The 54169-nt window shown below is 32.7% G+C and overlaps 2 protein-coding genes across 6 annotated transcripts; both read left to right on the plus strand.

Moving 5' to 3' along the window:
* Positions 1-23883: 23883 nt before the first annotated feature.
* LOC144552930 (cysteine-rich receptor-like protein kinase 6) lies at positions 23884-30406 on the plus strand. Of its 4 annotated transcripts, none has more exons than XR_013511271.1 (10): positions 23884-24272; positions 24834-25157; positions 25483-25663; positions 26189-26320; positions 26436-26569; positions 26919-27129; positions 27369-27606; positions 28044-28194; positions 28805-29176; positions 30313-30405. XR_013511271.1 is itself a non-coding variant. In XM_078300972.1 (10 exons), exons 1-10 carry the CDS (start codon positions 23958-23960, stop codon positions 30237-30239), a joined length of 1992 nt encoding a protein of 663 aa, XP_078157098.1. In that variant the 5' UTR covers positions 23884-23957; the 3' UTR covers positions 30240-30406. The 4 variants fall into 4 exon arrangements, 3 of the variants coding, with proteins under 3 accessions (XP_078157098.1, XP_078157097.1, XP_078157099.1); XM_078300972.1 differs by having other exon boundaries at positions 28805-28948; positions 30078-30406; XM_078300971.1 differs by lacking the exon at positions 30313-30405 and having other exon boundaries at positions 28805-29239.
* Positions 30407-39203: 8797 nt separating this feature from the next.
* LOC144552931 (cysteine-rich receptor-like protein kinase 6) lies at positions 39204-44283 on the plus strand. Of its 2 annotated transcripts, none has more exons than XM_078300974.1 (9): positions 39204-39533; positions 39914-40234; positions 40540-40720; positions 41299-41430; positions 41551-41684; positions 42058-42268; positions 42501-42738; positions 43189-43339; positions 43821-44283. In XM_078300974.1, exons 1-9 carry the CDS (start codon positions 39219-39221, stop codon positions 44124-44126), a joined length of 1989 nt encoding a protein of 662 aa, XP_078157100.1. In that variant the 5' UTR covers positions 39204-39218; the 3' UTR covers positions 44127-44283. The 2 variants fall into 2 exon arrangements, with proteins under 2 accessions (XP_078157100.1, XP_078157102.1); XM_078300976.1 differs by having other exon boundaries at positions 39432-39533; positions 39901-40234.
* Positions 44284-54169: the final 9886 nt, after the last annotated feature.

Genomic DNA, 54169 nt, shown 5'->3' on the forward strand with positions numbered 1-54169 from the left:
AAAGGAGACCGAACTAAACATATCGCGCCAAAGTTCTTTTCGACACATGACCTACAAAAGGAAGGCGTAATAGATGTTTGCCAAGTCCGATCAATAGACAATCTAGCAGACCTATTCACAAAATCTTTACCGACAAAGGTTTTTGTACAGCTCACAAAGAAGATAGGTCTACATCGATTGAAGGATATTCAATGATATCAAAATGAGGGGAAGCGTTATACGCACTGTACTCTTTTTCCCTTAACCAAGTTTTTATCCCAATGGGTTTTTCTTGGTAAGGTTTTTAATGAGGCAGTACGTGATCCTGAAGTATCACGTTGATCCTGAAGTATCATGTTAATATCGATCCTGAAGTATCATATTAACAGCGTATAATGAACAATGAACATCCAAGGGGAAGTGTTATAAATAAATAACGTTATGGATGTTCATTTGAAACTCTTCAGTAATTGTATCAAAACCTCTCCTTAATGAAGCATGTTTCATCTCCTCACATTTATCAATGGAATTAAATTAAATGGCTTGTTATTTACATTTTCTACCTATAAATAGAGGATTGTAAGATTGTATTGGATACACAAGAAAAGCATAAGAATAAGAGATAACTATCTTATACATTGTCAATATCTTATTTGATTTCTTTATCTTTATTTTACAACAATTACCAGATTATTATATTTTACGAGTAAAATTAGTGTCTTTAATTTCAAAATTTACTGAATTAAATTCTGAAAATGAATTTAAGTTGTTAAACTCGATTTATTTAAAGATAATATATGCAAAATTTATCAATTTATAATTAATTTAGTTTAAAGTCAATAAATGTCTCAAGATTAACTTATAATTTTTTGATCGTTTGACTTTATATTAAATTAATTTATAAGTTTATAAATTTTGCGTATTAATATATCACTCATGAAATAAATCAATTTTTAACTGTTTGTATTTTGATTTAAAGCTAATTTGATAGATTTTTTAATTTAAAATCACCAAAAACATCTAATTTTGCACGCAATATATTTACAAACTGGCTGCTCAATTGTATCTTCTTTTATATTTACAAACTGGCTGCTCAATATAATTAATGCCGTCAATTATTATTTTAAATTATCAATACAATATGGTTTTCGTTTAGTTTTTTTAACCAAACCAAAAACATTAAATTGTTCATGTTTTTGTACAAGATTAAAATTTAAATTTAACAATGTATAAGGTTCACATTTGAGAGAACAAACTACTTGACAAGACAAATTTATATAACAATCATCTTAATTAGTTAAGACATTGTGAAAAGCTATTATATTAAGATGAGCCTTGTTCAAATTTATATATTTAAATTTGAACCACATATAGTAGAAGCTATTATATCAAGCATGATCCTTGTCCAAATACTTTAGTTAAATGTGAAATATATCCAAAATCAATTATTCATTGATTAATTAATTATTATTCTTAAATAATTAACACATGATATCTGTTAAAAAACAAACATTTTTTTTTTACATTAGAATCTAATTTGCAAAATTTGTAGGGTTTTTTTTGTTATTAATATGTTTCTCTGTCTTCATACTTTATTCATGTATAGAGACATCCTAATTACTATATAAGTAGTACAAAAAGAAGAAGAAAAATGTAAAACGGTAGTTGGTGTGTTACGTCTCACGTAGGTCTCCTATTTGTTAGCAGTCTTCTTTTTTTTTATTCGTTTCATGATGCTAGTGATCGTTAGATAAAAGGAATTAACACTGATGAATGCGTTGAATTGTGAGTCGCTGACGAGATGATAACGATTTTTCCGTCGACTATATAAATTATTTTGTTTGTTTGTTGTGGACTTGTGGTGTGATTAGTGATTGATAGGTGTAATTTTTATAAAATAAATTAAAGGAGCTCCAAGGTGCAATGAATTTTGGTCAAGTGGCCATGTGGGAGGCCAAACTTTGACGTATCCAAGGGGTCCATGCTAATTACTGCCCCCGACGTTCACACAACGCAAAATTCGTTTCCGTTATTAATTTACTTCGTTATTTGATACTATATAATATATCTATATATATAAATATGGATGGCACCGCAATCAGACAAAGCAACTGACGACAAAGAGATAATATCATCACGCTTCCGGCTTCCACAATTAAAATGGTCTATTGTCTTACTCATACTCTATATTTTTATCTTTATTTTTAAAATACAAATATATTCCAACCGTCTAACATAATATTCATATTTTTATCTCTATTTTTAAAATACAAATATATTCGAACTTTCCAATATATTCATATTAAAATATGTCTAAAAATCAAAAATTATATATTTTTTAGAATTTTTATAATATCTTTTTAGATAGATACAAAATCAAAAGACTAAACCATTAAAAGGTAGAGATTTTGTACTCATCTAGTAAACAAATTCTAAATATATATATAATTTAGTCTCTAAATACAATTTAATATAGAGATCATGTTGAACAGTTCAAATCGGTTGTTTTGAAAGGGTCCGAATAGCAAATTATAAATACAAATTCTAAATATATATATATAATTTAGTCTCTAAATACAATTTAATATAGATTTCTCACTTTTTGCAAGGGTCCAAATAGCCATTTCCAAGAGTATAAAGACTCCATGGAAATAAAATGGACTTTTCTGTCAGAGTTCTGACACAGCATACAATTTTCAAAGGTAAACCCTTAGAAAAGGTAGCGCTTGGAAATGCTTCATGTTTGCCAATGGAAATGTATTATTTACACCATTGGAAAAAGTTTGGCATGATCTCCCACCCACCAAAATAGACCAAATATTATATTATATGGACAGCTCATGGAAATACTTGAGAAAATGCTATTGGAAATGTTTTTCTTAGTTTGTTTATATTATTTTATTGCGAAGGCTCATGGAAATACTTGTGAGAATGCCCTTGGAAATGTTTTATTGGCTCAGTTTATATTATTTTATAGTTAGTCATACTATTTTCAAGAGTTAGCCCTTGGAAATGTTTTACTTAATCTGTTTATATTATTTTATTACGAAGGCTCATGAAAATACTGGTGACAATGCCCTTGTAAATGTTTTATTAACTCAGTTTATATTATTTTATAGTTGGTCATACCATTTCCAAGAGTTAGCTCTTGGAAATGTTTTGCTTAGTCTGTTTATATTATTTTATTGCAAAGGCTCATGGAAATACTTGTGAGAATGTCCTTGGAAATGTTTTATTAATCCAGTTTATATTATTTTATAATTGGTCATACTATTTCCAAGAGTTAGCTCTCGGAAATATTTTGCTTAGTCAGTTTATATTATTTTATTGCGAATGTTCTTGGAAATACTTCGGAAAATGCCCATGGAAATGTTTATTGATTCAGTCTATACTACTTCCAAGGGATAGCCATTGAAAATGTTTTGTTCCTGGAGGCAGAAACATTTCTAGTAGTGCAATGACATATTTTAATCCTACTCTAAATATTTATATATTTTTTAGAACTCTTTGATAAATATTATAAAAGTTAAAATAAGATTGGTGGTTTTAAAATGTTGGCCTTTCAAACCAAATTTTTTGGTAAGGTCAAACTTCTCTATTTTTTTTTTATATGCGTACAAATTAAATTAATATAAAAAAGATTAACTTGACCCCACATATTAATGATCGAGTATTTATTGCTAAAAAAAAGGTCAATAAAGATTGTCCCTCCAATTAAGATTATTATTTGAATTACGAGTCGTCCAATGGTAAAAAAATCTTTAATAATTTGGCATTAGTTAGAGGCTAAGAAGCTCAACTCTTTTTATGGAATATAGATATGCACCCCCTGTTTTGTAGGTACTTTGAGCATATAAGGAAATTTGTTAATTAAATTAAATTTCGATACATTCATTTCTTCAATGCCTGATGGTTTAAGAGTGCATTTTCTACTACACATCACAGTTATATAAATTTATTTTGAACTTGTAATTATCATGTCAAATTGCTATTGTTATTTTAAGGAATGAAAAAGTAAAAAAAATGGAATTAATGGTTGATGAATTTTCTTTTCAGACCGAGCTGTAAAAACAATTAGAGTTGCTTTACGAATTTCATCTCAAAAAAAATTATACTTAAAAACAAAGTTAAATTTAAAAAACTAAGACATTTTTTATTTAAAAAAAAAAAACCTTGCATTTAACCTATTATGACTTCACGACATTTTTTTCCGCAAAGGCATATAATACTGCATTTCTGGAGAAATTAATAATGTCAAGCATAGGTCGACTGTCTAATCAGTATTTATCACTTATGAGCAACAATTAAAATAATCAAACGGGTTATGAGAGATTAATAGGTTGTTTTCAGGCCGACCTACTCGGTTTAGGCCTAGTGATCGTGCGGTTCTTTGGCAGATAAAAAATTAAGCCCAACTTTGAAATTAGTCATCTCGTCAGATAAATAATATAAGTTAGGCCCAATTTTGTTTGCCCAATTTTTTTTGGAAAAAAGAAAATTATAACTATTTAATCCAAGAGACATCACAAATCTTAACCCTTCTGACTTAATTCCTGTTCTTTCTATTTCGTTCATTAGTGCGGATGCTGATAGCCTGATACTCTCTTTTTTGAATTCCCCTTGGAACTGAGGTGCAATAATTAAATCTGGACATTAACCTAGCACAAATCGCAAAACGGATCACTTATCATTTCTATCGGCACCGAATTAAGTTTGACCCGGCTGGAATTTTTTTTTTTTTTTTATCATTGAAACGCCCGTAGGCAGATATTACAGACCTGATTTCATACTTGAACCCGATACCCGTACCCATTATCCATTACAGCCTTTTAAGAGATTAAAATAGATAGACGAAAAAACTACAAAAAGGTCCCTATCTTAAAACTAAATATAGCCACAGCCAAAAAATGCAACTATGGCGGGTATAATGGGTAAGTGAAACCAGTAGAATCCCAACCTTCAATGCGCCCTTTGCGTGCCAGTTGATCAGACCTCTCTGGGACCAAACGCATTTGTATTGTCTGTTTTGTTGTAGCATCAACCAGATATCCTGTACCTCCTGGAAAGCTCTCCAATCAGTCTCCAGAGGCGAGTACAGCTGCGAGACCAGATCCAGCAGCTCCCTACAGTCGACATAGAAATCACAACTCAGAACCCCATTCCTCCTTGCCTCATTGATCCCCTCTCTTAGGGCCATAGCTTCTGATTGTAAGGGGCAGGTTGATCTAACTCCCTTTGATTTGTGCCATACCAGTGTGTCCCCTTTGAACATAACACAGCCTATACCTCCCCTCCAATCACCTTCCCACGATCCATCTGACCAGCATGAGAACTCACCATCATTGTTGTTATTCGGTTGTGCCTTGGGGGTTAAAGAGAACCTTGATGTAGAAGAGATGAGTGTTTCTATTGAGATTTGAGTGAGGTATTTGGTGAATTGCTCCAATTTTGGTGTAATCCCTGAATAGGCCCTATCATTGCAGCAGCGCCAAATTGACTAAGCTATGTTGGCAAACTGACTCCACTGCTCTTCTGTGAGTTGCTCTAGGAGAAAAGCTGGGCCCTGTTGTAAAGCTTCCCACAATTTGTCAGCCCTGATAGTAAGGGGGCTCGCAAACCAACAGCCTCTAGAGAACGGACAGTTGAACAAGAGATGAGGGACATCTTCCAATTCGGCTGGAATTAATGTGGACCGTCTATTTACATAAATTGCAAACTCGGCTACATGGGAGATACGGACTCTTCTCTTTTACTATTGCTCTTTTAAAAAAGAAAAGAAAAACAAAAACAAAATGAATACTTAAGAGTTGCAAACAGGATGGCTTACCTAGCTATTGTTGATACAAACAATACTAAATATATAAAAGAAAAAAAAGTTATAGAAGAACTATCCAGCCATACCTTACCACCCGAATGTCATATAAAAATCACTCGTTGTAGGATAATCTAATTTTAAATTCAAAAGCACATGCTGGGATCCTGTTAGTCTGATTTGGGTTTAAAGAAAAAAAAGGAGCATATATTTTTCTAGTGACTGCACATTAATTAAATAAACCCCATTTCAGATCTGTTTGGAGAGAGAACTACTTAAACACCTTTTTAAATATCAAATTATGAATCAGCAGTTTGACGGAGATTAAACCGGATTCTATGTTCCATTACAAGTTAAGGATGGATGGGTCCCATCAGCACTTCAAGTAATAAAATAGACACAAAAATAGAAAATGCAATACTTGACATACATCATTTCCATGGTTGACCACACCATATGAACCATACAAGTCCTAAAACTTATTCATCCAAAGTCAACGGTAGAACCAAACATAAATTGCACAGCTTGCTGCTTCTGTAACAAAATTTTGCAAAATAGTCCCTGCCACCATGATCGTCTCAGCCTCCATCCTTGTCTCTTTTCTCACACTTGCACTTCTCACAACACTCACAACTTCTTCTCACTTTATTCACAATTTTTGTGAAATCACTACTAAGCACAACTCCAAATTAGAGAGCAGCCATGATACCAACCTCAACCTCCTGTTGTCTTCTCTAATCAATAACACACCCAAAACCGGATTTTTCTACTGCAACCGAAGGTGATTCACCATACCAAATCTATGGCCTTGAACTCTGCTGCGGTGACATCAGTGACGACAGCTGTACCAGTTGCCTCAATAGGGCCTCCCCTGAGCTTAAAAAACTTTGTCCTTTCCCCAATGGAGGTATGGTGTGGTACAACCATTGTGCCATCCGGTACTCAATCCGCAATTTCTTTTCACAGTTGCCTGCTGAGCCTGCATATAATGATCCTAATGAATTTTCGATATTAAAGAAATCATTGGGCTTGATATTTCCACTATATTCAAACCAAAGAAATTGTAATTGTAATGGTCCTAATGGATTTTTTGTATCTTGCTCGCAAATAGGTGCTTCAAATCCAGTCCAGTTTAGTAAGAACCTCCACTCTATGTTCGAATCTATTTCTAAAATTGCAGCTTTCAATGAATCAGCAAGGATGTTTGCCACGGGAGTTAATGCCCAAACTTATGGAATGGTACAATGTACCAGGGATTTGTCAGAACAACAGTGCTATAAGTGCCTTAATCGATCCTTTTCTAAATATTCTGAAGGATCATGTGGTATGGATGGTGTTACTGTTACTTGGAGTTGCATATCAATGTACTCAAGGGAGAAGTTTTTTAGTTCGAATCCGACTTGGGTTGCGCCGCCAGATCATTTCCGTCTAACTACTGGTAGATCCAACTTCTAATCGCATGGGCAATATTATACACCATTTCAAGGGGCTCGTTTGGTAAATATGTTAGTAATAAGTGACTTTCAAAAGTTTATGGAAGAAAAGTGGGATATTACAAGAACAATTAATTAATAATAATATAAATATTTTATTTACTAGTGGAGAACTTGAAATTAGTGTCGGACATTAGGCGACACTAATCGGGCTGATACTAATACTTCGTAAATAGCCGACACTAAAAGTAAGGCATTAGTATCGGCTATTTATTAAAAAGCCGACACTAATAAGTATTAGTTTCGGCCATTTAATAAATAGCCGACACTAATACTTATTAGTGTCGGCTTTTTAATAAATAGCCGACACTAATGCTTTTTTTTTTTTTAATTTTTTTTTTCCAAAATTCACTATAAATCATAATAAATTCCAAAAATGAAAATTTTTGTTCTTGGATGCTCATATATTTTTGCTGAACTATATATAAAATAAAGATATCAAATAATTCATCGTAATTTACAAATAACACTCACTAAATAAAATATCTTCTAAATTGCTCATATATCATTTATCGTTATTCTTATAAATGGGCTGTGCAAGAAAGTTGAAATTGAGAAGGCAATGGATTATCTACATGACATGATTTCTAAAGGGCGACCTTTTAACACTCTTATAGATGGATTATGCAAGAAAAGGCATTGTTGTTGAAGTAAGCTTACTACTGCCATGTTTGAGGCAACGTCATCTAGGCAACGCTTGGTGTCACGAGAGAGAGGTGGTGTAGCGAGAGAGCACAGTTGACGAAATGAAACAACGCCATTTTCTAGTATTCGCCTAGAAGAAGCGGCTAGGTTTGAGAAGATCATATCGGAAAGAAGCGTGAAGTGAACGCTCAAGAGAGAGGGGCAGCTAGGTTTTTCCGAGCGGGAGAGATGTGCGGAGGGAGAAAGGAGGCTGTGTTTTAAACCCTAGGTGTGCATTGTGAAAGAGGTGCGCGGGACTTAAAATGAAATTTTTTCAGCTTTAGTGTCGGCTATTTATAAATAGACGACACTAATGTATTAGTGTAGGCTATTTATAAACAACCGACACTAATACTTAACTATTAGTCTCGGCTATTTATAAACAACCGACACTAATACATTAGTGTCGCCTATTTATAAACAACTGACACTAATACTTAACTATTAATGTCAGCTATTTATAAACAACCGACACTAATACATTAGTGTCGCCTATTTATAAACAACCGACACTAATACTTACTATTAGTGTCGGCTATTTATAAACAACCGACACTAATATTATTAGTGTCGGCTTTTTGTAAACGACCGATACTAAAGTATTAGTGTCGGCTTTTTAAGGCGACACTAATTGTACATTCTCCACTAGTGATTACTTTTGTCTATTGTACAATTTTTATGGCTTTATGGTATGTCTATTGTTCAACTTTTATGATACTTGTGTTCTCAGTGATTTAGATGTGTTGCATATCAAATATGAATTAATGAAAAATAAATGTAGTTTTTTTTATCAAATATTTTAATTTTTTTATGATTTTATGATGGATGACCAATCAAATTTTAAATTGATCACATACACAGAAGTCAAGTAATTGGAATATCGGTAAGTGAAACTTCTTTTTCCTGAATAAAAGTCTATTAATTTTTTTCACTAAATTGTATTTTACAAGATGGTCTCTATATCTTTATATAGAGAATTACAAGTCCCTCTTGATCCTGGAATACAACAGCTAATCACTGTTTGCTAATCTCACTGAGTTAGTTATAACCAATTATTATTTTTCTTGTAACTAGCTATGATCATACTGATGTTTGAGAATATGAAAAATATTCTCAATAGTTAAGCTTTGAGCACAATTATAGTAATTCTCACAAAATGTTTCCGTGTCACATTCTTATGCAATTTATTGCATAATATTATTTTTGAAGAAGATTATCATTATTTCACTAAAAAATAGATTATTTTTTTTTTTAAATCTTGACAGTGGTTGTCAAATATAATATTTTATTAAATATAAAAAATAAAATTATATCCATCATTTAATTTTACATCACGACATATCAACATCTAACAACACAACACAACCGCTACAACACAATATCTAACAAATCAGCTTCAAGCGGCCGTCAATCTTGACTACACACCAGCAACACAAGCGGAGACGTATCTTGTATCTTGTATCTTTTCTCTCTCTATGTCTCTCTCTCTTTTGTTTGGGGGGGGGGGGGGGGGGGGGGGGGGAGGCCAGCGCTGGCCGCGGCTTCCCCCAACCCTGCCTAGGGTTGTGCTGTATAGGTTTAGGGTGACGAAGGGGCTACGCCTCTTTTCTCAAATTTTCTATTTTTGAATTTATGATTTAGTGGTTGGGGTGACACGGTCCGGCCAATGGGATTCAATAAAGGACACTAGCTAGTTCAACTAAACTTCATTCAAGAGGAGCAAAGCTCAATCCAACTGAGCATAAAAGAAGATAAAACTCAATTCAAATAATAAAATTTGTAATAACTCAATCATCTCATTACAAAATAACTTTGGACTCTTTTATAGCCATATTTCTAGCTCCCTCTAAAAGTTACCTAACAATTATTATCACTTCAAGAGATAATATAGGCATATAAGGCTCTTTTATATCTACATTTCTCCCTCTAAAAATAAACATGTTTGAGAAGATAAGCAACATATATATATTTTTTTCAATAAAAACGAAAGTTATACTTGAAAGAAAGAAATTAGTTACATTGTTATCCAGTGGCGGAGCTAGAATATGAGTCAGGGGTGGGCAAAACAATTCAACAGAGGCAAATATGCTGTTGCTGCTTTCATAGCAAAATAATAAGAATTGGACTGTTTTTTGTAATGGGCTGCTTTGTGGGCTAAAACGGAGGGAGGCAGAAGTAAATCAGAGGTAGGCAGAAGGTTGAATCACTATAGTAGGTAAAAAAAATTCAATTTCCAAGAGTAGGCAACTGCCCACCCCTGGAGTGAATTGGCTCAGTCTATGTTGTTATCAGTCACGTCATGTAGTGGCATAGATAGGATATTATCACGTCATGTAGTGGCATAGATAGGATATTATCAGGAGGGAGAAAAAAATATTATTAATATTATATAACTTTTTATTGGTTTTTTTATTGAAGCTTTGCTAGATTTTTTAGTTGAGCAAAGTGTTGACGTAAATTTAATGTAAACCTAGAAATATAACTGAAGTATATGTAAACAAAAATAATTGTGAAAACAATAATGCACACAATACTGTAGAGCTTTTACAGAGTAGGTAAGTTAGTATATTAACATGCTTTAGTATAAGAGTAATACTAATATTCAAAAACTTATTTTTTAAAATTAAGTTAGGATGAAAGATTTTACTAATAAAATATATTAATATAGTCATTACAATCCTATAAAAAATAATCAAAAAGCTCTTGCATTATAAACTGTTTAAACTTAATAAAAGAAAAGAAAATTCAAATTTTAATTGAAACACAAAGTAGCAAATTATGGCTAAAATTTAAAATGAAAACGTAAATTAAATAGTAAATAAGAAAAGGCCCAATTTTCAATTGCAAGTTTCAACTAAAAAGATGGGATTTTAGTAAATTGGGCCTATTCAATTGAAATACAGACGTTTTACTAATTTTCTGATTGCGGTCTCGTCTTTACTAATTTTCTGATTGCGGTCTCGTCCTCTCATACCTTTCTCCCACCCATCTCTTTTGGTTTTATTTTCAAAACATCGCTCCATAAAACAAAACTCAGTCTCACAGCCAAGAACCAATACAAATGAACGTTCGAATTGTACTTCATAAAACAAAACTCAATCTCACAGCCAAGAGCCAACACAAATCAACGCCCAAATTGTACTTCATAAAACAAAACTCACAGTCTCACTCTCACAGCCAAGAGTCAACACAAATGAACGTCCAAATTGTACAAAACTCATGAATTAGACTAAAATTGGAGTAGGCAACAAACTATGTCATGTCATGTCATGCGTGTCGATCACATGACGTGACTCGCGTATCATGTGATATAACCATTCACGTAACGTAATTGTCCTCTGCTATTTTAATTACGTTATGTAACCAATTTTTTAAACATTATTTCTAAATTATAATTATTTTGGAACAGTTTTTTTTTTTTGATACATTTTGTTATCATTTTATTTAAACTAACTTAAATTTGAAAATAATAATTAAACTCAATTAGTTATATCACGCGGGTAGTCACATGATCAAATTACAACATGATAGTCACATCATGTTACATTATTCATTCTTTAGTCATACTTAATATATAAATAAGAAAAATTAATATTATTTTTTTATAATATCTAAAAACTAAAGACTTCCTCAGCAATACCCGATGCATATATTTGGTATTGAAGTTTAAAAAGGTTAAATTAATGAGCCTACTTTACTCTTGAGTCTATTTTTGGGCTAAGGTGACTTTTTTTAAATTGAGCTTTAAATTTAAATGTATGGTTCCCACCGATTGAATTCTCCTCGTCTTTTCTGTTTTCGATTCATTTCCTCCGATCAATAGTATTTCGTGAATATGAAATCCTAAATAAATATGTTCTGAATCGGGCTTTTGCTCGAAATGGTTGAGTATTTTTTTTATTTTTTTTGAGAAAAGGTATTTATCCACAACCTTCTGTTTATATTTTATTCACAACACTATTTCTGGATAAGTCTTCTAACAGTTCTAACTGTTATCCCAAAATACCATATATAAAAATCTTTCCTTTGTTACCAATTTCCATTTAAATTGGCGATCTCTCTTCGTCCTTTCTGTAATTGAAATAATCTTTCCTTCATTGTCACTTTCCATTTAAATTGGCAATCTCTCTCTTCATCCTTTCTATATTTTCAAATAGCGATCTCTCTCTTTCTCAATTATCTTCTCCGATTAGTCACGGCTCTCTCCAGAATTTAGATGCATCGTTTCTTTGCTCAATCCTCCTTCGAGCGACGCACAGTGACAGTAGCGACCGTCGCGATGGAAGCGACGGTCTCTCTCTTCACTGATCTCTCTCTCCGCCGAGTTCTCAAATCGGTAGCGATAACTGTTGATGTTATCTCTCCATGCGAGATCTCGTGCTCAACTCCACCGTGTGAGTAATATCGGATCTCACATTATTTCAATGTCTGATTTGAATTTTTATTTATTTTGAATTTGATATTTGAATTCAAAATTACATTGATCGTTTTCTATTAAATTTCTTGTTTGATTTGATGCAGTAACAGATCTAGCATTGTTTTGAACTTTTATTTGAATTTATTGTTTGATTTGATGTAGTAACGAATCTCGTAATTATTTCTTTATTTCTGTTGAATTTCGATATGGAGGAGATATGAGGAGATGATCTGAGAGATGCGATATGGATGATGCGCGCAAAAACGTATGCACAAAATTTCAGTACAATAAGATGTACTTTTTTAAACCTTTAACACACTTTTGAGTTAAATTGCAAGTGCACAATTCTATCAAAGTAGTATTTGAGGTGTCGAACCACAGGGAGTACGATAAAAACTTAGTTTAAACTTTAGTAATAAATTTCAGAAAATAAAATAAAGTAAAGTGCAATAAAAGTAAATTGGGGGGGGGGGGTTTGTTCTAACAATTCCTAAATTTGGGTTCAATACCCGAATAGAGAGTTTGAAACAATAAAAGTAAATGAATGAAAGAAAGATTGGTTTGCTTTCTAGATGAGGAGATCTAGGGGTATTCGGTCTACAATCCCTTGCTAATTCTATCTATTCGGTATTTGTTTGAATTCATGTATGATTTGACGAGGTTTCTAACCTAATATGTTATTAAGGGTTACTTTCGTAAATTAATAACGTGCCTAGGTAATTCGGACTTCTCGATTAGGTTCCTCACCCTAGCTACCTAGACCTTGACATCTCCATATTATATCTAAATTACAGCCCTGATTTACACTGAAACCTGTGCTTTAAAGCCTATAAATGTGGACTTTTTACTTATATTTCGATGAAATGTGGTACTGCTATGCTTTGTTTGGTATTTTGCAGGAAAAAGGGCGAAAAACTGGATCTGACTACTTTTCATACGGCCCGTATGACATTTTGTACGGCCCGTACAGGATCTGCCCAACTACACATAAGGTTCCACAACAGAGGCACAAAGTCTCCAAGACAAAGCACAGGCATACGGCCCGTACGGGGTCCCCTACGGCCTGTATGGGGTCCCATACGGCCCGTACGGGGTCCCATACGGCCCGTAGGGCGCTAATTCGGAAAATCCAGCTGGAATCTGAAATGAGCATAATTTAAGGAGGCCGAAAAGGAAGCCCCTGGGGGCGCGATCTGGGGCATTAAATGAGATATTTCCTCACCAAAAAAAGGGGGATTCACAACTGGAACTTGGACAAGCTTTCTTGGAGCAAAAGACAAGAGGAGGAGAGGAAGAAGAGAAGTGAAAAACGCGAGTTTGCAACGGATCTTCAGATTTTCCACTGTTTTGTCATGAACTCTTTTATTTTCTGTTATTTGTGTTATCTTAGGAACATGAGTAGCTAATTTACTTTGTTTCTAGTTTGGTTTTGTTTGCATGCTACTTGGATTTTGTGTTGAATGCTTTGTTTTTACCTTGTTGAGTAGTATTTTGATTGCTTTATTTGTGCTTGCTTGAATTGATTAGTCATCCCGTTAGATGAATGCGCACATCTAAGTGTTAGGAGCCAAGTCTATGACATTTAATCCAACCGAATAAAGTATATGAAGTAGGGTTAAACCAAGGAGTACCCGAAAGGTGAAACTTTCATTGAGGCGAAAGTCCTTGGATACTTTTAGTAAACCAACAAGTAACTTAGATAAATTAGGCCAAAATGCGAAAGTTGAGGTTTAACGCATCTAAGAGGGAAGTATTTGAGTCCGGTAATTGGGTACTAGGCCAAAATGCGAAAGTTGAGGTTAGGTATCTAGATCTGGTCGATAGAAACCCTAAACATTAGTATCAACACAGAAAACAGTAGCTGCAGCATTAACTCGGGGTCCCCTACGGGCCGTATGCCTCGGGGCTGAACAGAAATGAAATCTGAACCCTGGAAACGCCTTTTTATTAATTGAAAACAACTTTAATTCTTTTTATTGCTTTTTAAACTTGTCATAAATCATTAGAATTGTTAGAATTAAACCAATTCAATTTCTCTCACTTCTAGAATTTTAAGTAACTTTAGGATAAGTCCGGTTATTTTCTTCCGTCCCTGTGGATCGATACCTGAGCATACTCATCGATAGGATAGTACACTTGCTATCTGATTTGACAGAGTGTAACAAAGGTTTAAAAGGTATAGCTTGCTATACTGAAACTTTGTAGCATATATTCTGTGCGAACAGACCTATTGAGCTCTTGTAGTCTCTCCTCTCCTCAAATATTGGTACTTCGCAATTAAGTCCATCATACCAATACCCGATTCGAATTGAGATGTCCTAATTAGGATTTGGCTTCACGGTTAGGTTCTTCACCAAGTTCCTAACCTTAATTTCTATAGTTCCGGCTTAGATTAAATTGGTTACAATCTTAATCTAAACCTAGGGTATTTGCATTCATAATTTGGTACTATCATATTGATCACAGTCAATTTTGGTTCTTTCGAATCCAAAACGGGATACTACAATTCAAGTACTAACTATGTAATTAACACAAATGATTAAATCACAGAAATTAACAATCAAATCCTATAAAACAATCATAATAAAAACAAATAACTGAATAAAATAGAATTAAACAAGTTCATGCATTGACCTAAACCTCTAGAGAGAGATCTACTCCCTCATGGAGAGATCCATTACAAAAGTTGGCAAAACTAGGAAGAAATGAAATAAAGAAATGATTACACCTTTTATTGAATCAAGACCCTCAATCTTGCCGACTTCTTGCTTAGATCTTCTTCTCCTTCCTTCTAGAAAAACTTTCCTTAACTGCAGAATTTTTCGCTAAGTATGGACATGCACCAAGGGGTGAGAGAGAGATGAGAGTTGATGGATGGGAAGAGATGCTTGAATGTGGATGTGTTCATGAATGGAAATAAACCTCCCATTTTATAGCCAAGGGATATGCCCAATAAAGAGGCTAGGAAGTGGAGTTAGTAGGTATTATATTTGGATTGTTTCCTAGGATGCCTTGTTCATGTTTGACTGTAAAAACGTGTCCATGATGCGCTAAAAATAGAAATGCTGTCAAAAAACGTGTATTTCTGACTGTCTGCGAGTTTAATGCATCCGACCGACTCCAAATTTCCTTTTTTTAGTTTCTCATGTTGTAGATCTTTTTGTTAGCTTTCCAAAAAGTGGTCGCAATCATAAATCGGAGTTACGAGTCAAAAGTTATGGCCGTTTTAAGTTAAGACTCTATTTTTAGCTGACTGCTACAGTGCGGATCAGGCCACCCGCACTGGTGCTACAGTGCGTCCGCACTAGGCTCGGTTTTTTCCCTGTGCGTCCAGATTTCGTCCGCATCGAAATCTGTGCGTCCGCACGGATTTTGATGAATAGCTTATTATATGTTTCTAAAATTGGCGTGCGTCCTGAAATCCATCTAAGTATTTATTATGGCCGTATCGCAAACCGTGCGTACGTACTAAGCATTTTTCTTCATTTCCTGCAAATTAAAACTAAGCAAACGCAGTAACTTGATTCTAGGTGTATTCTATTCATTTTATATTCAAAATACAAGATATTTGGTGTTATTTCGTGATAAAAATTAGATCGAATATGTATATAATTTAGGCCTATTAATGGATGAGATATGAAAGCGAGGCGATATGGAGTATTGATCTTGTCATTTTACAGTATTCACCCGTTAATTTTACAATATGCATATTGTGATTTTACAGTATTCATCTTTGAAAGTCTGGAGGAAAGAGATGATAGAGAGGTGATATGGATTATTGATCTTGTCATTTTATAGTATTCACCATGTTAATTTTACAGTATTCATCTTGTAGAAATCTGGAGAATATAGATGATAGAGAGGCGATATGGAGTATTGATCTTGTCACTTTACAGTATTCACCATGTTAATTTTACAGTATTCATCTAGTGATTTTACAATATTAATCTTGTGAAAATCTTGAGGAAAGAGATGATAGAGAGACGATATGGAGTATTGATCTTGTCATTTTACAGTATTCACCCAGTTAATTTTAGAGTATTTATCTTGTGAACAGTTATTAATGTTTAACTATGTGGTTGTTAATATTTGATGTATTGATGATTTATAGTTTGCATCTGTTAGTTTTACTGTTTACATCTTTTAAATTTATAGTATTGAATTTTGCAGTGTGTTTATCTCAATTTTATAGTGTTTTAGATTTCAAATTTACAGTTTTATAGTTTGCATCTATTAGTTTTATAGTTTACATTTGAAAATATTACAGTATTAAAGTTCTATAGTTTGCATCTTTATATTTTACAGTATGTGTAGTTTTAATTTATAGGATATAGATGCATATATAAATATTAATAATTGAAAAAAAATTATGAATTTTTTTTCAAAAAAATTAAAATTAATTTTAATTTTGAAAAAGAAAATTTGATTCAAAACAAATATTTTTGTATAATTTACGGGATTATTTTGAAAAAACTGCAAGTTTAAGAAGTGGTTCAATTTTAAAATATTCTAGAAGATTTTAGAACTGTCATTAACTGTAAGTTAGAGAAGTACATCAAGTGGTCCCGCATCAACTACAGTTAGTTTGATAAGTTGTGCAAGTTGTAAGTACACAAAGGGGTACTGCTGAATGTTAGAAATTTAAAGTGTGTTTTCTTATAAGATTTGTTATACAAGTTACAGCATTAAATTAGTAATTTTGCAGGATTAGCGCAAGTCAAATGACAATTTTTCTATTGACAAACTGTGGACAATTAGATTTTTTTTATTTTTATAAAATCGGCAGTTTTGACCGGTCCAATAGCATAAACAATTATTTAAACAAACCAAACCAAACTAGTAACTGGATCTGGATTTTTTTTCCGGTTCAAGCACCAGTCTAATCTGGTTATGATAACACTGATAAAAAATAACACAAACAAACGTGTCGATATTTACATGCGGTAGTAGCAAGCACTTTGAACACTTAAGTCTCTTGTGAATTTTTTTTATACTTCTCAGTCGGCGTAATAAGTCACCTCTTTTACAAAATCCATATATATCCTCTGCATTAATGCACTGTTTGAGTTAATTTTTTCGGCCATATGATCTAATTTCAGACCAATCTGACCTACATCTATAACGTACATGTCCTTTAATATTAGTGCGAATTTAAATTAGACGGTTCAGATTTGAACTCACATATTGCCGATTTTTTTATTAATATCCAAAAAATAAATAAAATTTTAAAAAATATCCAAATCCCGATTGTATTTCGAAAACTACTCAAACCGGTTATCCAATAATCAGATTTGGGACAAATTTCCGGTCAACAGTTGCCCGGACTCAAAAACAACAAATCCGGCTAATGGTTAACCGGATTTGTGCATTTTGCTTTTTTTTTTTTTTTGAAAACATAATTTTTTTTTTGTATTAAAATATTAGAAATGTTGAATATATTTCTTTGAAGATAGATGGAATACAATATAATTTGATTTATTAGAAAGACTGCAACAAATAACCCGGATCAATATTTTTCAGGCCGGATTTTTCGCGGCTGTAAGAAAAATTAATATATTTCTTTATGTGCTATTGAAAAAAAATAAAAATAATTAGATTTTGAGTTATTGATCCCGGTTCAAAAGTCATTTTTAGGTAATCCAGAAAATATTGTGATCCTTCTAGTACATTTAATTTATAAAAAGTTGTATCTATTTTTGAAAAAAATCAAAAACTTTAATTTATTTAATGATTGTTTTTCAGAAAGAATTTTCAAAATAGATACAACTTTTTATAAATTAGATGTACTTGAAAGGTCGCAATATTTTCTGGATTACCTAGAAGTGACTTTTGAACCGGGATCAATAACTCAAAATCTAATTATTTTTTTTTTTTCCAATAACACATAAAGAAATATATTAATTTTTCTTACAGCCGCGAAAAATCCGGCCGGAAAAATATTGATCTGGGTTATTTGTTGCAGTCTTTCTAATAAATCAAATTATATTGTATTCCATCTATTTTCAAAGAAATATATTCAACATATCTAATATTTTAATACAAAAAAAAATTTATGTTTTCAAAAAAAAAAACAAAAAACAAAATGCACAAATCCGGTTAACTATTAACCGGATTTGTTGTTTTTCAGTCCGGGCAACTGTTGACAGGAAATTTGTCCCAAATCCGGTTATTGGATAACCGGTTTGGGTAGTTTTCAAAATCCAATCGGAATTTGGATATTTTTTTAAATTTTATTTATTTTTTGGATATTAATAAAAAAATCGGCACATATTGCGTTAATACGGAAATACAAATTCCTTTTTACATGTGTGATAATAGGGTTATGTCCATTAAAAAAAAAAGTAGAGCTGTGAAACACCGACTTTTTTATTAATAGGAAATACAAAAAAAGTTAAAAAAATCGGAATGGGATGAGGATAAAACTAATAAAAATGTCATTTGGAACGGCTTTTATCTTTTTTTTTTTAATCTAAATCGTTTGTTTTACGACCAATTTGTGTGATTAGATATAAAACTTAATAAATTTAATCAACCTTATAAATTTAAATCATTCGCGTAGATTTTAAAACGAATTAGATGGTTTAGACTCATTTGGAAAAATATTTTCAACAAAAATCCCACCCTCCTCTCTAATATGGATTTTTTTTTTTTAAATAACTGATTTTAATTATTTTAATAGAACAAGTACTATTGAGGTGTATTTTTTTTTTTAAATAAAAAACAGCTCCATCGATCCTTGAACAAATGAATAAGTAAAAATGACAAATGCAAATTCCTTAGAATAAAATTTAAATTCTCTTCACTAATCCCTAAAATCAATGGAGTTTTTTTTTTTTTATAAAAAGCAACTCAATAATACTTGTTCTATTAAAATAATTAAAATAGATTATATATTTTTTTTAAAACAATCTCTAATATGTCTTATTTTTTACTTTTAAGACGTCTGCCAGGACTTAAAGAGCAGAGATTATATACAATATTCAAAAATAATATTTTCCAATTATACTCATATTATATTCCACGAACTTCAAATCTCATCAAATTATTTGTGGATTTCAATCTTACCGCTATAGTACTGTATGGCCTTATTCGAGAATTTTTTTTTATAAACCATAAATAATTAAATGAATTTTACGGAACTAACATGATTTTTTTTTTTTGAAAAACTATAAGTACCGAACGGACCGTTCGGTCTCAACTTTTTTTTTCTTTTCAATTTTTCACGATTACTGTACAAATTCTGCCACAGAAGATCCCATCCAAACCATTTTTTCTTCAGACCGGACGGACCATCCAGTCTCCACATTTTATTTCTCCAGGCCGGACGGACCGTTCGGTCTCCCCTTTTCTTTTTCCACACCCGTGGCTCCCTTCTCCTTATTAAACAAAGAATGTTATATATTTCAATTTGTGTCATTCCTACCAATATTTGCCACTAACAATCCACATATATAACAAATAAAGAAAATGATTCATGCATCTTGTATATTATTAACTTTGTATTTTTTTTTATAAATCTTTTCATGTATCCACAAATCAATAAATCAAATGCATGATGTATGTTGTTAACTTTGGACATTATATTTGTTTAATAAATCTTTGCATCTAAGTAACTTACCATGCATCCACATAACAAATATATATATGAAGAAAATTAATGGCCCATTCTTCTTTATTCTTAACTTTGCACATTATATTTGTTTAATACATCTTTTCATCTATCCATCCACGTCATAAATAATGAAGAAAATGACTCATCTTTGTATATTCTTTAACTATTTATTTATATTTGTTTAATAAATATTTTCATCTAAAATAAAAATAAAAATGATTCATGATATTTTTTTATGCAATAATTTTATTTTGTCACCTATACGAAGGACAACAGCCAATTATACGTATGACATACGATGGTCACTTTTTACGAGAGAAGAAATTCTCACCTTATTTATTTATTTATTTTTGGAAAAATTCCGTGTATACTTCAATGTTTCCAAATCCTTAAATTTTTCAATTGCGTTAGTTTTCCTAATTACAAATTGAAAAAATTAAGATCGAATGAACGGTCCGGTCTTGGGTAAAAAAAAAAATGAGACTGGATGAATGGTCCGGTCTTGGGAAAAAAAAAAGAGACCGGACGGTTGGTTCGGTCTGGGGCTTTGTTTGATCTTCTGTGAAAAAGGGTTTGATCTTCTGTGAAAAAGGGTGAAAAAAGGTTAAAAAAAAAGTTGAGACCAAACGGTCCGTTCGGTCTGGAGAAAAGGGAATTGTGAAATTGAACAGTCCGTTCGATACTTATGGTTTTTCAAAAAAAAAAAAACAATTATGTTGGTTTCATAAAATTCATTTAATTATTTATGGTTTATAAAACAATTCCTTATTCGACATCTACTAAAATAGTGAAATTTCTGAATTTATAATTATATCACCCTGTTAGTTTTTTCTAACTATACTATACAGTAATAATAAACATAAAATGTGGCAAGATAAGGTAGGATAAAAATTTGGAGATCACTTGAGAAAGATTTTGTGAGAGAGGTTGCAATTTTGAAACTGCAAAGAAAATTTATTGTAAATAGGGCTAACAAAAAAGCTTGTGGCTCGATCATGATCTGTAGTTGGCTTGCTCACTAATAGTTCATTCATTATTAGATCAAGATGGGGCCTAACTCGTTTGCCACTAATTTGGTTCAGAATTAACAAGTTCAAACTGAAATTTAGCTTGCTCGTCAGTTCACGAGCTATCTAGGTCCAGCTCAGACTTCTAATGTCAGCTCGTCCATCACTCAGACGAGCCAGATGGTAACGAGGCCAGATGGTAACGAGTTTGAGCTGAGCCTTGAATGAAAAAAAAAAACGTTAGCGTTATTTTTGTTCGTCCCAAAAAGCTGATTTTGCTAGCAGCTAGCGTGGTTTTCCTTTCAAAAATACTAGCGTTGATAGGTAGCATTTCTGATATAAACTGACTAAAAAAATTATGCAAGTACATTAAATTTTTATTTTTTAAATGCTAAAAACAAAAGTCGGCAATAGGGGTGCACAAAAAATTCGAGATTCATGATTTGATTCGAGTTCGATTCGAAAAAGTTCGAAAAAAATTCGATTTGAAACTAATTCGGTTCGAAATTAATTCAAACCAGTTCGATTCGAAATTAATTCAATTCGAATTCGAATCAGGGCAGGTTCGAATCGGTTCGGTTCGAAATTATTTTGGGTTCGAAATTATCTATATTTAAATATTAGGCCCTACCATCATACATTATTTGTTCTATAGAAATGGCTGCACATGTAATATACGGGAGCCAATATCTTGTTAATTTATCTTTTATTATTTTGGGCCAATAGCCCGTAAATGGGCTGCACGTGAATTTCCTGTGCCATTTACTGCTCCTGTTGTCTTCGGAGCCGGTATCTAATATACTGCAGCGGTTCATAAGTCCCACAATCATCAAACAAGTAATTTCTAGCGCTCAAGCTCCTATAAAAAAAGAGGAGGGGGGCGCTGTATTGCTTACCTGCCTATTCGGACTCAAATAATGGGTCTGAAGGTTATTTTAAGGTCCGAACTTATATAATGGGTTTGAAAATTTTTAGATTTGAACTTAATTAAAATATTTAAATTTAACTGAATTGGTTTTAATTTCGAATTAATTTCGATTCGAATCGAACCAGCTCGAATTATACCGAATCGAATTCGAACTAGTTTTTTAGGTTTGAAATCATTTCAATTTCGAACTGGGTTCGATTCGAATTCGAACTTGGGTAGGTTCGGTTTGGTTCGGTTCGTTTGCAGGCCTAGTCGGCAACCTCATACTCATATCAAAGGTACAATTCTTTGAATATGACTACAACTTATTTCAGGATTTTTCTCCCATCCTCCGATTTTTTTATTAATCGAAAATAAAATAGAAAAATATTACAAGATTATTTTGCTAAAGAATCGAAATATAGAAAAAAAGAGAGAATATTTTATCCCGTTCAAATACTGTAGCTGAACAGAATAAACCATCCCGTTCTGTTAATCTTGATCCTAATTAGTTATCTAACCCTAAAATAAAAGTCTGGATAGACCATTCTATGATGGAGCAACTTTTTTTTTTTTTTTTTTAATTCTCTTATATGAAACCAACCCCTCAAAAAAAAATTTACTATGTTGGATTGGAGAATCTCTGTGGATTTCTTTCTTTCATACTTAGCGGGGTTAAGAATTTGAATTAGCGGGACATTAATTTGGATGAGAAATTTTGTGCCGTCTGGAGAACGGGATAATCAATCCCGCTTTTCCTATATTTTGATTTTCCAGTAAAATTTGTCCCTTTTGCAATATTTTTTATTTTATTTTCAATTAATAGAAAAAATAGCTCCTCATTGGAGATTTTATCAGTGACACATAAATAATTCCCGCGATGCAGAGGCGGAGGGAGTAAGAATTAATGGGGTCAATTGACTCCCATTTTTTTTTTTTTTCAAATTTTTTGTATTTATACATAGTTTTCTATATAATATAGAGTAAAATGCTATCTGTGTTATAAAATTGACTTCTATTAACATTATAAACATTTTATATAATTAACTCCCATTCACAATTAATCTCATCAGAAAGTCTGACTCCACCCCAGCCACAATGTCGCCAAACCCATTTTTTTTGTTTTTAAACGCAGTCAAAACCCAATTTTACCAAACACAATTTTTTTTTGGTTTTTAAACCCAGTCAAAACCCGATTTACACTTATCTTTTCCAGTGAAAAAGATGTTATATGCAACCCTGTGTCAAATCACTGCCACTGTGGACAACACTTTTCTTAATCTTGAAAATTGAAATACTCTATCCTTCACAAGAATCACAACTTAACTTTGTGGAGCAAGCTACATGAAAACGATTAGAGTTACATGCATCACGAGATCCGAATTTCCCACGTCATTTTGACCAAAACCCAATTAACTTCCATTCACGATTAATCCCATGAGAAAGTCTGACTCCACCCCAGCCACAATGTCGCCAAACCCATTTTTTTTTTGTTTTTAAACGCAGTCAAAACCCAATTTTACCAAACACATTTTTTTTTTGGTTTTTAAACCCAGTCAAAATCCGATTTACACTTGTCTTTTCCAGTGAAAAAGATGTTATATGCAACCCTGTGTCAAATCACTGCCACTGTGGACAACACTTTTTTTAATCTTGAAAATTGAAATACTCTATCACAAGAATCACAACTTAACTTTGTGGAGCAAGCTACACGAAAACGATTAGAGTTACAGGCATCACGAGATCCGAATTTCCCACGTCATTTTGACCAAAACTCTCCTTGACTTATTGACTTCTTGTGCAAATACTGTTGCCAATTGCCTTATTTTATTGAACAACTGGTTTATTTTAATGTAAAAACGACTGGTTCATGAGCAATTGAGCATGCTATTCACCTACAGGAGAGGGAGAGATAGAGAGAGACAGAGAGGACACTCCCTCTAAATCCAGAAAAAGAAAGAACACACTCCATTGATCAGCCACTCTCTCTCTATATCTAGATTTTAAAACAAAGATAAGAAATAATTACACGTTTTATCAACTACGATGCATTTCTTAGCGTTTCTCTTTCTTCTCATCTTTTACCTCCATGTACCAGACAATGCAATTGGCGTACCGCATTCCACAGAATACTTCTATTACGCTTGTGACAGTGACGGTACCAGTACAGGTAACTACACGAACAACAGCACGTACCAGTCCAACCTTGACCTTCTCTTCTCAGCTTTGCGCTCCAATTCTACTGGCAATGGTTTCGCGGCTGGTACCGTTGGTGCAGTGCCAGATAAGGTGACAGGTATTTCCCTCTGCCGTGGTGACCTCAGTACCTTCTCTTGCTCCACTTGCCTCTCAGGAATATTGGTAAATTTCTTTCTATTCATTTCTTTAATGTAAACTACAAGAATTGTGACTATTTGCAAGGGTAAAAAATGACTATTGTCTAGTGTAAACTGACAATAATTGTTATTTCCAAGAGTATCACTATTACCGACAATATTATCTGCTATGATACCGGTGCAATTAAGCACTTTTATTTTCCCAGATACTCACAGATTCTTGTTGGATTCTATGGATACTTTTTTATTTTATTTATTTATCATTGCAATTTTATAATGATAAGGTTTTTACAATCACATAGTAAATTACTAAATTCTAATTTCTTATAATCCAGTCTGTTCTTTTCAACAATAGAATATTGGATATCAGGTAAATCAAATTGCTCTTATTTTTCATATCAGGTAAATCAAGCAAATATATGTACACTAATTAATCTGCTTTTTATAATAAGAATTAACAAAAGGCTTCCTAGGTATTTCATTCAAACTAGTCTAATTCAACTAAAAAGTAAAAGCTTGAGCTGTTTATTGGTAATTCAAAATCAGGATAACTTAGATATAATGCGGCTTCAGATAAAATTTTCAGGATATATTGGATTATTGCCCATGCTATAAGACCGCGTGGATGTGGTACAATAGTTGCTACATGTATTTCTCGAGCCAGAATTTCCTCTCCTCATTAGCAAACTCACCACAACAGAACTTGTATAATAATATAAAAAATGTCACTGTGAACCCGGCAGGGTTTATCAGGGCAGTCCTGCAGCTTATGTCAGAGTTGAAATCATGGGCGGTCAACAACTCGACCAAATTATTCGCTACAGGAGTTGCTACAAATTTCTCGACAGAATATCCTACCATCTATGGTCTTGTGCAGTGCACCCCTGACATGACCAAGTCCCAGTGCCAGGTACGATTTGTTAGCATGGTAATATGTAAAGATTTTCACTTTGATGTTTCTACAATGTGCTAGGGAATTGATGTACTGTGCACATTAGTGTTGCTGTTACTCGTGTCTGGTACATGTGCTTCCAAATAAGGTGTCATACTGTAACTATTTAATTATATATTACCGACTAGTATTAATTAAATACCATGTGTGACCTGATAACTTTGGTGCCAATAAGCCACTAAGGGCAGGTCGCCATTGCTTTTATTGGGGCCATATATTAAACCAGTGTTGTAACTACTGAAAAAAAAATTGAAACTGAAATATATAAATTTATTTTTTCCAGGATTGTATTCAACGCCTAATTGATGGCTTTCCTAAGTTTTTTCTTGGAAGAATTGGGGGAAGAACAATTGGTATACATTGTTATATCTGGTATGAGGTGGATATTTTCTATCAAGGTCCTGACATGGTACGGATTGATGGCACATTATCCTCCCAAGTATCGCCACCTGCAATAAATAAAAGTAAGTGGTCGAACATGTGTTTGTAATAATGCCTAAACCAAGGACCATCTGTTTATTTTTGTCTACATCAGACATTACAACACCAGCTAGATTAGATGAGTATGTTAAGGCATCATTGCATCATTTTTTAAATATCAGTTTATTGACCATTTACTTGGCAAAGATCTACAAAAGCAATAGTTAGATATAGTAGTATAATAAATAATTTTGGCCATTGTGTGATAATTTGCAAGTTGCATCAGTTAGAGGACAAATGGACAATTTGGATAGGTAATGAGTTGCACAGAATTGGAAATTTGTGAAACCATGTATTGACGGAAAACAAGACTTTAATTTGTAGCAAAAAATTCATGCGTATTATCAACTTTGTCGCATCAACTTAAACTGATACTGAAATTGAAATAGTTGATTGTTTTAAGAAACAGGCTCCTTAATTTTTTTCCCCTTAAATTATAATCCTGATAAGTGAGGTGTCAGTATGTTTCCCCCTTTCAATTTTTGAAGCAATTATTTAATAATATGCAGGTAGTAAGAAGAAAAGCAATGTGACAGCTCTTGCCATCACTATTCCTGTGGTAGCTGCTGTATTATTATTAGCAACATTTTGCTTTTGTTTATATAAGAAGCGATCTAATGGAAGAAAAACAATTCTATCTGGTAAGTTATAAATTTAGTTGACAAAATCATGTATTATTACATAACTGTACCACTCCTTTATCTTGTTAGATTTTATTACATAACTGGAATTCATTGACTATTTTTCATTATTCAGAATTGGTCAACTCTGAGCTGAATAAAGAAATTATTGAATCATTTCTTATTGGTCTTTCTACACTGAAAGCTGCCACAGTAAACTTTAACGAATCCAATAAACTGGGTGAAGGTGGATTTGGTGCTGTTTACAAGGTATTTCTACACTTGCAATCTTTGAACAGCATTAAAAATTGTGAAATTGTCCACATAGTAACATTTGTCATGTTTAACTTCATGAAGGCAGAAAATTCCTATTTTTAGTTGTTACCATTTTGTCCTAAATATTCCCTTAGCAGCAATATATATTTCCCAAATTCAGTCCTTTTTTCATTCAAGAATTATAAAACCGACATAATGGTAAATATTAAAAATGTCATTGAACATAAGTTGGAAATTCTGAACTTTGAACATAAATGGAAAAACATTTAACTCTATCTTGTATGTACATTCTTTGAAATTTTGATGTACAATCGTAATTCTATGTCTAACTAGCATCATCTAGGGCACACTTCCAAATGGGCAAGAGGTAGCTGTAAAGAGGCTTTCCCAAAGCTCTGCTCAAGGATTAGAAGAATTGAAAAATGAGCTAGTTATAGTTGCAAAGCTTAGACACAAGAATCTGGTACGAGTCCTAGGTGTTTGCTTGGAAGGAGAAGAGAAGCTTCTTGTTTATGAGTTTCTTCCAAATAGAAGCCTTGACACCTTTATTTTTGGTAACCAAAATTCTAATCTGTTTACGTCAATTATTTTCTTCATATTTATCATTGATTCATTGAAAAAAGTAGAGTAAAATAAAGTCAAACTACATAAAATAAAAAAGTATTACTGGCAACTTAAGGGTTGAAGGTATGAATTGGGAGATTTGGTGATAAACTCGTTGGTCTGTATCACTTTAAGTACTGCTCAAGTTTGTTTTTTTTTTTCCTAACATTCATGTGCCATTATGTGACAGATAATGAAAGAAGGCAAGAACTGGACTGGATAAAAAGATTGGCAATAATAAATGGCATTGCTCGAGGACTCCTGTATTTGCATGAAGAATCACAACTGAGGATTATACATAGAGATCTAAAAGCAAGCAATATTTTGTTGGATTCTGATATGAACCCTAAAATTTCAGACTTTGGTCTTGCTAGATTGTTTCAAGTAGACCAGACTGTACATGTCACAAGACGGGTCGTAGGTACATTGTAAGTGCGCTATGATCTATATATATCATGATTTTGCTTAACTCATTTTTTACTTCCATGATCCATTAGAATAAAATTTCCAAGCTACCAATACCAAACGTTCCTCTTATTTTCTGGCTAACACCAAACTTCTCACATCAGATGAGGTGCAAATTGACTGAATCTCCATACCCTTTGTAATTTGACTTGTAACTCTGCTTCAGATTTGATTGATCAGAAGTTTGGAATCAATAGTAATTTACTTGGCTTGATATGCATCAAGTTTCTGCTCAAGAAAAAATTTAAGCACGACATTAACAACAGTTAATGGACTTTTTTATTTGTATAACTCTAGTCTAATAAATGTTTACAAATAGCCCAAATAATGAATGTTAAATGCCAATTTTAGGAACAATGAGGCACCCCTTTTAATTAATCCTATTATGTGAATTGTACAGTGGGTATATGGCTCCTGAGTATGCACTGCATGGACGCTACTCAATCAAGTCAGATGTGTTTAGTTTTGGTGTTTTGCTTTTAGAGATCATTACTGGGAAACGATGTTGCTGTACATTTGAAACTGAACTGAGTGAAGACCTCCTCAGCTCTGTAAGAAATTTTAATCCATCTCTCTTGAATTTATGTAATAATAACAATTCATTATTCATGTAAGCTCCGAAAATATCACAAGGGCCAACTTAATTCTTGTATGCTGTAAGTGCCAAATTATCATCAATAATTCAATACCCTGCAAAATTAGAAATATAATCAAAACCTTTTCATTTAGAATTCTGTTTACCCCTAGAAAAAACTGAAATTTTATATTTAACTTGCTTCCCGTTAAAAGATAACCTAAATACTTATTTTCTATTGTTGTTTCTCTACAAATTATGGAAGAATATTTTTTTTTGAGAGAAGTGGCATTGCCATCAATTTCCATTAACATGAAAACCAAAGTTTTACAGAGTATCACCGGTACCTCAATTATGGAAGAATATATAGCGGGTGAGTTGGCTATTTACGAGATGTCAGTATACCAGAGGGGCTAACTTTCATGTTTTGCCATGATGTGCATGATACTTTGATGTTTTGAACACAGATCAGGTTTTGCCTAAAACCGTCCTTTTTTGGGAACTTTTGAGGCCTCATATGCAGTTGTAATTTGCACATGTAAATTTTTTATAGTCCTGTATCTGACATTATAATGGTGGAATTTCAGATATGGGAGCACTGGACAGCGGGTACAATAACAAACATAATCAACCCAATCATGGATTGCCCAACAAATGAGATAATCAGGTACATACATATAGGTCTTCTCTGTGTGCAAGAGGACCTAAAGGATAGACCCCGCATGTCAGAGGTGGTGATCATGCTTATTACTAACACCGTCTCTCTCCAAGTACCTTCAAAGCCGGCATTTTACCTAAGAAGAAGAAGTGGTGATTCTAGTGATGGATCACAGAAAAACTTGATGCCAGTGTCTAAGAATGAGTTGACTGTTTCAGAAATTGAGCCGAGATAGACGACTAGTCGAGAAAAAAGTTTGTTCCTCTCTACTTTGTACAGAAAAAGGAGTTGTTATTTTAAGGTTTTGACAATATAAGTTCGCATATATGTTGTTGAAATATAGGAATAGTGAATTTTCAGTGTAGTTTATATTGAATTAATTACGTGTTGTTAATTTCAAACGGACGAAAAGATCATTTATTAGTGAACGGTAAAACGTGCAGCTAATTAAGCTCATCGGTTGGGCCGAAAACGTCAAACAGACAGTTCTTAACAACATATTTTAGTGGGCGATTCGCTTGGCGATTCAAAACTAAGGTTTTGACAGCCGCTTCTTCCCTCTCTCTCCATTCAACTCCACCTTTTTTACTTTTTATTCTGACATAACACTTTTTCTTTTTCTTTTTTCTGTTCTACCCTTTTAAGCGGAGAGAATAAGAAATAGGAGAAGAACTAGCCGTGAGGGAGGTATCATCGAAGCTCGGAGCGTAGAGTTCTCATCTCTATCAGAGCACGGCAGTGAGTAGATCCGATCATTATCGGAGCACGACAGTGGTCAAAGAAGTAATTAATCTGGTTGTAGAGCGAGATAGCATTAGGGTGATTAACATCTCAATTAGAGCGCAGTAATAAGTAGATCTGGTTGTTGTCAAAACGAGGTAATGATCGAAGAAGCGGATCCAATCGTAGAGCAAGATGAGAATTAAAGTATTAGAGTGACTAACAGAGGATTAGAATTTAAGAATAATAGAAAAATAATATAAAAAAGTGAATTTAAGAATTACAGTTATTTGACAAATTATAAATATGTTTTATCAATAAAGTTATTAGTTGACATTTAAAAATCACAAACTTAAAAAAAAAAAAAAAAACTCATCATGTTTATACACTTGATATTATTTTATCTTATTAGTTAGTACATCAAATTTTTGTTTTCAAATCTAAATTTAAATAATGACAACTAAATTACTTAGTTGTCAGAGGTAGTGATCATGCTTGTTAGCAACAGTATCTCTCTCCAAGTACCATCGAAGCCGGCATTTTACCTAAGAAGACGAGGTGGTGATTCTAGTGATGGATCACAGAAAAACTTGGTGCCAATGTCTAAGAACGAGTTGACTGTTTCAGAACTTGAGCCGAGATAGATGACTGGTCGAGAAAAAAGTTCATTCCTCTCTACTTTGTACAGAAAAAAGGAGATGTTATCTTATAATTAAGGTTTTGACAATATAAGTTTGCATATATGTTGTTGAAATATAGGAATAGTGAATTTTCAGTGTAGTTTTTTATTGAATTAATTAAGGGTTGTTAAAACGTGAACGGTAAAACGTGCAGCTGATTAAGCTCATCATTTTTATACACTTTATATTTTTATCTTATTAGTAACTAAATTACTTAGTTGTCAAGAAGGAAAACAATAACTTATTAAAAAAATATTTTTGTCTATCATGATTTTTAAAATATTTAACAAAACTATCCTTGTTTTTAGAAGTTTAATATGCTTACTTTCTGAATTAATGAATGTATTTCGCGAGTCATTCTGAACTCTTACGTGAAAATCCGGAATGACGCTTCCACGTCGTATCTCTTGTTCTGTTTCTCCTATTTGGTTTTAAAGTTTTGGTTTTTTTTTTTAAAATTTTTTTTTAGGTTTAATTTGATCCGAGCAAGAAGAGAGGGTACTGATAGAATGGGATGGGATTTGGATTTAAGTGCTGAGGAGTTTTGTAATTCTGTGACTAGTGGATGTTTGTAAGGCCTACGAGTCATGAAAGATACCAACCAAAAAAAAAAAAAAGCTATATAGATTCATTTTCTATGTAAACTATCAATTAATATACAATTCATAAGAATTTATCTTTGATCTAGTGATAAAGACATATGGTTTTTATGTAAGAGGTATTGAGTTCGAAACTTTTAAAATGAAAAAATTATCTATATTAATACATAGAGGTTTGAAATGTGTTGGATGGCTTGACCCCAACTCATATTTCAAAAAAATATACAATTCATTACTGAAAAATGTTATTTTCTTTTTTTTGAGGGTAAGGTGGCAAGAGGTCATCTTACAGTTTTTCATTGATTAAAAAAAGTATTTACATCGGCACTAAAAAACCGTAGTAACGAAACACAAAAATTCAAAAGTAATTACAAAGTTTCTCTGCTCCCTAACAATATGTCAACCACTGTTGAATGTCTCTTATTGTCTCGCCTAAAAGAATGCGGATTGTCTCTGTCTTTTGAGAGAAAAACCTGTTATTCCTTTTCCGCCAAAGAGCCCAAAGTCGCGCTGTCCAGACGGTGTCCCATTCTCTTTTTTGTATCTTGTCCAAGGCCTGCGAATGTGCTATCCAGAAGGCGACGTGTGAAGCTGTCACACCCCGAGACAACCCGCCACGTATTTCTACGTAAGGCGTGTGCACATCACATACATTATTAATAAAAATATAAATAAAACCACCTTTTTTTTTTCATAATCAAATGAGTTTTACAAATGATCATGGCGGACATGGCTAGTAACACAAGTACTGCCATGCTCGCTCAATGTATCAATTATTGAATCATGAAAATAAAACTAAACAACACGTGGCAATTTATCAACACGTGGCAATGTATCAATTACCTGGAACCCACATAAAAGTGGAACGGGTGAGAGATCAAACCTTCTCTCAGTGCGGGATTTAGTTCCAGCCTAGAGCTTATAAAACCTTTACTTATGTTCACAAATATGAAAATACATAAATAAAATGTGTATGCTTCTTCTAATGCAATGCATATCCTATTGTTACTTACTTCATTCATTTACTTTCATTTACTTTCATTTATTTAAAGAAAAATCCGTTAATCTTGTTCGTTTGCCTCACTAGACGGTGAATTCATATGCCGCTAGGTCTTGGCGTGATAGGACCGCTTCCGCCTGCAATCACGTCCGTGAAAGGACCGCTTGCGCCTACGATCACGTCCGTAAAGGGACCGCGTCAACCTACAATCACATCCGTGACAGGACCGCTTTCGCCTACAGTCACGTTAACGAGGGGTCTAGTCGAAACTAAACCCAATGTATACATCCCAATATGCAAGCATATTGGCCCCTGTTCAATTACCATATTCGTTCTTTTTCAAAAACACATTTATTCAATCATATAGTTCATGCCATGCTCAACACATCCTATTCATGTAAGTCCATTAGTCAATATGTGAATCCTATCATTTCATGCAAGTTATTTGTGTCTACTTAAGTCATACGAATGGTTCGACAACAACATGCATAAATTTAACTAATGCAATAATAAGAAACAATTGAATGACAATAGGAAAGTAAAATAGTTTTATAAAGTCTAAGAAACCCGCACCTGTTAGTTTAGCAAATCGTTGATCGTTTCTCACGTCTCCTAATTCTTCAAAAACTGAACCTAATAAATAATACAAATACCACTAATTAATAATATTTTAAATCTACGTGTTCTCATTTCCTACGGTTCCTTAATATATATATATTACTTATATATTATGATGTTCACATGATATTAATGTTAATGGTGCTAACTCTTACACTTTAATTAGTTTAATCATATTATATAATATATATATATGTATATGGACTTTTAATGAAGCCGAGACAGTAAAATCAAAAGTAAACTGAAACTTTATAGTTACAAATCATGAACCCTAATTCTTTTAACTTTTATTATCGATAGTAACAAATCCAGAAAAGAATATGCTAAGTACTAATTAATAACGAATATCTATAGTTATGAAAATAATCTTTTAATCTACTATAATTTGTAGAAAGAATTCTCTGAACTTATATTTGTCGAAACTCAATTAATTACTAATCTACAAGATTTACGGTAGGAAAATATAGTTTTTTCATTCGTCCTTTGCCAAGACATTAAATTTAAACATCTAATTTTGAAAAGGTAAATTAAATAATTTTAATAAACAGATACACAATAATAAATTCTCAATACCAGAGTATATTATTCATTATACTTATGAAGATACTTGAAATCAATTTAGAACACATTTTTAATTATAAGCTTTTATTTTAAAAAGTATTATGATAGTCTAGATATTAAAAGTAATAAATCATATTACGGGTTTCAAAATGAAATGTATTAATTATCATAAATATAGAAATGACTGAATTATAATTTCTGTAGAAATGACTCAAACTATATTTTTGTGCAGTTAAAATAGTTCATTCACGGATTATGGGTCTTGACCAAAATATAGATTAAACTCACAATTTTACTAATTTCTCAATATTCAAACTATGATTTATATTTATTATTTGAGATAAAATTAAATCGAAACACTAACTTAAATGTTTAAATCTAATTAGCGGTCTTGGATTACCTCGGGAGCTTGGAACGCACATAAAAGAGAATGATAGCTGCAGGTCGGAGTAGGGACAGCGGCCTCGGATTATGTACGGCGGGGAAGCGCCTCACAATCGACGTATGAACTAGAACACGCGCACAGAGTTGTGATGGCTACCGGGCTGCGGTGGGCTGCTGCCTTTGTTTGGCGGCCGACACAAATTTAGAGAGAGAGAGACAGAGAGGTATGATAGAATGAATTATGAGCATTTTCTTTATTCGCAATACATATTTATATTATTTGAACGGCTCCTTAGAAATAATGGCAATTAGGTCAAAATAGAATGAAATCAATTGCTCAATCCAGTTGTCTATGTGTGAGAAATTGCAATTTGAATTTCAATGCAAGATTATAGATTTAGAAACTAGCTTGCTATATGGAAATCAAGAATCGTGCAAAATGGTAAATTGCATATACCTCTCTATTCGAATAACGATAATTAATAATTAATCAATTATTTCCTATGCGTGAATGGCTCTTGCTTTAAATGAAATGCAATATTTAATTGACAACCAATTAATTCCTTAATTAAGTTGCACAAATCTCTCTTCAATTATTAAATAAAAGAAACAAAATAATTAGAATGCATTACTTCTTTTGTACCACCAGGAAATTATGTTAATTTTGCATTCGGCTAAAATTAAATCTATTGTAGAATTCAATTATTAATTACCTTTTATTTGAGAATAATCAAAATGATTTTTAACTCAAGTGTTTTAGTTTAATGAGATAACATTGATATTGAAGTTAATATTCAGTTATTATGCAATTCAAATTTTGATATATATATATATATAATTTTAATATATGAAATATAATGTTGCCAAGTCCATAGTTTAGGGAATCTAAGAAAATAAAAGCTCTAATTTTTTAAATAAAAATTATATTGGTTTAGAAACATTTAAAAAAAAAAAAGTCATATTAATGTGTCAATATAAACAAAATACATTAGGAAAGATATATAACCACTATTATATTATGACAAATTTTGTAACCATAATTAATAATAATAATTCAATTTTTCAAGAGGTGACGGAATGTTACAGAAGCTATAACCTGCGATGGCGAGGACCTCTGCAGTGATCGCATTAGTGCCCACCAGAATGCAATCGAGTAAGTACACTCCCAGAATAGATGTACACTTGATTCGACTATGTTTAGCCCACACATTATACATCCGTCCATTGTGGGGCAGCCCCTTCTCATGAGCACTTTTTTTGTCAACAATTTGTTCTAAAATAAAATTCACATAAAGACACAGACTTTCAGTGGAGTTTTGAATTTCCATAGTCCACGAGCAAATTGACAATTGACAAAATGTTGACAAGAGAGGTGTCATTAACACTACCATTAGAAAAATGTTATTTTCACTTATATATTTTAATCCAACACCATAATTCTTCATTTGAAAAATGTCATTCAACTCGTGTGATATGATACTAGAAAAAAGATTAAACAATTTAAATAACACTCGCTAAGTTCCATTCAAGGGTCGAGATCACTGTTCTGCACGGGTAGATCAGGCAAACCTGCTTGACTTAGATTCGCTGGGACTTAAAACTTACTTCTAGAAATTATGAGTACGTAGATGTTAACTTTTTGATATGCACAGTTCTTTTTATTAAAATTATAGTAATGCTGACAATATGTTCCCGTGTCAGATTCTTATGCAATTTTATTTTATAATATTATTTTTGAAGAAGATTATAATTACTTTCTAAAAAATATAGCCTATTATCAAGATGTTAAAAAATCTATTTAATATTGAACTCTTAATTTGTGTCCATAAAAATGAGATAATAATACTGAAAAAAAAGTGCCTTAAATTGATCAGGGGCATATCCAAACTTTTGAACTATGATGTCAAACACAGAAATTATAATTTTACGGTAAATTATATGAAAATCATATATACATATATGCTATATACACAAATTGAAAAATAAAATTTGCATGCAACGTATATAACTTCGGGACCTTTTACGAAAAATATGTGAACTTTTCTTACGTATAAATAATAAAAATACCACAAATACGTGTATAAAAGTATAGGTCCAAAACAGAAAAACGTGTCAATCTTTACATGCGCTTTGAACGCAGAAGTCTCCGGCGACAATTTTGAATGCTCATGAGTTGACCTAAGCCTAACAAGTTGCCCTTTATTTCATGTTTGACAATAGGGTTTTGTCCATAAAAAAAGGAAATCGGAAAAAGAAAGAAAGAAAGAAAGAAAAGGAAAATAGAGCTGGGAAACGCGGATTTTTTTATGAATAGGAAACAAACAAAAAAAATAAAATTAATAAGTATCGGAATGGAGTGAGAATAAATTAAGTTTCGCATTCTGAACATTTTTTTTTTCAAAACCTTTGAACATATTTTATTCAAAGTCCAAACTAAATTATGTGATGTGCGACATAATTCGTATGAATTGATTTAGAACTTAATAAAATTAAATTATTTGTGTGCATGGGTTTTGAAAAATAGTGTTTTGGTTTATTATTTTTTGAATAATGGTATATTTAAAAATTTCGGCAAGATCTAACTAACCCAGGTAGGGCCAAAATTCAGAGATCACTAGTGACAAAGATATATAATACTCTGTGTGTGAAAAATTACATGTTTAAAACTCATATAATTTTTTTTTATGTGAATATTAAATAGTTTACTATTTGATTTCTAACCTTTACTAAAAAACCGCTATTTTTTTTTTCTCTCAAATGGTTGATTTTGCTAGCGTGGTTTTCCTTAAAAAAAAAATACTACGTTCATAGCATATCTGAGATAAATTGACTTCCCAAAAAAATGTGCAAGTACATTAATTTCATTATTTTCTGAAATGCTACAAAAAAAAAAAGGCAATCTCATATCTTCCTTCAATTATTTGAATATGACAACTTATTTCAGGATATCATTTTTCCGAGGCTTAATCGGTGGCAGAGAAGTAATTCCCGCGAAGTCACGAAACCAATGAATCACCAATTGTTTCCGGGTGCTGATATTCACACCATAAAAAATATTATTAACATAACAAACTTTAAATATTTTAATAAAAAGACAATTTTATCCCTCAATTTGTTTGTCAATCAAGCAGTATTCTTTTTTTTAATTAACAAGTTTTTTTTAAATATAAACTTCTAAATTTGTTATCCTTCATTCATATTATCTTCTAATTGTATACTATAATATGGAAATAAGAAACAAATATTTACCATGTTCCCAGTCAAATTTTGAAATAATATATCCCAATTGCCACTTAGATTCGTTTTTATTTCCTATAGATGTAATTGCTTCTTACTTTTAATTATGATACTCAATTAATTGAAAATAATTTTGACAGTAATTTTTGTTAATTTTATCTTTAAATCTGATCATTTCAATTATTAAAATCTACAAATTATTATCTATTAATTTAAGTATAAGTTTTCTTTTTGGTAATTGATTTTTTAGTTTGTTTATTATGAGTTTTAAATTTTAATTATTGTTTTTGGTTATTTAGGAAAGAAATACATCTAGAGAAAAATATTTTGATTTTGAAAATAAAATGAATCATAATTATTAAAATAAAGAAAGTATTGATTGCATAATCAAATAAGACAAAGCTATAGCAACAATAAAAGAGGGACAAAATTGTCTATACACATAAAAAGTTTGAAATTATTGTGTTAATAAAAGAAATAGTTATGTTAAAATCAGTACCCATTGTTTCACACTCAGATCAAACAAAGTACCCACAGTAGCCCACTGTACACGCTTGTCTTTTTCAGTGAAAAAGAAGATGTTATGTTACTTATGTATGATATCCTGTGTCAAATAACTGCCACCGTGGATATCGTTTTTCTTTATCTTGAAATACAACGCAGCCTAACTTTGTGGGTCAAGCTACACGAAAGCGATTAGAGTTACATGAATCACGAGATCCGAATTTCCCACGTGTTTTTACCACTACTCTCCTTGACTCCCCTCATTGACTCGTTCTACTATTGTTTTTTTTCCAATTGCTTTATTTTAAAGAGAGAGAGGACATACATATCAAAAGAGAGAGCGCAATTTGGCGATTTTTTTTTATAAATCATAATTAAGAAAATTATTTTTACTAAATTAGTATGATTATTTTTTTTTAGAAAAATCATAAAGACTGAATAGGCTATTCGGCTTGGATATTTTACTTTTTTTGGGACCGAATAGCCTATTCGATCTCATGCTATTTCACAACTTTTCACACCAAATCCTGCGGCCGTTGGTGTGGTTAGTGTGGTGATGTATTTTAATGCTGTTTTTTATTGGGACCGAATTATGTCCGTTAGTATAAGATAAAACCGTCAATCTACGTCTCTAATTAAATTAATTACTACTATAACTAATTTTAGAAATTCATTAGAATTTATCCTTTCAATTTAGAACTTAAATCGAGGCTTCGTAAGATTTTATAATTAAATTTGTACGAATATTTCGAACGATTATTTTTCAATTTAGGATCCGAATAATTTGATATCAATTTATATATACAAATATATCTAATTAAATCTCTATAATTCCCTAATAAACGAGATTTGTAAATCTTATAATTTATTCGTACGAATTATGAATAATTCGTATACTTACATTTCAAATTTTAGAACTCAATTTATTTAATCACTGATACATGTTAATTTAAAATAACCATATTTTCAATAATCTAACGGGAATCGTATCTAATTTTAAATTACGAACCTTTCGAAAAATTAGAACTAATTTATAAATCTTATAGTTAGTTTTAAATCTTAATTCAATATGTATTAATTTCATAACTCGATTATATCTTGAAATTTTTAGTTTCATTTTAATTTAATCAGGTATAATCTGAATGATCGTTTAACTAAATAAAAGTTTAATTTGAGCGAAATTTTTAATTTAGTAGATTAATCTGATTTAAAATTTTGGATATAACACAAACTCTGACCTTGATTAATCTTAATATATATATTACATCCTAATTGTATGTTTGTTGGTTCAACTTGCAATGAAATATTTTAATTGGGTGCAATTTATAGTGAACAATGCGGGGAGGATAAACCAAAATAACCAAAATAACAAGATATCGAAAGGGTAAGTGAGACGAATATAAAGGGGATTGAACGGCATGCTCGGTCTGTGCAATGGGGACCAAATGGCTTACTCGGTTTGAGTATTTTCCGGATTTTCTATGGACGCTGCCACAAAAAATTGTGAAATAGCATAGGACCGAATAGGTTATTCGGTCCCAAAAAAAGTAAAATTTTTAGAGCGAATAGCCTATTCGGTCTTTATGATTTTTCTGAAAAATAAAAGTAATCATACTGGTTTAGTAAAAATAATTTTCTTAATTATGGTTTATAAAAAAAATTCCAATTTGGCAGCCGCCGGAAATAAATCTGCCGTGATTCCAATGGAATAACAGGTTCCTGTTATTCCGATCTCAATCATTCAAAGTTTTCCATGCGCGAATCTTAATGAAGAAACATTTGACACACGAATCTCAATGAAATGGAATGGTTGAGATCGGAATAACAGGACCCTGTTATTCCATTGGAATCACGGCAGATTTATTTCCGCCTCTGGCAAGGTTTCAAGAGAGAGAGAGACGACACTCCCTCTAAATCCAGAAAAAGAAAGAACACACCTGAAGCAAAAAAGAAGAAGAAAGAACACTCCATCGATCGGCCATTTTCTCTCTCCATATTGATTTTAGAACCAAAATAAGAAATAATACACTACCATATCCGATGCATTCCTTAGCGTTTTTCTTTCTTCTCATCTTTTACCTCCATGCACCAGGCAATGCAATTGAAGAACCGCATCCCACAGAATACGTCTTTTACGTTTGTGACAATGGCGATATCAGTACAGGTAACTACACGAACAACAGCACGTACCAGTCCAACCTTAACCTTCTCTTCTCAGCTTTGCGCTCCAATTCTACTGGTAATGGTTTCGCGGCTGGTACCGTTGGTGCAGTGCCAGATAAGGTGACAGGTATTGCCCTCTGCCGTGGTGACTACAGTACCACCTCTTGCTCCACTTGCCTCTACGGAATGTTGGTAAATTTCTTTTTACTATTCGTTCGTTTCTTTCATAAGAATACTTTTTTTTTTTTTTTAATTCTCATTGCAATTTTATAATGATAAGGTTGTTTACAATCACATATTAAATTCTAATTTCTTACAATCCAGTCTGTTCTTCTCAAGAATAGAATAAGTTGGATATCAGGTAAATCAAATTGTTCTTATTTTTCATATCAGGTGAAATCAAGCAAATATACACCAATTAATCTGCTGTCTAAGAAATAGTAAAAGGCTTTATAGGTATTTCATTCAAACTAGTCCAATTCGAATAAGAGTAAAAACTCGAGCTGTTCCTTGGTAATTCAAAATAAGAATAAATTAGATATAATTAATGCGACTTCAGATAAAAATTTCAGGATATATTGGATTATTGCCCATACTATAAGACGGCATGGTTGTGGTACAATAGTTGCTATATGTATTTCTCGAGCCAGTATTTCCTCTCCTCATTAGCCAACTCACCATATCAGCCCCTGGTCAATAGAAAAAATGTTACTGTGGACCCCGCCCGGTTTGACAGGGCAGTCCTCCAACTTATGTCAGAGATGAAATCATGGGCCGTCAACAACTCAACCAAATTATTTGCTACAGGAGTTGCTACAAATTTCTCAACAGAGTATCCTGCCATCTATGGTCTTGTGCAGTGCACCCCTGATATGACCAAGTCCCAGTGCCAGGTATGATTCGTTAGGCATGGTAATATGAAAAGATTTTCACTTTGATGTACCTTGCACATTAGTGTTGCTGTTACTCATGTCTGGTACATGTGGATCCAAATATGATGTCATACTGTAATTATATATTACCGACTAATAGTATTTAAATATCATGTTACAGACCTGATAACTTCGGTGTCACTAAGGGCAGGTCGGCATGGCATTTATCATTTTATTGTGGCCATATATTAAATCAGTGTTGTTGCCCTGACACAGAACAATTTAAAAAAAAATTGAAACTAAAATATATCGATATATTTTTCCAGGATTGTATTCAACACCTAATTGATGACTTTCCTAAGTTTGTTAGTGGAAGAATCGGGGGAAGAACAATTGGTATACATTGTAATATCAGGTATGAGGTGGATACTTTCTATCAAGGTCCTGACATGGTACGGATTGATGGAACATTATCCTACCAAGTATCGCCACCTGCAATAAATAAAAGTAAGTGGTCAAACATGTGTTTAATGCAAGGACCATCTGTTTATTTTTGTCTACATCAAGCATTACATCACCAATTAGATTAGATGAGTATGATAATGCATCATTGCATTGTTTTTTCAATATAAGTTTAATGACCATTTACTTGACAAAGATCTAGAAAATTAATAGATAGACATAGTATTATAAGAAATAATTTTGTCCATCGTGTGATAATTTGCAAGTTGCATCAGTTAGAGGACAATTTGGATAGGTAATGAGTTGCACAGGATTGGAAATTTGTGAAACATGTATTGACAGAAAACATGAAGACTTCGATTTGTAGCACAAAAAGCATGTGTTTTATAACTTCATCGCATCAACTTCAACTGATGTCAAATACATGGTTTCACAAATTTCCAATTCTGTGCAACTGATAAATTAGGTGGACCTCACTGGCCTTTAATCTGTAATTCCTAAATCAGGTGGTCCTATATGTCAAATTGTCTCTAGCAATGACCTGATAACTTATAGTCCTGATAAGTGTGGTGTCAGTATGCTTCCCCTTCCAATTTTTGAAGCAATCATTTGATAATATGCAGGTAGTAAGAAGAAAAGCAATGTTAAAGCTCTTGCCATTACTATTCCTGTGGTAGCTGCTGTATTATTATTAGCAATATTTTGTTTTTCTTTATATAAGAAGCGATCCCATGGAAGAAAAACATTTCTATCTGGTAAGTTAATAAATTTAGTTCACAAAAACATTTATTATTACATAACTGTATACCACTCCTTTATATTGTTAGATTTTATTACATAACTGAAATTTATTTACTGTTTTTCATTGTTTTCAGAAATGATCAATTCTGAGATGAACAAAGAAAACATTGAATCATTTCTTATTGGTCTTTCTACACTGAAAGCTGCCACATCAAACTTTAATGAATCTAATAAACTGGGTGAAGGTGGATTTGGTGCTGTTTATAAGGTACTTCTACACTGGCAATCTTTGAACTTCATTAAAAATTGTGAAATTATCCATATAGTAACATTTTTTCATGTTTTACTCCATGAAGGAAGAATTTTCCTACTTTTGGTTCTGACCATTTTATCTTAAATATGTCATTAGCAGCAATATATATTACCCAAATTCAGTCCTTTTTTTACTCAAGAATTATTAAACAGGCATAATTAAATATTAAAAATGTCATTGAACATAAATTGGAAATTCTGAACTGTAGACATAAATGAAAAACATTTAACTACATTTTTAATGTACATTGTTTGCAATTTTGATTAGTTTTAACTTTTTTTGTAATTGTCATCACATTTGTAATTCTATGTCTAACTGCATCATTCAGGGCACACTTCCAAACGGGCAAGAGGTAGCAGTAAAGAGGCTTTCCCAAAGCTCTGCTCAAGGATTAGAAGAATTGAAAAATGAGCTAGTTATAGTTGCAAAGCTTAGACACAAGAATCTGGTACGAGTCCTAGGTGTTTGCCTGGAAGGACAAGAGAAGCTTCTTGTTTATGAGTTTCTTCCAAATAGAAGCCTTGACACCTTTATTTTTGGTAACCAAAATTCTAATCTGTTTACGTCAATTCTTTTCTTCATATTTATCATTGATATTCATTGAAAAAAGTAGAGTAAAATAAAGTCAAACTACATAAAATAAAAAGTATTACTGGCAACTTAAGGGTTCAAGTTTGACTTGTGAGATTTGGTGATAAACTCGTTGGTCTGTATCAATTTAAGTAGTGCTCAAGTTTTTTTCCCTAACGTTCATGTGGCATTATGTGACAGATAATGAAAGAAGGCAAGAACTGGACTGGATAAAAAGAATGGCAATAATAAATGGCATTGCCCGAGGACTCCTGTATTTGCATGAAGAATCACAACTGAAGATTATACATAGAGATCTAAAAGCAAGCAATATTTTGTTGGATTCTGATATGAATCCTAAAATTTCAGACTTTGGTCTTGCTAGATTGTTTCTAGCAGACCAGACTGTACATGTCACAAGACGGGTCGTAGGTACATTGTAAGTGCGCTGTGATCTATATATATCATCATTTTGCTTAACTCATTTTTTATTTCCATACTTGACCCATTAGAAAAGAATTTCCAAGCTACCAACACCAAACCAAATGTTCTTCTTATTTTCTGGCTAACACCAAACTTCTCACATCAGATGAGGTGCAAATGGACTGAATCTCCATACCCTTTGTAATTTGACTTGTAACTCTGCTTCAGATTTAAATGATCAGAAGTTCGGAATCAACAGTAATTTACTTGGCTTGATATGCATAAAGTTTCCGCTCAAGAAAAAACTTAAGCACAACATTATTAACAACAGTTAATGGACTTTTTTTATTTGTATAACTCTAGTCCAATAAATGTTTACAAATGGCCCAAATAATGAATGTTAAATGCCAATTTTAGGAACAATGAGGCATCCCTTTTAATTATTCTTATTATGTGAATTATACAGTGGGTATATGGCACCTGAGTATGCACTGCATGGACGCTACTCAATCAAGTCAGATGTGTTTAGTTTTGGTGTTTTGCTTTTAGAGATCATTACTGGGAAACGATGTTGTGGTACATTTGAAACTGAACTGAGTGAAGACCTCCTCAGCTCTGTAAGAAATTTTAACTCATCTCTCTTGAATTTATGTAATAATAACAATTCATTATTCATGTAAGCTCCAAAAATATCACAATGGCAAACTTAATTCTTGTATGCTGTAAGTGCCAAATTATCATCAATAATTCAATACCCTGCAAAATTAGAAATATAATCAAAACCTTTTCATTTAATATCGTGTTTACCCCTACAAAAAACTGAAATTTTCTATTTAACTTGCTTCCTGTAAAAAGATAACCTAAATACTTCTTGTCTATTGTTGTTTCTCTACAAATTGTGGAAGAATATATAGTGGGTGAATTGGCTATTTACGAGATGTCAGTATACCAGAGGGGCTTAGTTTGATGTTTTGAACACAGATCAGGGCCTAAAACCGTCTTTTTTTTGGGAACTTTTGAGGCCTCATATGCAGTTGTAATTTGCACACGTAAATTTTTTATAGTCCTATATCTAACATTATAACGGTGGAATTTCAGACATGGGAGCACTGGACAGCGGGTACAATAACAAACATAATCAACCCAATCATGGATTGCCCAACAAATGAGAGAATCAGGTACATACATATAGGTCTTCTCTGTGTGCAAGAGGACGTAAAGGATAGACCCCGCATGTCAGAGGTGGTGATCATGCTTGTTACTAACAGCGTCTCTCTCCAAGTACCTTCAAAGCCGGCATTTTACCTAAGAAGCCGAGGTGGTGATTCTAGTGATGGATCACAGAAAAACTTGGTGCCAGTGTCTAAGAACGAGTTGACTGTTTCAGAACTTGAGCCGAGATAGATGACTGGTCGAGAAAAAAGTTCATTCCTCTCTACTTTGTACAAAAAAAAAGGGGGATGTTATCTTAAGGTTTTGACAATATGAGTTTGCATATATGTTGTTGAAATATAGGAATAGTGAATTTTCAGTGTAGTTTTATATTGAATTAATTAAGGGTTGTTAAAATTAACGTGAACGGTAAAACGTGCAGCTGATTAAGCTCATCATTTTTATACACACTATATTTTTATCTTATTAGTAACTAAATTACTTAGTTGTCAAGAAAGAAAACAATAACTTATTAAAATAATATTTTTGTCTATCATGATTTTTAAAATATTTAACAAAACTATCCATGTTTTTAGAAGTTTAATATCACTATGCTTACTTTCTGAATTAATGAATGTATTTCGCCAGTCATTCTGAACTCATACATCAAAACCCAGAATGACGCTTCCACGTCCTTTCTGTTTCTCCTATTTGTTTTAAAGTTTTTTTTTTTTTGTTTTTTAAGGTTTAATTTGATCCGTTCTTCTATGTAAACTATCAATTAATATACAATTCATAAGAACTTATCTTTGATCTAATGACAAAATCACATAACTTTTATGTGAGAGATAATGAGTTCGAAACTTACAAAATGAAGAAATTATCTATATTAGTACATAGGGGTTTAAAATGTACTGGATAGCTAAACCTCCAATTCATATTTTCAAAAAATATACAATTTACTACTCGAAATGTTATTTTCACTTATATATTTTAATCCAACACCATAATTCTTCACTCGAAAAATGCCATTCAACTTGTGTGATATGATACTAGAAAAAAATATTAAACAATTTAAATAACATTCGCTAAGTTCCATTCAAGGGTCGAGACCACTGTTCTGCACGCGTACCAGCCAAACCTGCTTAATTTAGATTCGCTGGGACTTAAAACCTACTTCTAGAAATTATGAGCACGTAGATGTTTTTTGTTTTGAAGGACAGTTGGCGCCAACTGTCAATATATTGAATAAGAAAAAGTTATTTACATCTCCCAATAGAAGCTTTAGATGTTAATTTCTTGATACGCACAGTTCTTTTTATTAAATTTCAGAAAACCAACATAAGATTTGTTTCAAAGATAATTATTTTTCTGGTAACTAGCTAGCTAGTTATGGAGTACTTATGGTCATACGGATGCTTGAGAATATGAAAAAAATTCTGAGTGGCAAAATTATAGTAATGCTGACAAAATGTTCCCGTGTCAGATTCTTATGTAATTTTATTGGATAATATTATTTTTGAAGAAGATTATAATTACTTTCGAAAAAAAAATAGACTATTATCACGATGTTAAAAAAATCTATTTAATATTGAACTCTTTGTGTTGTGTCCATAAAAATGAGATAATAACTCTGAAAAAAAAAGTCCCTTAAATTGATTAGGAGCAGATTCAAACTTTCGAACTATGATGTCAAACATAGAAATTATAATTTTACGGTAAATTATATAAAAAATCATATATACATATATGCTATATACACAAATTTAAAAATAATTTTGCTTTAATAATTTGCATGCTTATATAACTTCGGGGACCTTTTACGAAAAATATGTGAACTTTTCTTACGTATAAATAATAAAAATACCACAAATACGTGTATAAAAGTATAGGTCCAAAATAGAAAAACGTGTCGATCTTTACATGCGCTTTGAACGCAGAAGTCTCCGGCGACAATTTTGAACGCTCAGTTGGCCTAGCCTAACAAGTTGCCCTTTATTTCATGTGTGACAACAGGGTTTTGTCCACAAAAAAATGAAATCGGAAAAAGAAAGAAAGAAAGAAAGAAAAGGAAAATAGAGCTGGGAAACGCGGATTTTTTTATGAATAGGAAACTAACAAAAAATAAAATTAAAAAGTATCGCAATGGAATGAGTGAATGAGAATAAATTAAGTTTCGCTTTCTGAACGGTTTTTTTGTTCAAAACCTTTGGGCATATTTTATTCAAAGTCCAATCTAAATTGTGTGATGTGCGACATAATTTGTATGAATTGATTTAGAACTTAATAAATTTAAATGATCTTATAAACTTAAATTATTTGTGCGGGTTTAAAAATGAATCGGACGATTTAGGCTTTTAAAAAAAAAAAAGATTTTGAATAACACCTTGTTTGGATGGAGAGTAGAGGGAGGGAATGGAAATGAACAAAAATTTTCAGTTGAATCATGTTTGGTTGATAAAATTATGTCGGAGGTGAATGATACAGGAGATGAATGGTTTAACCTTGTATCATTATAATTAATAGAATCGGCTTTCCTCCCAAATTGGGATGTAACGGATGAAAATAAATTTTGTTACAAATATTTTTAGAAAAAATAACACAAATGTTCAACTCTATATCTTACATGTATAATTCTCATACAAGATTTTTTTTCCTCAAATCTACAACAGTCACCGAATTTCTTATTAACCTCCTAAATTTTAATCAACCAAACAAGAAATAAGATGGAAATGAAAGTTAAATTTATTTTTTCTCATTAATCATCCAAACATGAAAAAGTTAGATATGTTAATCTTTCTTTCTTTCTATTCCATTCTATTATTTACCTCCCATTCCTTCCTCTACTCTCCATCCAAACAGGATGTAAAAGTCCCACCCTCTGTGTTATGCCCCCTTCCTTTTAAGATGTTTACCGAATAGCTGAGGCTACAAAGTATTGTATTCTACGGACTTTAAATCTCGTCAAAATATTTGTGAATTTCAATTTTATTTAAAAAATAAAAGCTCCACAGAAGCTACAAAGTCGTGAGTGGAGCTTGAATTTTTGATCTTTAAGTAACTACAATCTTAGAATCTTTTTTCTCCTAGCTAATTGTTCTACCACTCTATCTCAGATTTCAATTTTCTCAAAGCCTTATTTGACATCTACTAAAATAGTGAAATTTCTGAATTAAGTTACTCTGCTCGTTTCTTCTAACCATGCTATACATTGATAATAAACATAAAATGTGGTAAGATCTAACTAACCCTATCAGCCGAAATTTTTATTAATACCCAAAATTATTTTAAAATTACACAATCTACCCACTTTTTCGTGAGATTTTGAAAATTGTCCCTTCCGGTTACTAAATAACCAGACCAAGGCATGCTTTCCAGTAATTAAATCACTGAGTTAATTTTCTTGGTCCGATGACTAAATAACCGAAAATCATGCCATGGTCTAGTTATTTAGTAACCGGATTTTGGAGGATTGAGATGACATCAAATCAGAGTCCTGTTCTTCATCAGTAAAAGCTAGTGGATTGCTAATACCCGTTTTACCCGGCCCGTACCCGTTACCCGAGGTACCCGTATCCGTGCCCGGGTATAGGCGGGTAAACGGGTACACGGGTACGGGTTTGAGACGGACCTGACTCAATGATTCGGGAAAAAAACCTGCCCAACCCGTACTCGAAACCCGCCTACCCGCACCCGTTTTACCCGCACCCGTTTACCCGACCAACTTTACCCGTGTACCTTTACCCGTTTTTTTTAAATTTAAAATTCAAAATTATTTTGCCGCCGAAAAAAATAGTATTAAAAACAGAAAAAACAGTATTAAAAAACGAAAAAAACTAAAAAAAAAAAAAAATACCTGTACCCTACCCGCCCTACCCAACTACCCGTACCCGTTACCTGAGACGGGCACGGATTTGAAACGGGTAGGGTACACTTTTTTAAAAACCTACCCGACCTACCCGTACCCGTTCTACCCGTCCTACCCGTACCCGCCCTACCCGACTACTCGTCCCAGGTATACCCGAGGTACCCGTACCCTACCCGAGAGCAAACCCCTAGTAAAAGCAGTAGATACGATCATACGAACCCACACATGAGACCCAATTCTCTGTTTCCCTGTACTCCAGCGAGTGCGTATCCTCTGAGATATCTCAACTTTTGCGTGACCGACGTGTCCGGTGCCTATTCGGGGGTGATGTAGGGGGTCAGTGTCATGTAGGCTTTGAGATTCGTGCATAACGTCTTTAAACGGTTAGGATTTTTCATAAAGTCACGCAAAGTTTAAGATATCTCAGAGGATACGAATTCGTACTCCAGCTGGAACCTTCAGATAGCTACTGGATTTTCAGTGGCCAATTAACATATCTACATTGGTGCAGTATGCAATTAAGCTTTGAATTATGATGTCGATAACTCGCTACACAGAGAGAATTTGGATCTCAGCCCATAAAACACGGACTACAATCTGCAGTCAGCAGATATGAAGGGGAACTGGCAACTGTTTTCTGGATTTTTTTCAGAAACCATAATTAAAAAAATAATTTTTAGGGAACCAATAAGATTACTTTTTTTTTTTCAAAAACCATAAGAACCGTGGGAATCTCACGGTCTGGCAATTTTTTTTTTTTCCAGACCGTGTGCTTCTCACGGTCTTGCGAAATTTTTTTTTTTTTTTTTTTTTTTGGATTTCTTCACACCTGCACGAAAATTACCACAGAAGATCCGCAATTTTTTTTTTTTGATTTCCAGACCGTGTGATTCCCACGGTCCACCTAAATTGAAATCAAGACCGTGGGAACGGTCCGGTCTTGATGAATATATCTCAAGACCGTGGGAACCCCACGGTCCGGTCCCTATTTGTTTCCTTGGCACGATTACCTCCTACTTCTTCCTTGTCGAGTCAGTGCATCTCTTCCCCACTTTTTTCATCTTCTCTCTTTTTTCTTTCTTCCTTCCTTCCTTCAGTTTAATTTTTTTTTGTACTCTCATAATTAGTGTGTTTATTTTTTTTAATTACATAAGTTTATATATTTTTGAAAGAGGAACAAAAAGAGCTTCAGATCTACAAATTTCATTAGGTATGTATTTGATTCTTTTATTTTTGATAAATAATATGCAATTATGAATAAATGAGTAGAATAAATTGCTTATGTAGGTTTCTTTAGTGTAATTGTAGTAATTGTTGGATGATTTATTTATTTGCATGTTTTATGTAGATGCATGGTTTATGTGCATGTAGTTTTTTTTAGTGTATATGCATGTAGTTTTTTTTAGTGTATATGCATGTAGTTTTTTTTAGTGTAGATGAATGTAGTAATTTTTGGATTATTTATTTATGATTTATGTAGTAATTGTAGTATAAATAAATGGTTTATGTATAATTTTTTCTTTTTGTAGTATAAGTAATTGTAGTAAGTTTATTTTTTCAATGACGATCATATTTTAGGTTGTAAAATTGAAAATGATATCGATTATTGATTATGAATTTTTTTTGTTCAGATAATGTCTCAAGTGATAATAAATGTTTATTATGGACGCGAAATTTCAGACGCACCGACCTGCACATTTCCTGTTACTAATTCAACCAGTCTTCATGAGCTAAGAAAACATATATATGTTAGCATTCATTTGCTCCCTAGTCAGTTCGATCTGACAATCAAGGCTCGTTTGAACACGGCACCACCTGGCTCAGCAGAAAAATACCAGTTATTTAGCGTGGACGAGGAAACGATATGGCACATGATGCTTGAATATGCCACTCCGGTACTGAATTTTAAACTTCTTGATTTAGTGGTTGAGTCAGTACCAGTTGATAGTCATACCAATTATGACCCATATCCGGGTAGTGTACCTGGAAGTAGTAGAGACACAACGGTGTCTGATTCACCCATATATTATGATGACCCACCCGAAATACCGATATTGGATGATTTGGTAACTCGTTTTAACGAGATGAATAATAATACTAGCTCAGACACAAACTCTAGCTCAGACACAAACTCTGACCTTGGTGGCTCAGCTGTCGGGGAAGATGATATGGCTGAAATGGAGGATCAAATTAGAATGCAAGATGTAATGAAGGAGTGGGTAAATTCTATTCCCTTTATTAATCGAGGATTGCAGCATCCTTTTCCGGCATTTAATGACGATGTGCCGATGCCATATAAGGATGAAGCATTTTTTGGTTATCCACCCAGAATTGACGGTCAATTTTCAGTGGGACAGATGTTTGACTCCAAAGCCGATCTTAAATCCCAGTTGGGTGCATTTGCCCTAAATAATAACTTAGAATTACAACAACAATATACCAATCGTACTGGTTATGTAGTTGTATGTAGAGCAGAGGGGTGTCCATGGAGGGTGTACGCAAAAACCACTGAGACGGGAAATTGGACAATTGCAACAAACCCAGACGAGCACAATTGTTACAGTATTGCTTGTAAAGTAGACAGGATTTAACCGTACCTATCTGGAAGATAAGGGTAAACTTGTCCATGTTCAGAACGCCGTGTAAAATTTTGGGGAGGTTCCACGATAAATTGGTGAAAATGTTTGCTCCAGTCCACAGAGGTTCCGTCTCCAAACAACCCTCGTCCTCGTGTCCATTTGCGGATATCCTCAAGTAAGCTGAAGGCTGGCGGAGCCGGCGGAGGAATTGCCTGAAAGAATCCGAACTCTCGGAAAACCCTCTCGGGAAGGTGATACTCTACCTCCCAGAAATGGATGCACCACACGCGGCATGGAAAGAACGCCTGGTCTCTTATCCAGTGCCAGTGCATTATGTTTTCGTAACCTCTGTACGGCGTCCAATTGACAACATTGGACTTCAAACGCTCAAACTGATCCCGATAATGCGATGTGCCTAAGTTGGAAACACATGACAATTATAAGTGTACATTCAACACATACTTATATGGAAAAACATAATATTTATTATTCAAATGTACCTTTCTTAGGGTTACTATTCCATCGATGCGGAATAGTCCATTTTGCTCCATAAGCCCGTCTCTCATCCACTGGTTCGTTGTCAGATGGTAAATCATGTGGTCTGGGCCGGCCTATAGGAAATCGGGTCCAAGACCACATCTGCAGCAGTAGTAATGGACCATTAATTGAACTTGCTTTATATCTGCATGCCCGTGACAACTCCCGATATAGGCATGCTAGTACAGCACCTCCCCAGTTGTAATAATTCTGACCTCGAGGTCCCAAATCCTCCAGAAATTGTAAATACATTAATCGAACGGAGCTTGAATTCGAATCGGGAAACATTATAGTCCCGAACAACTCCATAGCATATGCTCGTGTGTGCTGATCGATAACATCCTGGTCCTCCACTTCATCTAAATCCGTATTTGCAAATTTTTTTCTCAACCATGCAAGACGCACATAGTTTTGTAAAATTGTTACTTTCTCATTGGGTTCACCCTTATTCTCCACCTTTTTATGATAAAAATCATTATCATCCCATTCGTAACCATCATACACTTCCTGTCCTAGGCAATCTAGGATCAATTGTGACCAATTATCGTCAGTACATCCAGAGATAGTCTTCCCTGTAAACATAGATGTTAAATAAAATTATACTAGTACAAAATTTCATTTAATAACAAAATTTTAAATTAGCAGCAAAAAATATTGTACCGGTGACAGATAAGCCCCACAAACAGCTGACATCTTCCAATGTCACCGTGCACTCCCCTACCGGAAGATGAAAACTATTTGTCTCGGGCCTCCACCTCTCCACGAGAGCAGTGATCAACTCTCTATCAACTTGGCAGTGGTGGACTTCGACCATCTGATACAACCCCAAATTCTTTAAACCTTCTTTCATAGTTTCATGGTAGTCAATGTGCATTTGCAAAGCTCCAGGACGCAGTGCATGATCAGGCTGGAACAATAATTTTAATGCAAAAAAAGGTTAACCAAAAATTAAATTTCAATTCAAGAATTTAATAAGTAAATTTAAATCCAAACCAATATTGAACAAACACCTTTACAGATGCCGAATGTGATTGATGTTGTGCATGAGGCAACTGCAATAAAGATTCTTCACTTCCTTGCATTTTTCACTGCAATATAAATAAATACATACAAAAAAAATTAACATTCAATATTGACATGCATAACATGCAAACCCAATCAAATATTCACATTCATTCTATTACTTTACATTATTTATACTACATAAACAATTTATTTATACTACATGCAAATAAATCATGCATGTATCCAAAAATTACTACATTCATCTACACTAAAAAAAACTACATGCATCATGCATCTAAACTAAAAAAAATTACATGCACATAAAACATGCAAATAAATAAATAACTCAACAATTACTACATGCATACTAAAAAAACCTACATGCAAATAAATTACTACATAAACCACAAATAAATAATCCAAAAATTACTACATTCATCTACACTAAAAAAAACTACATGCATCATGCATCTAAACTAAAAAAAATTACTTGCACATAAAACATGCAAATAAATAAATAACCCAACAATTACTACATGCATACTAAAAAAACCTACATGCAAATAAATTACTACATAAACCACAAATAAATAATCCAAAAATTACTACATTCATCTACACTAAAAAAAACTACATGCATCATGCATCTAAACTAAAAAAAATTACATGCACATAAAACATGCAAATAAATAAATAACCCAACAATTACTACATGCATACTAAAAAAACCTACATGCAAATAAATTACTACATAAACCACAAATAAATAATCCAAAAATTACTACATTCATCTACACTAAAAAAAACTACATGCATCATGCATCTAAACTAAAAAAAATTACATGCACATAAAACATGCAAATAAATAAATCACCCAACAATTACTACATGCATACTAAAAAAACCTACATGCAAATAAATTACTACATAAACCACAAATAAATAATCCAAAAATTACTACACTAATCTACACTAAAAAAAACTACATGCATCATGCATCTAAACTAAAAAAAATTAGTAGCACATAAAATATGCAAATAGACATATCACCATACAATTACTACATTCATCTACACTAAAATTATACATAAACCATTTATACTACATAAGCAATTTATTCTACTCATTTATTCATAATTGCATATTATTTATCAAAAATAAAAGAATCAAATACATACCTAACGAAATTTGTAGATCTGAAGCTCTTTTTGTTCCTCTCTCAAAAATATATCAACTTATGTAATTAAAATAAAAATTACTCTAATTATGAGGGTACAAAAAAAAAAATATCTGATGGAAGAGAGGAAGAAAGAAGAGGAAGAAAAAAAATGGAGAAGGGGGCGTGGGGGAAGACAGCCTCTGTCTCGTTGTGGGTTTAAAACCAAACCCAGACCGTGGGAAGCGCACGGTCTTCAGAATTGAGGGCCGGACCGTGGGATGCACACGGTCTTGAGATTGGAATTCTTCAGACCGTTGGATGCACACGGTCTTGAATTTCATTTCGGATCTTCTGTGGCAATTTTCGTGCAGGTGTGGACAAATCCAAAAAAAAAAAAAAAAAAAAAAAATTTCGCAAGACCGTGAGAAGCACACGGTCTGGAAAAAAAAAAATGGCCAGACCGTGAGGTTCCCACGGTTCTTATGGTTTTTGAAAAAAAAAAAGTAATCTTATTGGTTCCCTAAAAATTATTTTTTTAATTATGGTTTCTGAAAAAAATCCCTGTTTTCTTGCATATTTGCTTGGAAACTTTTCCTTGTCTTGTATTGTTGGAGTTATTTGACAATTAAAATAGTTCATAAAAAAATTAAAAATCTTCAACGTGTACCTCTTACATTTCAATTTAGATTTTAGATTTGTTTATCCTTTTATCAAAAAAAAAAATTTAATGATGTTTTTTTAAGACTTGTGCTACTAGAAATAAAATCCCTGGAAATTATATTTAAATTATTAGAAAAAAATTAAATTAAAGTTTATTATAATTATTTTGAAAATGATGAACACTATATTAGATATAAACACTTGTGAATTCAAATGTTAACAACTTCTATACAATTATAAATATTTTTTAGGTGTAGACAAAGAGTATTAAACAAGGCTTGAAAGAATAATTTATTGCCACATGCAATGTTTCAGTAGGCGACTTTAATCATTTCTAACAAATAATTTAGTTATATTTTTGTTTAATTTCAAGAATTCAGTCACTGAGGAAGGAATTCAATGGTCAGTCAATGGTTTTATACCTATAGCGGAGTACTGAAAATGGTTTTTAATTTGATGCCATCTCAATCGTTCAAGATCAGGTTAC

Source organism: Carex rostrata, chromosome 4, assembly GCF_964058835.1.
Source record: "Carex rostrata chromosome 4, lpCarRost1.2, whole genome shotgun sequence".
NCBI lineage: Eukaryota > Viridiplantae > Streptophyta > Magnoliopsida > Poales > Cyperaceae > Carex > Carex rostrata.

Coding starts and splice junctions, on each gene's coding strand:
- LOC144552930 (XM_078300972.1), top strand. CDS start 23,958: ATGCATTTCTTAGCGTTTCTCTTTCTTCTCATCTTTTACCTCCATGTA. Junction 24,273..24,833: donor CTTGCCTCTCAGGAATATTG/GTAAATTTCTTT, acceptor TAAAATTTTCAG/GATATATTGGATTATTGCCC. Junction 27,607..28,043: donor AGACGGGTCGTAGGTACATT/GTAAGTGCGCTA, acceptor TGAATTGTACAG/TGGGTATATGGCTCCTGAGT.
- LOC144552931 (XM_078300974.1), top strand. CDS start 39,219: ATGCATTCCTTAGCGTTTTTCTTTCTTCTCATCTTTTACCTCCATGCA. Junction 42,269..42,500: donor CCTTGACACCTTTATTTTTG/GTAACCAAAATT, acceptor ATTATGTGACAG/ATAATGAAAGAAGGCAAGAA. Junction 43,340..43,820: donor GTGAAGACCTCCTCAGCTCT/GTAAGAAATTTT, acceptor GTGGAATTTCAG/ACATGGGAGCACTGGACAGC.